The sequence below is a fragment of the Lissotriton vulgaris genome, chromosome 3_1 (genome assembly GCF_964263255.1).
Source record: "Lissotriton vulgaris chromosome 3_1, aLisVul1.2, whole genome shotgun sequence".
Classification (NCBI taxonomy): Eukaryota; Metazoa; Chordata; class Amphibia; order Caudata; family Salamandridae; genus Lissotriton; species Lissotriton vulgaris.
In genome coordinates, this window is record NC_141689.1 from 782,817,119 (window position 1) to 782,889,207 (window position 72,089).

Here is a 72,089-nt window from a genome sequence, read left to right on the forward strand (position 1 = left end):
CAAAGAATAGCCGCTCTGTACCAGAAGGAACGGCCTCCGGCCCCGGTCCTCCTGACCCGAGGGACCACTAGCAAATGATGGCCCATGGATCGAAGCTGATGGGAGGGAACATGGCGACAGTGGTCTTTTGCATGTTTCTCTTTTGTGCAGTCGCCAGCGTTGACTGTTAAATTGGGACAACAGAGGCTTGTTTTCAGCTGCAGGGAGTGTTAGTGAAATCTGAAAAACTGTGCTATTAGTCACTGTCAATTTCACAGTTGCTTTCCGAATGTGCAACTGTGGGCGGGTAATGGAGGGGTGACTGCCACACATTACTTATTTTGCATCTAGGTGTTAAATGACCTGACCCTGGTAGGCCCGGTACATTCGTTCACGTGGCTGTGATTCGAGCTGTCAACTCAGTGCACTTATATTTCTGTCAAAATGATCTGCGCATAGAGTTGAATTTCTCCATAAAAACACCACCCCAGACAACCTGCATAAACCGATGAAAGGTTGTGCAGTAATAAAACAATTTCTTAGGTAAGAACATATTTGCAATAATTTCAGTCCCTTCCCAAACTGTTTTGTACATGTATTAAAAAAATGCAGTTCCTATGTGAACTCTAACATATTATTCTGTTTTGCATTTCATTATATATGAATGAGTTGCTTCTCAAACAGAGTTTGTTATTGTTCTTAGCAGAAGTGGAAGCAATGCAAATGCAAAACCAGCCAACAGTGGGAAAAATTAAAGCCACTGTAATATATATGGCCTCACAGACTCTAGTTTTAACTTCGTTTTGGCCAAACGCCCTCTCTGCACGCTTTGGAAGCTGGTAATGGTTTTCCTCAGCTTTTCCGGTTGGAGACCATAAAATGGTCTTTTTAAGCCACGGCACACACTGCATAGCACAGAAATGTATAAATGGAACATCAGAGAGCAAATAAATCACCGGCTGTTCATCATGCGCCCTCTCCGCTCTAAGGAAGGTTGAACTTGTATTTACAGATTATTCAAGTATGAATCACTGCCACGACTCTAAACTGAAAGCAGATTGCTAGCAACCATCGAGTGTTGTTTTTGTACTTTGACTGAGCTGCATTGCTTGTTTGATCATTTTATTGCCACAGAAGTTGATGTGAAATAGGAAGCAATGACACGGAAAGGCTAAGGCTGAGTAAACACTAAAGCCTTTTACTCAGCTGGGTGCGTTCTCACCCTAGTTCACATTTAGTTAGCATGGTTTAACTTAATAGTCGACATTTTGCAAGCATGGAGAGAGACCTCGATAACCTGCAAGCGGATAAAGTTCAGGTTTCGTGCATATGTTCAGTAGTGTTTTAGACAGCATGCTTAAACCACATGAACTTTAACAAACCCACTAAGAAAATAATCTTACTAAAGAAACTGAACTTAACAAATTTACTTCTATCATCAGGATTTTACATTTTGGGAGAGCGGTTATATTTACAATTCGCTTGCTTAGTTCGAAACTTTGAATGTGAAAAATGCAGTTAAACTGTAACGGTGAGGGGGGGGCGTGGCTTGAGCGCCGCACAAGATGGCGGCTTAGCGTCGGAGCTCTGCTGACCGAGCACCGGCGCCGGCAGATTTCTTCGCTTTCAGCGGACTTACACAGACAATAAACCCTGAATTTAGTGTCGGAACATGAGGTGAGCAAAGGGCTCTGTTCCTTGTCTATCAACTCCAGCGACACGCGCTCCTTTTCGCTGTGACGCGGTTCGCTCTTCCAGCGGCCGCCATTTTCTTTTTGCCGCAATACTTTCACGAGCGGTAATTGCCTCATGTATGCCTCGTTCTCCTTTCTACAAGGCTCTCATTGTCTGCTTCCTCCCTCATCAGCCTAATAACTACTGCGGAATGCCTCTTCAGTTGCTGTTTTCTTCTTTTCATATTTTCACGTGCAGGCGTCATTTTCAATAATTCTGCCTCATCTCTTCACATTTCAACTTCCTGGTTGGCGCCTTTTTCGATCACATGTAAATATGCGTTATGCTTGTTGGTTTACCACAGTGTTTCTCTTTGCGCAGTGATGCTACAGCAGCCTTCTTCACGAACATTGGTTCCATTGTAATATTACCATATTAGATGTACTACGTGTCCTCGCCGTTGCTGTCCTTGCGCTTGTATGCACATACACTGCTTATTGATTTGCTGCGGTGTTTTCTTTGCGCAAAACATCTATGGAGGCTTTCCTGAAGAGGAACAGTATGTTACACAGCTACCATCTTGAATAATCCGACGTATCCTCAGCTTTGTTATTCCTGTTTGGCGCATTTCCTATACGCATTAAATAGTGCCGTGCCACAGTGTTTATTCCTTGCATATTTCTACAGACATTTTTCTGTGGTCTGTGGTGGCACTAATATTTCTCCTCCTATTTTTTCATGGGGAAATTGCTTACCCTCAAGCTTTCTGCTTCTACGCTCAAACCACGTCATTCCTCAGATTCTGACTCAACGACTCCAACCATGGATGATCCTGTTTCTCATAAGCCGGACTTAACTCCTGGGGCAATTCCAAAAGCTATTTCTTCGAATAAACTTTTACAACCTGCTTCAACAAAGCGCCTAAAAAAGGATCCACCCTCCCCAGGCTCTTCGTCACATTCGGCATCTATGGATCTTATTCTTGAGGAAATTCGTGCGCTCAAACCCTTCATGGCTGAGACAACTAAGACTTTGCAGTTTCTCCACGACAAATGGTCCACTCTTGAATCGCGTGTTCTTCTGGTAGAACAAACCACGGAGTCCCTTCAGGCCTCATGTTCTAGGATTTCGCTTTTGGAAAAAGATGTTTCTCTCCCGAGGAGGCAGACAGAGGAGTTGAAAAATCGTAATCGTAGAAATAACCTACGCCTTTATGGACTTCCTGAACTTACAGAGGGTTCCAATCCAACTGCATTTTTTCAAACCTTTCTGCCGAAAATCTTGGACCTTCCTCCTTCCTCTTCAATTAACATACAACGTGCGCATAGACTTGATCCTAAAGTTTCCACCAAACCCCGCGGAGTCATCATGCTGTTCTTACAATATACTGATCTCCTGCAGGTTCTTTCAGCAGCAAAAGCTAAAAAACAAGTTATATGGGAAGGTCATCGATTATATCTATCTCAGGATGGGGCTAAGTGACTGCTGATCGTCGAAAACAATTCCTTGATTTGAGACCACAACTGCGAGCTCTTAATGCCAGGTTTGGGCTGCTTCACCCTTGTCTCTTCAAGGTGACCTATAAGGACAAGACAACAACTTTCGATGATCCACAAGTCCTTCAAGAGTTTCTTCGTCAGCAGGAGGCCGATGTTATGGACACTGCAAGAGCTGTTTAACCACGCATGACTAAACGGTTTGCCTTTCCGTTATCCTATCGTGTCATATTTTTGTTCCTTCTTCCCTGCTGATTTATATCATATCCTAGTATTTTGTATTTTGTATTTCGTATGTTTCTCTAACATTCTTCTTATTTTTTGTCTTCTTACAGATGCTCTTCCCTTTTCTTCACTCCGGTGTATTCATGCATCCCTCCAATTCAGTCCTCTGCTGGTTCCTCAGGTGTTCGGTGGCGTGTGTTCCGTTGTCGATGTCGTCATCTTCTGGCGTCGTCACCCCTCATTCTTTGTTCTGTATCTGTTGGTATGTTTCTATGTTCTTCTTACATTGTTCTGTCCTTTCTACTGTTCTCTTTTACTCTCTCCTTTCTTTGCTCTTTTCTCTCCCTCTTTCTCTCTGTATTCTCATTATTTTCTCTTGATTTATTTCTCTTACATACTCTATATCTACATTCCTGCTACAATTCCCTTATCTTCTCAACTCACTTTTCTATTCCATCTTCTTTTCCATATCATTCTATTTTTGATTTCTATTCCGAGTAGTTACTTGGAACGTTAAGGGGTTAAATAATCCCATTAAACGTCAACGAGTTCTGAGACATTTGACTAGGCTTAAAGCTGATGTAGCCCTCCTCCAAGAATCTCACCTTTCGGAAAAGGAGGCTGTAAAACTCAAACATTGCTGGGTGGGACATGTCTTTCATTCTCCTGCCTTGGGTAAGAAAAATGGTTCTGTTATATTGTGTCATAAAAAGTTAACAGTTTCTGTTATATCTCAAGAATGGGATGTTAATGGTCGTTGGGTTCTTGTAAATCTTCTCATAGACAAGATACCAATAGTTATTTTCAATGTTTATGCTCCCACAAGGATTGATAAATTGTTTTGGCCTGCTATTTCTGAAAAGCTTGTTACGCTTGATGAACAATATGTTATTTTCGGTGGTGACTGCAATCAAGTTCTAGACCCCATTTTAGACAGGAATTCTAGAGTTAAATTTGTTTCCTCCAAAATGCACTCCCAATTCACTGCATCTATTCAAAATAACGCATTAGTTGACATTTGGAGATTATGTAATCCTGACCTTAGAGAGTACACTTTTTATTCCCCTACCCACCATTCCCAATCTCGTATTGATTACCTTTTTCTTAGCAAATCCCTAGCTCAACTTGCCCTTCACTCAGACATTGGTTCTATCTTAATTTCAGACCACGCTCCCGTTTTTGTTGATATTGACTTTATTCCCTTCTCTCCTCACTCAGGACGTTGGAGATTTAATAACTCTTTACTCCTTGACTCTTATTTTTGCACTCAATTTACGGCTTTTGCCACTGAGTTTTTTACACTTAATCATCTCCCTGAATCTTCCTTTGTCATGGTGTGGGACTCATTTAAAGCAGCTGTTAGGGGATTTGTCATTAATTATGTTTCTCAAAAGAAAAAGCAATCGATTTCTAAGTCAACTCAACTTTTGGATAAAATTAAGAAGTTAGAATATGCTTATTATAATTCTAGCTCTGAATCCTCCCTTCGCGAGCTTATCTCAGCCAAATTCGATTTTAATAAATTTACCACAAATGCAGCCTCTAATTCTCTCCTTAAATGCAACTCTCGTTATTATGGAGGTCAAAACAAAATGGGCAAGTTACTAGCTAACTATCTTAAAATACGAAAAGAAAGAACAAAGATTGAATCTCTACAAGGACCGGCTGGAATTTCTCTGTTTAAAGATAAGGACATATTAAATCAATTTGTTTCGTTCTATCAAACTTTATATACTCCTGAATCCAGTCCTGATCCCACTGATCTTCTTACTTATTTTCAAGACATTCCTTCCCCTCTCTCCTCTCATGTTGATTTTCAATCACTTGATTCGGATATCTCCCTCTCTGAAATTTCACATGCTGTTTCTGTTCTCCGTCGTGGTAAGGCGCCTGGGCCTGACGGTTTCACTATTGAATTCTACAATCATTTTTCCTCCCTTCTCCTTCCTAAACTACTCCTGTTATTTCAATCTTTTATTGATTCTGGATCTTCCAGGGGAACCTTTCAGGAAGCATTAATTTGTTTAATTCCCAAACCAGACAAGGATCATACCTTATGTAAAAATTATCGCCCCATTTCCCTTGTAAACACCGATTATAAAATTTTCGCGAAAATTTTAGCTCTTAGATTGGATCCCCTATTACCAAATATTATTGGCCCAGAACAATCAGGTTTTGTTAAAGGTCGTTTATCATCAGATAACTCCCGTGTTTTCTTTAATATTTTGAGTAAAGCTCCCTCCCTTTCTTATCCTTTGGCTGCCATCTCTCTTGATGCCGAGAAGGCTTTTGATAGAATTGGATGGGACTTTATGTTTCAAGCTCTTCGTTGGTTCGGTTTTTCACCTAAATTCATTTCTCTTATTTCTTTACTTCATTCGAGCCCCCATGCTTCAATTTTTGCAAACGGTATGACATCTGACTATTTTCCCCTTCAACGGGGTGTACGTCAAGGTTGCCCTTTATCCCCTCTTTTGTTTGTTTTAGCTTTAGAACCCTTTTTGACTAAGATCAGACTTGATGAAAATATTTCTGGTTTTCGTTATGGCTCCCAACAGCAAGTTAAACTATCTGTCTACGCTGATGATATTTTATTATACTGTTCGGACCCACAATCCACTTTACCTTTCTTTTTAAATCAAGTTTCCTCCTTTTCTAATGTTTCTGGTTACCGTCTTAATATTGATAAATGTGAAATCTTGCCCTTAAACCCTCTCTGTCAAAAGCATCTCTTTGATAATTCTGGCTTTTCCTGGCAGCCTTCTAAGATTAAATATCTAGGTGTTTGGTTTGCTCCTCGTCTCTCGGACACTCTTAAGTTCAATTTCGAATCACTTTCTGTTAAACTTAATGCGGCTATTACTCACTGGAACCCTCTCTTCCTTTCTTGGTGGGGTCGTCTTGACTCCATCAAAATGATGTTGGCACCTCTAGTACTCTATTCCATCTCCATGATTCCCATTCACATTCCAGACTATTACTTCAAGTCGATAGACTCTATTCTGCTCAAATTTTTGTGGAAGGGTAAGAAATCTCGAATAGCCCTTTCTGCTTTGAAAAAGGATAAATCACTAGGAGGGGTTACATTTCCTAGTTTTAAATCTTATCATAACGCTTTTTCATTAAAGCAAGCTTTGCGTTGGCTCTCTTCGGATCTTCCTTTTTATCCCCCTCTTTGGCTAAAGTTAGAATTTTCTTTCCTTCATCCTTTTGATTTTAGTGAGGTTCTTTCCTTCTCTTCTAATGTAACGTCTCTTCGCTCCCCCATTATCTCCCGTTCTCGTTCTCTTCTTCAACCTTACTTACTATCCTCTTACCCTTCTGCTTCCTCCACACATATCCAACCTATTTGGCATAATAAACACCTCAAAATTCGTAATCGCTCATTATATTGGAAAACCTGGCATTCTCTTGGTTTAAAATGGATCTCTCAACTTCTTTCCGGTAATCGACCTCTTCCTTTTCAAGACCTCCAAAAACAATTCTCGTTGCCCTCCTCTTCTCGTACACGATATATGTCACTGATTCCCTCTCTTACCCAATACCTTTCTTCACTTCCTGCTACAAATTCTATCCCTATAGCATATCTTCCTGTTTCCAATGCACTTGATCAGTCCCCTTCTGCTTCTTTTCTCTATAAATCTATTCAATCTTCTACTGATCGTATCAAATCTAAAGTTGAGTTGGCTTGGGAAAAAGATTTATCTCAAGTTTGGTCCTTCACTTTATGGGATAAAATTTGGTCAAAAATTCATAGTACCTCCAGAGCTGCTAACACTACCCAAACCTTATTTTTTGTTTATAATCGTACATTATTTACTCCTTTACTTCTGTCTTCATTTTCCTCAGACACTCCCTCCACTTGTTGGTCCTGTCCCTGCTCTTCAGCTGATTTGATGCATATGTTATTCGATTGTCCTCCCATTTTTCGTTTTTGGCAATTGGTATGGTCCCAGTTTAAAAAGATTTTCAATTTTCATTTTTCCTTCTCCATTGTTAACATTTTTCTAGGTTCTCTTTCTCCTATTTTTGCCGATTCGTCCCACAATCATAAACTAATTGACCTTTTGATAGCCATTGCCTTACACCATATTACATCTCACTGGAAACAAGCTAACAATGTTTCCTTCAATGCTTGGTGGAATGCAGTCTGTTTAAATCACCGTCTAGACACTAATTTTGTTTCCCCCATTTCCCTTGCAATCAAACGTGATCTTTTATGGCTTCCCCTCACCGAGTATTTATCCAGAGTTGTCAAGATCCCACCTACTTCTCAAGCCTGCTCTGTTGACGTCCAAAAACCACCGTGATTGCATTTTCTTAATTGCATTAAATGTTTTTTCATATCACTTATGTGTTTTATTCTACAGGTTATACCTCAATCCCCCTGTGTTCATGAGCATTATCGTTTGCCCTATTTTTCTGTATAGATATATTAATCAGTTCTACTTTTTTGTAAGAGAGATTTCTTGTTTTTTATAACTTATGATTGTTTCTTCATTTTCTGTCTTTGCTTCTTTATACTTTAATAAACTTCAAACTAAAAAAAAAAAACTGTAACGGTGAGCTGGACATAGCAGTTCCTTCACAATGGTGGCGGAGCGTCGCCCCACTTGCTCAGAACCAGCAGGTGAAAAATAAAACGATATTCTTTCATTGTTTTATTTTTCGCCTACTGGCTGAGCCAGCCTGCTTTGGGAGTTGAAGGGGCCGGGCCATGGGAGGGGGGAGGAGGACTGATTTGTGCACTTATAAGTGCACATGTGTGTTTGGCCAGCTGTTAGGCTCGCCAAGCGCACATGCACACTTAGGTTTCTCCACCATGGCTGTATTCACCAGTCTGTGATGCTGTCCCAGAGTCTGTTGGGACCAGGTAGAACACCGGGGTGTGACGTGACTTGGCGCAGGAGGCAGCTGGCAAATTTTGGTAAGTTCCTTATTTTTTTTGAATTATTTACTCCGCCCCTCGCTCCCCCTCCAGTGCTTCCACCCGTGCCCATCCACCCGCCCTACCACTGTTTGTTTTTGGTGGCTGCCACTGAAAATATCAGCTGACTACATTGTAGGTTTTCCCTCTGTCCTGTTTTCATTTGAAGGCACACACACTGTAAACCAACTGAGTATGGAATGTGGTTGCCTGGGAGCAAAATAAGTAATTGAACTTGTAATTTGAACACAGACGTGGAAAGTGAAGGAATTATGGAGAGTGGCCGTCTTGCTTAACTAATCTTCCTTCATGCAGAGAGTGCCCTCATAATTAATTGATGTTCTGCTTCCTGAGATATGGTTTTCTACCGAGGGGGACTTAGGCTGGCCTTGCCTGGACTGCGATGTACCCTTACGTTCACTTTCTCCCCTTGGCAGAGCAGGCTACTGGGTTCTGTTGTATCCTAGTGCCCGGTCCCCCACTCCTCCTTGATTATAGAGTAGCTCTAAACGTACTGAATGCAATCTCTGGAGCATATATAGGCCTTGCTGCCATCCAAATTGCAGGTGCTGTTAACTGCTGTTTCATGTTGACTTAGCGACTTTAAATATATCTGGCATAGACCCTTCATATTTTTTTAAATTAGTATGAATTTTTAGTGATGATGTGCACCAGCCAAGAAGCTGTAATCTTGATCCCATTCATGGTTTAATTTTCAAAGTTTTTGCCTTAAATGGGGTGACATAATTAATTTCCTCTTGTTGATGTGTGTACCAATATCCAGTTATATGTCTTCTGTTTCTTAAACACCTCGTTGATTGTCAGCATGAACCTTCATTCTTTGCTTGCACACTCTGTCCTGGTAATTTTTGTCTTGAGATACTGTCCACCAAGGGAACATTCTTGAATTTTGCTTCCAAACATTAGTTTTGCTGGACATTGGGATGTTGTGCAGTGGGAGTGATATGTCAGGATTCAGGTGTATGGCAGGAACATAGCACACGCACAAAGAATATTTTGGGGCTGGAGAAGGTTGAAGAACTAACAACCGAAACTACTGTGATTCAGAACACTAGATTAGACTACATGCTAACTTTAGGCCATTTTGTTACTCACATCTTGGGTTGGGGGCCGTTTCCTGGTAAATGTTGGATTAATTTTAAGACTTCTGTGGGATAATGAACGTTGTCTGACAATGAGTCTTCTGTTACACTGTTTTTTTCCATCCTTATCAGTTAGCATTTGTAGTTCGCCCCTCCCCCTTTGTTTTTTTTCCCCTTTCAGCCACCTCGGTTCCCCAGTACTTCAAATACCTCCTGTTAGTCCTGTATAGTGTGCACCTAGTTCTCATTTATCACGTAGATTTAGACCAGTGTGATATCAGAAGCCTCCTGGGGGTGGTACCTGGATTCCATGTCAGCTCAGGCTCATCAAAGGAATACCCACTGCTGAAACCAATATGCCTTTCTAAATATTGCTCTGCATCTTCCTACTCAACTAGTGAACTATACTTGTATTCCTCTGTCTTTCTGCAACTGTACCCACCCAACTATCCTGTCATCATACATTCAGGGACTTATTCTGATGACTGTCGGAGTTGCCTCTGACCCATACGGTCTCGGACTCTGGACCGACCGACCTGAGATCAGCAGTTCTGACTGCCTGATTACGATGTGACTGAACACTATTAGGTCAGATTCCGGCTGTTCTCCATGGGCGCTTGTGTTACGGTTGTAAACCGGCTGTAATACAGGCGGCTATAGAGAAATTGGTATGTGTGTGTGAATGACAGTCTGGTTTACGTTCCGACCGCTGTTATCGTAATCAGGAGGTCAGACCACAAACCGGCCGAGTTGGTCGGAAAGCCTCCGAAAGGCATCGTAATTGCCCCTTAGTATTGTGTCATCCAGAGAGAGAGAGAAAAGAGTTGGAGCGAGAGAGACACTCTGTGGCATCAGAGAATGAGCTGAACTCTGGTATTTCTATCCTTTTTTTCTGACCCCCTCGCCCTTCACTGTTTTCCCCAGATTCCTATTGCCGGCAGTAAGTTATGCTTTGCTGCCTGTTTCGGCATGTAGGGATTTTCAGGGGCTTTCAGAGGATCAACAAACTTGGAACTTGGCAGTGATGTGTTCAGCTCCTAATCCCTGTGAAGAATTTTCTCAAGTGAGCTTAACTGGGCTACTGGTTGTTGAACTGCTTGTTTCAGCATACTATTGAATATTGGTTAGATTAGGACCATCATATTATGATCTTTTGATGCTGGTGTTCTCCCTAATCTCTTGAATAGTGCTTGGAAACTAGTGACACATTTTTCTGTTTTTACCATGAATAAGATGCCCCAGGTTAACAAGATGACTTTCAATTCTTGGATGACATACTATCCTCTGGCCATTAAGATGATATTCGCTTTTGTGGAGTCCTACATTTACATCCATCATCACCCACTGGAAGATATTTTGTAAATGTTACTTTAAAGAAACCTAGGGTTGTATTAGACATCAAAGGCCATGAATGTGTCATGACGTCACTCAATTATGTGCAACTAGTACAGACAGAAACAGTATGCAGATTATTAAAAAAGTTACACTCTTCCCAGTCACAGGAGAGTGTGTCTGCGCTAAGGAGAACATTTCAGTGAAATATATAGTACACCAAGCTGCAGCTGGATACCACAGCTCTATTGTTCATATACAGGAAACACAGTTTGAAAAGTGGGACAATGATTAACTACACGTGTATTTGGCTTATGTCTGGATGCCCCTGGAACCCCTCTGCTACCCGCCAAAGGGGTATCCGTAGAATTTGCACTGTCTGTGTGCCACCGTGTATGTGCCGCACACTCAGTGACCCCTCATGATGGCTAATTTGCCCTTACATCCACGCCTGGGATATGACACTTGTGCTAGGTCAAAGGCATAATCTCATTCACATGGAATCATGCCTGGGCATATTTTGAATAATACATAATAGACCATGCAAGTGCCTGCAGACTCATAATATACCTGGTATCTTCTAGGGGTACGATTTATAATTGGGTCCTTAGTGTGACTAGTTTCTGTGATCTGCTAGGCAGTTTCAACATCTGCTGTGGAAGTAGATGAGTCTCATTTTCTGTGCAGCAGAGCTAGAAACATTCAACAGTCTCCTCTACTAATGTGTCAAGTTTACAGAACCAAGCTTGTAATTGCTTTCTTATGAACACATATCCATAACTTTCATGTGCCAGTTCTATGAGTTGATTCTTTAGGTTCTTTGTCATGAATATGCCACTTCAATATAGCACTTGTGGATGCACATATAGTTTGATCTGAATGTGTCTGAGGATAGCAATTACTGCTGCATCTTTACTGGAGTCCTCAAACTTTGCACTTGAATCAGGTGCTTGATAAACAGTAATTTAACATCTTTTGTAGTCTCCATCGATTGATGCTCCACTTGCTCAAAAGGAGATGCAATGATTCACCTACATGATCAAATTCTATTTTTGTGTTTGAAAAGCTTTATTGAACAATCAAAGAAATAGGCATAAATACCAGCAAACAGAATTAAATGTTGAAGCAGAATTATAACAGAAGATATGGCTAGTTCAATAAGAAAATAAGAAAAGCTATTTTTAAGGTTTTATATGGATTGGGGAAGAGAAGAAGAGAAGAGAAGGGAAGGGAGGGGGTGGGGAAGGGAAAAATACTAATATATTAACGTAAACTAAAGTTGCATAATATATTGCATAACTCAACTGAATGTGAACAAGCCACTGGCCAATTAATACCATATATCAAGTCATCTTGGATGATAAAGAAGGAGAACAGAGAGAAAGTATTCAAGGGGGTTTAAAATTTTCAGAATTGTGGGAGGAATTACGTTTTAAAACAATCTGATCTAAAAAAGTAGAAAGAGGCAACCAAAAAGATCTCTATTAAGTGTTGGTTTGAAGGAGGAGGCGAAGGCAACATCAAGTCTATGGAAGTGGCAAAGGCTATTCCACCAGTGTTGTGTAGAAAGATTAGTAAGAGTTTTCCAATTGAGGGTAATGTGTTGAAAGGCTAGAGCAAGCATGAGATCAAAGAGACCATCATTATGTGAGGGTATAGGTAAAGAGTCAGAGAGACTTCCAGCAAACAGTAGGGGTATAGAATAAGAGATAGAAAGCTTAAAGATACGAGAGATATAGGACCAAACAGACCCCCAAAAATCGGATACTGAAGGACAGATGAAAAGAAGATGCATAAGGTTAGTGTCAGAAGAACCAGAAATCCTACAGTTAGAGTCAGAATTAGAAGAAAAAGGAGCGATGGAAACAGGGGTAAGGTAAAGACTATGATTGAGAAAAAACATAGATTGAGTAAGAGAGGCAGAGCAAGAGATTTTTAAGGATCTAGACCAAAGTTTGTCCCAGTGGAAGATAGTCCATTCGCATCCCAGATCAGATTCCCGAGAGAGTTCTCATTTAGATTTAACTCGATATGGATTGGGAGATAAGAAATATTTATATATAATAGGAGCTTTGGGTAAAGAGATAAGTTTAAGAAGAGAGTTTTGGGATTCAGTAAGAGATGAAGAGGGAAGAGAATAGTATACATCAAGAATAACTGCCATGAGGGTGGTAAACTTCTGTAGAAAAGAACGGGGACAATGGACTAAAGCTTGAAATTGGGGAAAAGAACATGCCGAAAGACCATTAAAAAAAGGTGTTTAACCCAAATGATGCCTTTTGATCTCCAGGAATTCCAGAAAATGGGTCTGTTGTTAAGATGAATAAGAGAATTATGCCAAATGGGAGAATCCAAGAAGGCCTTGTGAGAAAGGGGATTAGGCAAAACTAAAGGCTTCAGAAGAGAACAAGTGTGTCTAAACAGGGGAAAGGATCTATGGGGAGTTTTGACAGAAAAAGTCATTACTTCCTTGAGAGAAAAGGGAAATAATAAAGTTTGCTCAATGGATAACCAAAAGGGAGTAAAGGGAGAATGTTCAGATAAGAGCCGTTTCGAAGCTTGACTAAGAGAAAAAGATTCATGGTGAAGGCGAAAATCGGGGAAATTCACACCACCAGTAGACTTTGTCTTACGAATAGAGGAGAGTGCAATTCTAGCTTTCTTATTCTTCCAAAGAAATTTAGAAAGGCAGAAGTCAATACGCTTCATGTATATGGCAGGAATATGAACGAGAAGCATTGAAAGTTTATAAATTAAAATAGGGGCAATCATCATTTTAATTGAATCTAATCAACCCCACCTAGAGAGATAAAGGGGATTCCAGGAAGAAAATAATTTATCAATACGAGATAGAACAGCAGTCATGTTTAATTTAATTAAAGAAGCAATTGAATTGGAAAACCATACGCCTAAATATTACATTTTTGAACCATTCCAGGCAAAACCAGTGGACGAAAAGGAATCGGGGAGACAACATTTTGTGAGGGGAAGAATTTCTATTTTATCTGAATTGATCTTATAGCCAGAAACCTGGGAAAAGGAGTCAAACTCTTGTAGTAAAGGATAGATAGAGGTTTCAGGTGCAGAAATAAATAAAAGGATATCGTCCGCATACGCGGAAAGTTTTAGTTGCTGGTCCCCAAAAGGAAAATCAGAAATAGAATCATTGTTACGGTACATGATCAAATTCCGATATTTCTATGCTGATAAGTGTGACTTTTGTTTATAATTTAGAGTGAATTGTTTTATATGGAGGATAAATATATATATCTCTCTATATATATATATATATATGTATTTTTTTGGGAGTTTTATATAGCACTAACTATACACAAGGATATTGAGTATTAGAGCGTTTACAAAGCACCAGTTTTGTTACACAATGACACATTCATTGTTGTTATGCACGGGGAAATTAAGTGACATGCCCAGAATCACAGGAAGTTGAGCGTTGTTACTGAGACTCAAACCCGGTTCCCCAGCTTCGACGTCAACCGCTCTAGCCTCAAGGCTACATCCTCTCCTCAATTATAGTGTGTTTGGGTCAACACTACAGATTCTGCAACTATGAATAAGTTAGTTCCACATGTGAAAGGCTTTGGCTTGTATAAGCCACAATTTGGAGGTGATTAGTGAAGTTTGTTTCTTTATTGGTAGCATGCTATTTGTGTAGGTCAATATCATAGCATTCTGCTGAGTTTGCAAATGCAAGGTTGTTGTCTTTATACTGTAGTGCATTGACTATGAGTCATATTATCATTCTAGAATAATTTATGTTACAATTTACACATGTTTTGCAATTATTACAAAAATAATTATTAAATATCTTTATATCTATAAATATTCACTGAAAAAAACATAGGTTTCAGACATGTTATAGTTAGGAATGAGCATTTAAAAAACCTTAGAAATTCACTGAAAAAACCATAGGTTTTAGGGGTGTTAAAGTTAGCTGGACATTTCACTCATATAAACCATTGAAATTTCCCCGTTATAGTTAGTTGTACTAACTATAACTCGCGCGCCCACAATCCACTGCTGATGATGTCACATATTACATCATTCATGACATGGTCAGTGACCCACCGAGCACGGAATTGAATTATTTCATAGGCATTACACTGCCTTATTGGGAACGTTCCCTGTGATACATGCACTTACAAAACAAGGAGTACTGATTAACAGTGTTTTTATCTGTTGAACCTGATTCAACCATGACGAGGTCTGGTTGAGGCACTGAAGATCATTGTTTTATTCATTATATAACTCAAGAAGGCTTATTATCCTCCGTTGGCGCACAGATTGAAGTTATTTTTTCATATAAAAGAAATTTTTCTGGCAACAATTTGATATTCTACAGTGGATGTTCGTCTTATAAATATTCGACATACTAGACGTTGCTTATAGGTCCCTTATAGAGAGTTTCGTTGGACACGTCTGAACCTTGCTCCACAATTCTCCCTGCACAGAAGGCAGCTAGTAAGGAAATTCTGGAGATTCTACATACTTTAAAGCCCTGTTGAAGTTCTCGGTAAGAGAACGAAACGCGTTGTTTGGACTGTAAGGAACTTTTAACCCATGCATATGAAATAAAAGAATAAAAGAATTTAAGAATCAAATCTGGTGATCTACTCGACTTTTTTTTCCGACGCATGCCCAAAACAACGTAATCTTGAAGAATCTGGTGCACAGTGGCAACATATGACGGTTGTTGCCAGGGCTGCTGGCGAGAGGACTTTTGGAACTGGCACGAGGTGTAGAATATTATAGTCAACCGTCTTCTCTTCACTTTTGTTGGTTATAAACAATATAGTCATGCTGATTTTAAATGGTGTTCGTCCTGTTTACTAAATGTTTTTACATATATTTTCCTTTTTTATACTATTGACAGGATATATACATGTATGTATTAAGATGAAAGTCTGCACAAAAACAATGATATACATTTTGGGAAACAAACAAAATATATGCTTTTCTAATATGGTAATTACATCAAAGCATTTATGCCATGACAAAATGCAAACGCGTTTCGATGCCACAAGCATCTTGCTCACGATCGTGAGCAAGATGCTTGTGGCATCGAAACGCGTAGATCATCCGCTTTCATGCGAATAAGATCGAAATAAAAACCCTATTGTGGAAATCCAGCAGGTGTTCGCCCGAATTCTTTGGTGACAAGGAAAGAAGTGTGGAATATATAAATATATATATATATATGTTACCTACTGGCGGTCGCTAGTAGGTAGTTATAGTTAGGACCTAGTTTCCATAAGAAGATTGTTTTTTTGTTTTGCTTATAAATTTGGCGTCCTATGATGAATCTTCATGAAAATTTCCAAACATATTCTTTGTTCATATCAGCTCCTATGTTAAATGTTCGGGGTTAATTCGTCAAGGGGGGGGGCTGAGAAAAAAGGGGGGTCCCAAAAAGTGTTTTCAACATGTTAGTTTCCATAGGAAACTTTAGACAAGGCTACAGGTCGAATGGGTGAACGCAATTACCCCAAATTTGGCAGGGTCTTGGTGTAAATCCATTCTGTAGTTTTTGTGAAATATCGAAATTTACAGATATCGATATTTGTGAATTCTGCCATCTGATTGGCTGAGGTGTTACGAGCACGAGCTTGATGTTTATTGGTTGCGAGCGCTGCGAGCGGTTGCAACTAGGAAGTGTTGGCCCCATTTTGTGATTACGTTGAAGCGAGTAAGGGGAAAAAAGGGCGAAAAAAGTAGGAAAGGAGGGTAGGAGCACTGTAAGCTCTGTGGGGATTGTGAAGCAAAGTAGTCACTCCTACCGGTCTGAAAGTGCGTTGTTGCTCAGAGTGACATGGTGCTGAGATGATATGCTGCTACACTCGGGTATGAAACCGAGAGCCTAAACCGTGAGCTCATTGTTGTAAAGTGATGTGCTCTGGTCTTTGTAGCATACGTGTGCAAGTAGTGTTAGTACGCGTTCATACCATACAGGGAGTGGGAAGCGAACTACTGACCCCTATTATGGCTTTATACTATACCGGAAGCGGGAAGCGAAGTACTCACGCCTACCGGTGAGAAGCCTTGGGGATCAAATCAAGGTGATTGATGTAAAGGGATGGACTCTGGGTGCTGTAGTCTATGTGTGCAAATAGTGTTAGTAGGCGTTTACACTATACAGGGAGTGGGAAGCGAACTACTGACTGCTACCGTCCAGGGTCGTCGGCTCATTGAACTAGTTCATCTGACCTCTAGTAGGATTTATATTTTTAGATTTTGCGCTTCCTCTGCCTCTTCTCTACACTCTGGTTGCTGTAGTACACCTGTGTTAGAATGCATATATACTAACCAATGCATCATGGTCCTAGGGAGCAGGACCTCCCTGGTGCATCTCATACAATGTCCCGGGGTGTGCATCCGCAAGACATTTATGGTTGCTATTAGAGGGCTGGTGCATGGCTTCCACCCTGTGATAGCAAATCCTTGAAGTGATACACGCATAAACCCTTGCAGTTGTAGAATTACGCAGGGTTCATTTATGTAATAGTCTATAGGTTTATATTTGGTAGGTGCACCCCTAATTACAAATGTTTTCTCTCTGAATCATCTATAAACAGACGATTTTCACAATAAACTACAGATAAGTGTTGTCAGAAAAAGAAGACCTATACACTCACTTATTTATTGGAAAAAAATAATCTTTATTAAAACAACACAAATAAATGGAAACGCAAGTTTATTAGAACAAACAACAGTTTAACATGAAAGGCGTGGGTGGGACTCCCCCTGAAGCAGCGTACAAAACATGTAAGACAAAAATGAAACATAAGTATGTGTGTCATATGGAAGAGGAAAGAAAGGTAGTCCGAATGAGAGGACAATAGTGAGAATGGGAGGGAGAGGGAGTTGGTGGCAGAGGGAAAGGGGAGGGAGATTCAAAAGAACAGAGGGAGGAGGAGACAGAGCGTCTGCCTATTGCACCCAGCCCTCGCTGTTTACGTCCCGTCATCCGTTTGTCCAAGACGCTGGGGTCCGCGAGAAAGAGTGTGGTTGAGCAAGTCATTAAAATGAAACATATGAATGAGGCCAGAGATTACATTATTAGCTAAGGGAACATCACCTGCCTGCACCTGTGCACCCAGGGTGCTGCACCCCAGCACCTTCCCGCGCACTGTGCTCAATTGTAGGTCCTGCGCACCGAGGCTTCACTGCTCACCTGTCACCATTGGTGTGTCAAACAAGGTGTTGGTGCAAGCTCTGAGTCGGGGGTACCTTTTTAGGGTGGGAGAGCAGGTCTCCGGTCGGGGATGGTGTCTTGATACCACGATGGAAGGTGTAAGAATGTCAAGGGCATCATGACTGGGTGAGCACCCGCTCCGCCCATTTTCAGTCAATTCAGTGTCTGAAAAGGGAGAAATAATTTAATGGTGGAAACGTCTGGAGGTAAATCAAGGTTTATTTCAAGCTTAATAGAAAACACCAGTTGAGTGCATCCTTCGTTTTTGAAGTAAGATCTACCAACTGTTAGTGGTAATCGTGGTTCAAATAGGTGTTGGAGTGCACAACAATACACAAGGTTAAATAATAATATGTTATAACAAGGATTCATACAAAGGAACAGAGCGCATGCTAGAAGCATAATGTGTATGTGTAATGCAGTGGCGGAAGCCTGTGTGCATGTACACTTAGTAATGAGCTCCCTACAGTGCCCTAAAAGCCAACGCCACATGTCTGTAGGGCAGCGCTGCCCGCTGGTTCAGGCCTACAGTTCGATCCAGCAGTTCTTTAAAATGAGACAGAGATGTGACTGCATGAGGTCAGAGATCACATCATTACGCACGGCAACATCGCTTGTTCGTACCTGCGCACCCAGGCTGATGTACCCCACCCCTCCCGCAGCACCACGCTCAATTTCAGCCCCGGTGCACCAGGCCCCATCTCTCACCTGCTGTCATTGTTGTGTGTGCAAACACTACGGGCAGCAGTAATCACACTTCAGTTGTAGTGTTGATTGCAGGATGGTGTAACCTCATGAATCCCTTTGGAAACACAACAGGCAGTAGGGTTCACAATTCAGAACCAGTGTTGATTGTCAGGATGATGTACACCTCATGGATTCCTTTTTTTTATTACGCATTGTGATATGCGAGGTGAATGTAGCCATATCACCTGAGGCAGTTTGGAAGAACTGGTACATGCGGCGTTGTTGTTATCCTATTTTTACGTACGCAAAGTGGGCTGGGCTTTCGTACGCCAGGCAAGCATAGGGCTGTGAATAATTGTTCCGGGGATCTGGGCGTTGTTCAGTTCCTGCCTGGCCAGGAAGTGTAGTTATGCGTGTTTCTTTTGCAGTTTTGACGTCGCAGAATACGCAATTTATATTAATGTAGCATGTAGCGGGAGGACGGCAACTATCACTAATGAGATGCTGTTCGAAAAGATTGAATGGCGAACATTACCTGTCATTGTCAAGGTTGTGGATATGCGCAGACATGCCTGTCAATGGTGAGCAGTATTATTGAAAGTGTTGCTATCGCGAAGCGTACATATGTGAATGTGCTTGGATGGCGTGACGATCAGCAGTGAGGTTACGTCATACACAGTAATAGCGCTCATTACAGTCAAGCAATGTATAACAAACGTGAATCTGAAAGTCTCACATATGACACAGTACTATATTGGTAAAACCTGACAACAGAGCGCACAGCAATACAATACAAGTACATGGCATAACGCGTGGTTTGGTACTGTGTACCCATCGGATACCAAAGTAGCAGCTGGGGCGACTTCATGCGTATATGATGTTCCACTGGATGCAGTATCATGAACCTGTCAGAGGCGAAATACGCATCATTTACGAGTTTAGCAATTTGGTGGATTGGATTCGCGTGGTGAGGGTTGGAGCTTGGTACGCTCCCGTTATGGGAGTGCAGTTTTCTAAAAAAAAAGAGATACATATTTTTTGGGGAAGATAGAAAACATTACATCATTTTAAAAATTAAGAAAAGAAGTATAATAGAGTTCCAAAATATTTAAAAATATAATAGAAAAAATATAGGTTTTATAAACATTAAAATATGAAATTAACATTTAAAAACCTTTGAAATTCACTGAAAAAAACCATAGGTTTTACAGATGTTATAGTTAGGAATTAGCGTTTTAAAACCTTAGAAATTCACTAAAAAATATAGGTTTCTCTGACGTTATAGTTAGTTGAACATTTGACTCATATAAACTCAGAGAAATTCGCCTGTTATAGTTAGATGAACTAACTATAACTTGCGCGTCCGCAATGCACTGGTGATGACGTCACATTCTACATCACTCATGACATGGTCAGTGACATCACTGATGACATCACTGATGACATCACTGATTACATCATCCATGTGAACATCTGATGTATATACTGATGCCCTAATATAAAGTTTGATGCACACACTCTAAAATACCGACTACTATTTTTGAAACAATACACACAACAATGCCAGATACTACATACCACCCACTATTTCCTAGGTCTGTTCACACATCCAGTCACTTACACATACAGTTACTCATCAATACAGTACTATAATATGCAATCATACACCTATACATCGAGTAACACTCCGCTGCTCATCCATAGAGTTACTCACACACCTAGCCAGTCATGCAAAGAATCAATCACATACCAATTTACTCATGTATACAGTTATATACACCAAATCCTTCATTTATACACACACTACATCACTTATTTATGCAGATACTAACACATTCTTACTGTCTTATACAATCACTGATACAAGCAGACACTCATTTATACACACACTCTTCAAATAATTTACTTCCACATAGTCATTTATATATTCTAACACTCACATATACTGCCTTAAAACATATGTAGTTACTTACACATATACCACTGAGATATTCATTCATTCACCAAGACACCCATACACACACTAACTCACCCATACAGCCCTTTCTAGATGGACCTTTGAATCCATAAAACCAGTGAATCACCCACTCAGACATCTATGCAGTCACACACCCTGCCACCCATCCACACAGACACTCAGGCACCCATACAGATACTCAGACAACAATTCAATAACCCATATAGACACTCATGTAGGTACTCACCAACCCATGCAGCCACTTACACAACAACTGAGAGACTAATACAGACTTTTACACAGTTTAGTCACTAACCCATGCATTCAGTAAGACATGTTCAATCATTCACTTATACAGTCAGTCACACACCTACTAAATAATTCATTCAGGCACTTGTAAATCCACTCATTCAATACACCTTGGCATAGATATATCTGAAAAATATTTAAACTTTCCAGAAACACATTTACTGGATGATGTCATCAGTGATGTCATTTGAGATGTCATCAGTGATGTCACTGACCATGTCATGAGTGATGCAATATGTGACATCATCACCAGTGCATTGCGGGCGGGCGAGTTATAGTTAGCTCAACTAACTATAACAGGCGAATTTCTCTGATTTTATGAGTCAAATGTTCAACTAACCATAATGTCCCTGAAACCTATGTTTTTTAGTGAATTTATAAGGTTTTTTAAATGCTAATTCCTAAGTATAACATCTGTAAAACCTATGTTTTTTTTTGTGAATATATATATATATATATATATATATATATATATATATATATATATATATATATATATATATATGCATATACTTGCAGGTAAATTCGTCAAACAACTTGAGGCAGCCGCCTCAGCCCAATCTCCAATGACGAAAGAGCAAACCCATTTTTTAGTGCTTAATCAAGGTGCTTTATTTCCTCCAGCAAGCCAGACGCCATTACGCGTTTCGCTTTCCATAAAGCTTGATCACATGGCAAGTTGCTAAGAGCTAATGCCGGTATTTAAAGTGCTAGTGCACGGTTAATTCACAAGTTACAGCAACCAACATAGAAGAAATACTTTCACCACATGTTGTACATTTCGGTGTTTGCAAAAACAATGCTATTTACACAAATGAACAATTTATAAAATACATAAATAAGTATTTAAATATTTTAAAATTCATTGTAAATTCCTGCTTAAATACAAGTAAGACTTTGTAAAAGGGTCGTTAAGTAATTCTCATCTTCGAATCCCAATACAGTTATTTCTATATTCTTGTCTTACAAACTACCTTACCATTTCAAGTGCGTACCAGACATTGAAAGGATAGATAAAGCCCAAGTGGGCTACAACCTACTATTGAATTATTGAAAATTCGCCCTTGTTTTCACCACAAACCGGCATAAAAAGAGGTCAAAAAAATGTGTATACAAAAAAGTGCTATTGCTAGTGCAAATAAAAAAAAATTATATTCAAAATACTGAGCTGATAATAATTTCCCCAGGATCTCTCCTGGAGTAGCCCTCTTAGAATAGCTCATTTACCTATAATATATGGAAGTACGGACTCCTTAAAGTTTAGAGAAATTCTCACAATGTTACATTTTGTTAAGAAAAACTGTACAAACTGCTTTAAAAACTTTTAACTATATTTAGGAATACCTAAAAAAAGTATCCAATATTTTATCTGTTCGTATCTTCTGACTCCCCAAAGGCCTCAACTCACACAACAACCCAAAATATCTCCTTACTGTCTAATGTGAGGATGAGCTGAATCTCATGTGAGTTTAGGAAGGCTCACAGGCATGTGTAGAGGTCCTCCGTTGCATTCAACCCATATGGTTGTTTACTGTCTAATTCTAAAATGTACCTGGTTTCGAGAAGACAAAGCCTTGCATCTCGATCCCCACCTCTCTTCATGGGCCATATAGAATCGATGACAAAGTATGACAAATGCAACGGATTGGAACTATGTTCAGTCTCGAAATGCCTTGCCACCGGGTAGGCTTGATCTTTATTGTTGATGTCTCTGATGTGCTGGAGTAAACGCTTGTGGACCGGCAGGCGGGTGCTACCCACGAACCTCAGCCCACACGTGCACTCCAGCACATAGACCGCATAGTCCGTCCTACAGTTAAGGCGTTTAGTGATTTCCTGCGGTTCTTGTGAAAATGGGACAACATATTTTGTCTTATTGATCCCATATTTACACGCCTTGCATCGTGTACATTTTTTGAAACCTCTGCCTTCCATGTATTGGAAATTTGGGGTTCCAAGGTGTTCTTAACCAAAGATTTGGCCATTGAAATAGATTTCCTGAAAGTGAGAAGGGGTTTGTCTAACACCCTTTTGCCAATAGTTGGATCTCCCACTATGAGATTCCAATTGCGGTACAATATTTTTCTAATGGCTGAGTGTTATCTACTGTATGCCAAAATCATGCGTGGTTTGATCACATCCCCAGCCGGGGTTGTGTGGGCATCCTGACTTTTAGGGATTAACGTGGTTTCTCGGGACATAAGCTGCGTCCTTCTTTGAGCAGCCTCAATAATGGTATTGGAGTATCCCCTTGCAAGGAATCTGCACCTGCTAGATTCCTGAGCAATCCCACATTCCTCATCACTGCTGCAGATCCGCCTGATACGCAGCATCTCCCCGTAGGGGATGCTGCGGATCAGGTGACGTGGATGGTGACTTGCTGCATGCAGGATGGTGTTGCCCGCTGTGGGCTTTCTGAACAATTTAGTTTGGATACAATTATCTTTGATGTAAATTTCCATGTCCAGAAAACTGCCAGAATCTGCATGTATATTTGAAGTAAATTGTAGATTCAAGTTGTTACTGTTTAAATTGTTGACAAACTGTTTAGCTGACTCCTCCGCCCCCCTCCATACAAACAATAAGATATATCTGAGGTAGGTGACCACATGCTGCTCCATGACTGCCTGGAGTTCCCCTACCAGGACCTGTTCCTCCCACAGTCCCATGTGCAAGCACCCGTAACTGGGGGAGAAACAGGCCCCCATGGCGACCCCTCTCACTTGTTGAAAAATTAGATTATTAAACAAGAAGAAATTCTGCTCTAAACACATTTTAGTCATGGATAACAACATCTTGTTGTGCACCCCATAGTATATGGGAGGTTTATTCAGGAAATGTTCAATTGCCTTGAGACCATCTGGATGCCCAATTGAGGTATACAAAGAAGATACATCTAAGGTCATAAGTAAAAAGTCTGGACCCCACTCCAACTGGTCGATTTTTGGAATGAAATCCGTAGAATCTTGCACATAGGAACTCAGACCCTTGATCCAGTCTTGCAGAAAATAGTCAATATATTTGGAGACATTCTCCAATGAGCTGTCAATGGCTGAGATTATAGGGCAACCCGGTGGTTTGTTACAGTTTTTGTGGATTTTCGGGATCAAATAAAAGGAAGGTACCACCGGGTGCTCTTTTTTCAAGAACCGAAATTCATCCTCGGTGATAACCCCCCCACTTCTCCAAGCCTGAAGTTTAGCACTTTGATCCCCCCATGCTGATTTCAAGGTGGGCCAATTACTTTTTCTGTAACACGAAGTATCACTTAGTTGTGCTTCCGCCTCCTCCAGATATAAATCACGGGGCCAGAGCACAACACTTCCACCCTTGTCCGCCTGACGTACCAAAATGTTATTGTCCTAGTCCAATTTCTTAATTAGCTGTGCATAGCTCCAATTTTGCTTGGTGATTTTTTGGCGCTTGCCATTGGTGGTAACATATAGTTTCTTCAACTCCTTAACCACCAAATCATGATAAAGGTCTATATTATCATGTAGCATTATAGGCTGGAAAGTGGACTTCGGTTTAAAAGGCGTTAGACCGGCGTAGGTGCTTCCCATTCCTGTATTTGATTCAGGTACTTGACTGCCATCTGTTTCTTTTTGAAGGCACCAGATTTCATCCATTGCATCCTGATCCCCCACTGTCAGTAGGGTAGGACTTCTGACCTCAACAGTTCGTTTTCTTTTAGACTGCAGACTGTGGAATTTACTGAGCTTTAATTTGCGCACAAACCTATAAGTGTCCATACGTACATCTGCATAATTAAAATCGCAGGGTGGGCAGAAAGACAAACCTAATGCCAACACAGCTTCTTCCTGCTGAGATAATGCTACTTTGGTTAGGTTAATCACTGAGTTGGAGTTGTTGTTTGCGTCGTGTTGCACTTTTGGTAACGATTCCATCTTCCCCTTTGGGTTCCCTTGGCTTTGCCTCTGACGGCTCCGGCACCTTTTGCGGCGTTGACTCCGCTTGTGGTTGCGCTTGGTGTTTGCTTAACCGGCAATGTTCGTGAGCGCAACGTGTCCCTCCGATCTAAACAGAGGCAATCTACCTCCTCTGCCATGGAAAGTTTGGTAAACCCCAAAGTTGGATCATTTACTCTTTCACCTTCTACTTCACTCTCGGCGTTGGAGCTAAGGTCGTATCCCGAAATAGAAATATCTCGAACCCCGACATTTTTATTTTGTGAGTTTTTGACTCTTGCTTTAACCCCATCGTAGCGCCGAGCAAAGGTGAACATTTGGCCGTTGAGGTAATCAAGACGATCCCTTTCAAATTTAAATGTCTTTCTTTTTTGATTACCTCTTCCTCTTTGTTCAAACGAACCATCATGTCTTCACGCAACTTTTTAATTTGTTCATTCATACCCAACGCAGTGATTTCTTCCTCCAATTTGTCTATTTCCGCCTGCAATTTTACGTGGTCACTGGCTGCATATTTAACTAGGATTTTCATTATTTTTGCTGACGATTCCAAATTGGATTCTGCCCAATCATTGAGCATTGTGGGGTCAGGATTTTCGTAACTGGGAGCCAATGTTATTCTGAGCCCTCTTGGTACTCTGTTGACTTGTAGGTACCGAGTGAGGGACCGATGTTCCTACCACTTGGATTGTTCAGAGAGCATAAGCTTCTCCAGCCTCTTGAACAAATCCCGAGTGGTGGGGCTCCCTGTTGTAGTTTGTACAGTCTGTGAAGTAAGACCGGACCCCCGAGCCGGGGAATCCAGAAACATTGTTTCCGCCGCCTCCTCACGTTCGCGCAACTTGTTTGCGGACATTATGGCAATTCACACTGGGAGCACAAGTTGCTCGCCCTTGATATAGTGTTTGGTCGGTAGATGAATCATTCCTGTCCAGAAACACTCGCACACTCCTTACCGGACACTCGTTGATCGTCTGCCTTCGCTAAATCACCGTTTCTCCGCGCCAGCCGGCGCCGCTTTTTCCAGGTGTCAGCACAGCAGCAGACTAACTTTGATGGTGTTCGGGGGCAATTGCAGCGTACTCCTTGCAAGAGTTCATAGATCCTCTTCCGGGGAACCAGAAAAGGTAGTGCTTCCTGCCGCGTAGCCCAAAGGTCAAGAAGGGGTTCTGCTCGTACCGTGGAAGCTTTCCAGTACAACAAATGCAGGTAAATTCGTCAAACAACTTGAGGCAGCCGCCCCAGCCCAATTTCCAATGACGAAAGAGCAGACCCGTTTTTTAGTGCTTAATCAAGGTGCTTTATTTCCTCCAGCAAGCCAGCCGCCATTACGCGTTTCGCTTTCCACAAAGCTTGATCACATGGCAAGTTGCTAAGAGCTAATGCCGGTATTTAAAGTGCTAGTGCGCGGGCAATTCACAGGTTACAGCAAACAACATAGAAGAAATACTTTCACCACATGTTGAACATTTCGATGTTTGCAAAAACAATGCTATTTACACAAATGAACAATTTATAAAATACATAAATGAGTATTTAAATATTTTAAAATTCATTGTAAATTCCTGTTTAAATACACGTAAGACTTTGCAAAAGGGTTATTAAGTAATTCTCATCTTCGAATCCCAATACAGTTATTTCTATATTCTTGTCTTACAAACTACCTCACCATTTCAAGTGCGTACCAGACATATACATATGCATATACATATTCACAATAAATCGCCAAGAGCTCGACCTGCCAGCATGGTGAACGCACTAGAAGCTCAAGCTCTGGGCCTGACAGACAATATAGAGGAGGCAGACAAGATGTGGGTAAACTGGATTAACAAAGTAGCAGCCCAACACCCTCAGAAAAGCAGATTAAGTAATCGCTTGGTTTAATGCCAACATAATCCTAATGAAAAAATCCTGAAAAAACTAGAACGACAATGGTGAAAGAACTACGATCCCGCAATCAAGAGCCACTACAAGTTGGCTATTAGATAGTATCATAATGAGATGACTCAAGCCCAAGCCAAATATTTTGAGAATAAAATTCATTTAGCGAGTAGCTTCTCAAGAGAACTATTTAGGGTAGTGTGTTCCCTAACCTCCATTTACCAGGAGACGAATATTCACTCCTCATCTAAAGAGAGATGTGACCAGATGGCGAACTTCTTCAAAAACAAGGGGGAAAAAATATATAACTCCCTTCAAGGTAACACTATTTCAAACAACACTGATGCTCACCCAAGTCTCAGTGATAATGTGAGATTTAAAACAAGGGCAAGATTAGATCACTTTGCAGACCTTAGTGAAGAAGCTATGCCTTCGATCCTACAGAAAATCAAATCCGGCTCCCCACAAGATCCAATTCCGCCAGATGTCTTATTACAGGTAGGTAAAAACACTACTGCTGAACTCATTTTGCTCTCTCTTACACAAGAGTTATCTCCAAAACCTGGAAATGTGCAATAGTCAGACCATTACTGAAAACCTCCCATCTAGACCCGTTAGAGCCAGGGAACTACCGACCAATTTCAAGTGCCATTGTTAGGCAAAATCGCAAAGAGACAATTCAATCAGACCTAGTCCCAATACCTAGAGGAGAACAGAGCACCGCATTCCACACAAATGGTCAGCTCTGTTGGAGGTCACGGAGGAACTAAAGGGAGTTTTGGACCAGGGTTGCACAGCGGCCATCCTGCTACTGGATCTTAGCAACGTCTTCAAGACGGTGGATCACAGTACTATGATCCGCAGGTCGCTGTGCTAAAATGGATAGCCTCATTTTCTTGAGGATGGATCCTTCCGACTATTAAAAGATGAGCACCTTTCTAACACTCTCCAAATATCGTGCGGAGTCCTGCTAGGATCTGCACTGATCACCACGCTTTTTAACCAAATATGCAATCACTGGCAGAGATAGTGCAAACATTTGGGCTATCCATTTTTTCCTACACTTATAATACCAAACTGATTCTATCAGTGACACAGGGCCCCCAATCCATGCATACCAATCTTGCACCCTGCATGGTACAATTAGCAGATTGGATGATAAATGCAGCCTAAAATTGAATGGAGATAAAACAGAGCTTATGTCTTGGGTCCCAAGAAACATTAACTGCTGGCCTTCAGAACTGGGAGAACCTCCGGTCCCAAAGAATGGCTAGAAGACAGTTTGACAATTGAGACTCAAGCCATGAAATAATCAGGTGCATGCTTTGGTACTCTGCGCATGCTACAAAAGATCTTACCTCTCATCCCTGAGCATACTCGCAGAACTGTAATTCAGGCCCTGGTGGTGTCGCGGCTGGATTACGGTAACTCTCTTTATCTCGGCACATCCACATATGCCATAAATCGATTGCAAGTGGTTCAGAATGCTGCAGCCAGGATATTGACAGCCCATCGATGCCAACACCGCCGCCCGCAACCTCAGACAGTGGATCGACGATTACGCCAACAACCTTGCCCCATTCAAGAAACCCTCCAACAGTCACACCAGCAAGAAAGCCAACTGGTGTACTGATGACCTACAGGCCTCCAGGAAAACCTGCCGAAAGCTGAAGAAAAACTGGCTCTGTGAATAAATGCCGGACAGCTATGCAGGCAAAAAGAACGCCACCCGCAGACACCACAACCTCATCAGATCAGCCAAAAGGGCCTCCTTCAAAGACCGCCTATACAACTACGCACACAACAGCAAAGAGCTATTCAACATCGTGAAGGAACTCTCCAACCCCAGCTCCAACACCAACGACATCCCTCCCTCACAAGACCTGTGCGACTCTCTGGCCACCTTCTTCCATCGCAAGATTGCAGACATCCACGACAGCTTCAAAGCCACAACCGCCCGACAACCACGGAAAATTCCACCACCACGATCACCATCTGCACCAACCGCCTGTTCTCCTGGACCAACATCAACGATGACAACACCATCAAGATCATGAACGCCATCTACTCTGGATCCCCGTCAGACCCTTGCCCACACCACATCTTCAACAAAGCCAGGACAGCCATCGCACCCCATCTCTGGAAAGCCATCAACATCTCCTTCGAGGCAGCAACCTTCCTGGAGAAACCCAAGGCAGACCCCAAGGGCCTCAAGAACTTCCAGCCCATTTCCCTGCTCCTGTTCCCGGCGAAGGTCATCAGAAAGACCATCAACAAACAACTGACCCGCTACCTTGAGGACAACAGCATCCTGGACCTGTCCCAGTCCGGGTCCCGCAGCAACTACAGCACCGAAACTGCCCTCATCGCCGCCACCGATGACATCAGGATCCTGCTAGACAATGAGAAACCACAGCTCTCATCCTCCTGGACCTGTCAGCCGCCTTCGACATGATCTGCCACCACACACTATGCACACACCTCCATGACGCCGGGATCCAAAAGAGGGCCCTGTACTGGACCACATCCTTCCTCTCCGGAAGAACACAGAGCATCGGCCTCCCCCCTTTCCGCTCCGAAGCCACCGAGATCATGTGTGGCGTACCCCAAGACTCATCACTCAGGCCCACGCTGTTCAACATCTCCATGGAACCGCTCGCCCACATCACCCAACTACATGACCTCAACATCATCTCCTACGCCGAGGATGCTTGATTCCAGTCTAGGAAAGACATGGCTTGGTAGTTCGGGCTGGACTGTTCCCATGAGGCACAGGGTCAAGGCTGATTTGCATATAGCCAGTGTCTAACCCAGGGTGGTGTGGAGTGCAAAAAAACGATGGATTTAGGCCCAGATCTTTGTACTGGGGTGAATGTAAGACATTGTTCTGCATTCTGTCCATCAACTGTGTTTTTTGCAATTTTCACCCCGAGTGGGCTGGGGATGCTCAGACGTGAGTCCCAGGCTCTCCACATCACTGGAGTCTAGCTATCCAGGCTGAAGAAGGCTGATAGCCAGAAACTGGTCCTTGGATGCTTGATTCCGGTCTAGGAAAGACATGGCTTGGTAGTTCGGGCTGGACTGTTCCCATGAGGCACAGGGTCAAGGCTGATTTGCATATAGCCAGTGTCTGACCTAGGGTGGTGTGGAGTGCAAAAAAACGATGGATTCAGGCCCAGATCTTTGTACTGGGGTGAATGTAAGACATTGTTCTGCATTCTGTCCATCAACTGTGTTTTTTGCAATTATCACCCAGAGTGGGCTGGGGATGCTCAGACGTGAGTCCCAGGCTCTCCACATCACTGGAGTCAAGCTATCCAGGCTGAAGAAGGCCGATAGCCAGAAACTGGTCCTTGGATGCTTGATTCCGGTCTAGGAAAGACATGGCTTGGTAGTTCGGGCTGGACTGTTCCCATGAGGCACAGGGTCAAGGCTGATTTGCATATAGCCAGTGTCTGACCTAGGGTGGTGTGGAGTGCAAAAAAACAATGGATTTATGCCCAGATCTTTGTACTAGGGTGAATGTAAGACATTGTTCTGCATTCTGTCCATCAACTGTGTTTTTGCATTTGTCTGAGTGGGGCCATGAGGGTGTGGGACCCCCAACCCTAAAGTGACCACTTGACAGTGCATGCTGACACCGTTGCTGACATCCTTTGGTTAAATCAACCAGACGAACTTACCTAGCAAAAACGGCTTCTAATGACAATGAACTGATACTGTTAAAATGAAGAACATTTTTAAAATATATCATTTCAAAGCAGGAAGGCTGTATACCTTTCACATGAAAATATAATGGATTTCGCAAAGTATTAAGATTTTAAGATTCCTTTATTTTTGAAAGAAAATATATGTTTAGCTGCTTCAATAGTGAATGTTCCAGAATTATAATTTATAAAAGCATTATAGGAGCACCAATGAGTTAGCATGTTTGATTCTATTTGTGCATTTATTTTGTGTATTCATCATACATTTATTCCTGAAGTTGCATTATTATCAGATATGCATGAGTTATTTTAAATGAAGTGATATGTTACATGTTTTTATAATGTCACTGTTTTAAAGTGTGCTTCATTTATATTTGTGTTTTGACTTAAAAGGTTGATTTCGATGTATATGTTATGATAGTAAAAAATCAGGGGGTGGGATGTAGTGCTAGAGGCACTCCTCTGTTTTGAAACCGTTTGCTGCCCTTTGACTAACATTATTTTAATTGACTTTTGGTGTTTTACTTTATCCTAGCTTGAATGTATGACATCATTTTTCCTGTCTGTGCTTTTTTCCTTGAAGATGTGTTTCATGTAATCTTGTAGTTTTAAAGTGGGAGAGCTTTTACACAGTATAAGGGCCTTGCCAGGAACAGAAAATGTGAGATGTGCATTTGAAAGCATGAGAGAGAGAGAGATATGGAACGTACTGCTTGGTCTCGAAGTACAGTTTTTTAAGCAGTGGTGTTCGAATGTGCATTATGTTGTACTTTGGGAGATGAAGTGTGTGATGCTATAGGCAGTGGTACACAAATGTGCATTGTGTTGTACATTGGTAAGTATTATGAAGTTCTCAGTATTGGCTTTGACATGTCCTCATATCATCTTGATTTCTGACTCTGTCTTAGCTTTTTGCCCACACAGGCAGGCCTCCAGATTATTCAAGTTGTTTGGGGTATTCAAGTTCAAGGATGTTTTGTTGACCTCTGCTGCTGGGGACTTTCGTAAGCTTTGTTAAGAAAAAGGCTGGAACACATGAGAATGCAGAGGGAATGTGAGAACTCCTTTGTCTTGGGAATGCTTTCATGGAAAGTGGCCAACTCCAGTAAGTTTCCCTGGCACTAGGGAGTGCCTCTCAGAACATTCTAGTGTGTTTTGAGATTATAAAGCTGGGGTTTTTTTACTTGGAAACTGAGATTTTGGGCCTGAATGGCGGTCGCATCTTCTGTGCAGGAATGTGGTTGCTGAGTCTCTTGGCCCTGGCTGTGCATCCCCCAGTCTAGAATGGGCCATGATGACATTTGCACCAGGTAATGTGTTTTGTTTTCAGTATTGACTTTGTGATGTGTGAGTGAATTTGTGTGCACATCAGAGTCTTCAGTGACTGTAATTAACTGATGCATTTAGTGTATATATCTTTCTGATTTCTTGCAGGACGTCCAGCATAATCTGCTTGTGTTTCATATCATATTATTATCTGCTTGCATTTTATATCATGTATATTCCATTCATTGCATATATATATATATATATATGTATTTTCATATACATTTGAAGGTTGTTCATTTGACATCTGCGAAAGCCTTTCTGTTAGAAAGCATTGCATACATAAAACCCCATGCCTTATCCTTTGATGTGTTTCATTATATAAAAGTGAAATCCCTTTCCAGGTGGTGTTGTGTTATTTTTATTGCTTTGTTTGAGCCTTTGTGTGGGAGGGTGGTATTCTCTATTAACTGGGAGTGCGAAGCAATACAGACAACTAAAGTGAACTTGATTAATTTCTACTATTCCATCCTTGTTAAGGCAACTGCTCAGCAAAGAAATTATGAAACAAAGGTAACATTTCTTTAGTCTCACTAATGGCTCTCGTGATACAGAAATATAATGAGATGTGGTAGACCTGGAATTGATGAGCCTGATTACCTACAAATAACCTACAATATACCTGGGTCCATCTTGCTTGGCGCATTTCGTATTGTATAAGTTGATTTGCCACTTGGGAAGTCACCTCTGGTGCTACCAATTCCCTAAAGGTAGCCCATTTTATATTAAAACCTCCACTGTCTCCAAATAATAAGATGTAAAAGGGCTGAAACATCTTTCAGGATCCAGTAGGTAGAAAGACACAAACTCCAGGGAGGGGAGAGAGGAATGTATGGATGGTCATGAACAAGATAATTCCAGGAGGGTTATATGTCATTGTATTGCTAGCAAAAATAGAATCTGACAGATATATCTTGTCCTAAATATCATTTACAAAAATGCATATCCCTTTGGGTGTTGATTTTCTATTGTTAACTCAAAAGTGGCAGTATTTTTGTAAACTATTTTTAGGATAAGATATTTTGAGTCACTATTTTGGTTATTACATTCTAGGACCATAGCTCCTGGAGTAAGACTAGGTTCTAGGGCTACCTGCTATCCTTTTGTTTCATTATGAGGCTCTAGTCTGCCCTACTTCTCAAATCTGAATCTTTAAAAGAAACAGCAAGTTAGACCTATTTTGCAAACATATAAGATCTAATATCAGTGCTAATTATTTATCAATTTTACATATGAATGACTGAAGAAAAAATCTATGAGCTGGACTCTAAGTTACTTTTTCTTTTCACATAAAATCTGTAACAAAGGACTAAGAATAAAGGTACCACCCAAGTAGATACTCTGAAGATGTCCACACTTGATAGCCCTTGAGCTTTTTATCAGAATACTGACATCTTTTTGATTTATCTTTCTTGGACTAAAGGAGGATATTCCACGCTACTTAGTGAGTATGCTGTTGAGACCACAGACCGGATTTCTGCTGTTGAAAGAGGTAGAAACCAACTGATATGGATAAAGGCATGTGTTTCTGCCTAGTAACCAAAAACTAATATAGGCTTTGATGGCCCCTTCGATCTGTTCCCACTGAAATGAGCAATATGGGCCTTGTTGCTAGCACTGTTCATCTGAAATAAACCAGCCAGGATAGCTTGATTTAAGTTGCATGGAGAGCACGGGACTCATGTCTGAGCATACCCGTCCCACTCGGGGGGACAAATGCTAAAACAACAGTTGATGGACAGAATGCAGAACAATGTCATAAATTCACCCCAGTACAGAGATCTGGGCCTAAATCCATCGTTATTTTGCACTCCACACCGCCCCAGTTCAGACATGGCCATATGCAAATCAGTCTTGAGCCTGTGCCTCATGGGAACAGACCAGCACGAACTGCCAAGTCATGTCTTTCCTGGACCGGAATGAAGCATCCTAGGACCGTTTTCTGGCTATCAGCCGTCTTCAGCCAGGATAGCTTGACTCCAGTGGTGTGGGGAGCATGGGACTCACGTCTGAGCATACCCATCCCACTCGGGGTGACCAATGCAAAAACAACAGTTGATTGACAGAATGCAGAACAATGTCATACATTCACCCCAGAACAGAGATCTGTGCATAAATCCATCATTTATTTGCACTCCACACCTCCCCAGTTCAGACATGGCCATATGCAAATCAGCCTTGATCCTGTGCCTCATTGGAACAGTCCAGCCCGAACTGCCAAGCCATGCCTTTCCTGGACCGGAATCAAGCATCCTAGGACCGGTTTCTGGCTATCAGCCGTCTTCAGCCAGGATAGCTTGACTCCATTGGTGTGGAGAGCATGGGACTCACGTCTGAGCATACCCATCCCACTCGGGGTGACCAATGCAAAAACAACAGTTGATGGACAGAATGCAGAACAATGTCATACATTCACCCCAGTACAGAGATCTGGGCCTACAACCATCGTTTTTTGCACTCTACACCACCCCAGTTCAGACATGGCCATATGCAAATCAGCCTTGACCCTGTGCCTCAGGGGAACAGTCCAGCCCGAACTGCCAAGCCATGTCTTTCCTGGACCGGAATCAAGCATCCTAGGACCGGTTTCTGGCTATCAGCCGTCTTCAGCCAGGATAGCTTGACTCCATTGGTGTGGAGAGCATGGGACTCATGTCTGAGCATACCCATCCCACTCGGGGTGACCAATGCAAAAACAACAGTTGATGGACAGAATGCAGAACAATGTCATACATTCACCCCAGTACAGAGATCTGGGCCTACATCCATCGTTTTTTGCACTCCACACCACCCCAGTTCAGACATGGCCATATGCAAATCAGCCTTGACCCTGTGCCTCAGGGGAACAGTCCAGCCCGAACTGCCAAGCCATGTCTTTCCTGGACCAGAATCAAGCATCCTAGGACCGGTTTCTGGCTATCAGCCGTCTTCAGCCAGGATAGCTTGACTCCATTGGTGTGGAGAGCATGGGACTCACGTCTGAGCATACCCATCCCACTCGGGGTGACCAATGCAAAAACAACAGTTGATGGACAGAATGCAGAACAATGTCATACATTCAACCCAGTACAGAGATCTGGGCCTAAAGCCATCGTTTTTTTGCTCACCATGCCATTCCAGTTTGAACCCAGCCATATGTAAATCAGTCTTGACCCTGTGCCCCATGGGAACAGTCCAGCCCGAACTGCCAAGCCAGGTCCTCCCAGGATGGAAACAAGCATTCGAGGACCGGTTTCAGGCTTTCGGGCCTCATCAGCCAGGATAGCTTGATTCCAGTGGCATGGAGAGCACGGGACTCAAGTCTGAGCATACCTGTCACACTCGGGGTGACAAATGCAAAAACCACAGTTGATGGACAGAATGCAGAACAATGTCATACATTCACCCCAGTTCAGAGATCTGGGCCTAAATCCATCTTTTTTTTGCTCACCATGCCATTCCAGTTTGAACCCAGCCATATGCAAATCAGTCTTCACCCTGTGCCCCATTGGAACAGTCCAGCCCAAACTGCCAAGCCAGGTCCTCCCTGGACAGGAAACAAGCATCCTAGGACCAGTTTCAGGCATTCAGCCCTCATCAGCCAGGATAGCTTGATTCCAGTGGCATGGAGAGCACGGGACTCATGTCTGAGCATACCCGTCCCAATCGGGATGACAAATGCAAAAACAACAGTTGATGGACAGAATGCAAAACAATGTCATACATTCACCCCAGTACAGAGATCTGGGCCTAAATCTATAATTTTTTTGCTCACCGTGCCATTCCGGTTTGAACTCAGCCATATGCAAATCAGTTATGACCCTGTGCCCCATGGGAACAGTCCACCCCGAACTGCCAAGCCAGGTCCTCCCTGGACTGGAAACAAGCATCCTAGGACCGGTTTCAGGCTTTAAGCCCTTATCATTCAGGATAGCTTGATTCCAGTGGCATGGAGGGCACAGGACTCACGTCTGAGCATACCCGTCCCACTCGGGATGACAAATGCAAAAACAACATTTGATGGACAGAATGCAGAACAATGTCATACATTCACCTCCGTACAGAGATCTGGGCCTACATCCATAATTTTTTGCTCACCATGCGATCCCAGCTTGAACCCAGCCATATGCAAATCAGTCTTGACCCTGTGCCCCATGGGAACAGTCCAGCCCGAACTGCCAAGCCAGGTCCTCACTGGACTGGAAACAAGCCTCCTAGGACCGTTTTCGAGTTTTCAACCCTCATCAGTTAGGATAGCTTGATTCCAGTGGCATGTAGAGCACAGGACTCACGTCTGAGCATACCAGTCCTACTCGAGGTGCCAAATGCAAAAAACAACAGTTGATGGACAGAATGCAGAACAATGTCATACATTCACCCCAGTACAGAGATCTGGGCCTAAATCAATAGTTTTTTTGCTCACCATGCCATTCCAGTTTGAACCCAGCTATATGCAAATCAGTATTGACCCTGTGCTCCATGGGAACAGTCCAGCCCGAACTGCCAAGCCAGGTCCTCCCTGGACTGGAAACAAGCATCCTAGGACCATTTTCGGGCTTTCTGCCCTCATCAGCCAGTGTAGCTTGATACCAGTGGCATGGAGCATATCCGTCCCACTTGTGGTGACAAATGCAAAAACAACAGTTGATGGACAGAATGCAGAACAATGTTATACATTCACCCCAGTACAGAGATCTGGGCCTAAATCCATCGGTTTTTTGATCACCATGCCATTCCAGTTTGAACCCAGCCAAATGCAAATCAGTCTTGACCCTGTGCCCCATGGGAACAGTCCTACCCGAACTGCCAAGCCAGGTCCTCCCAGGACTGGAAACAAGCATCCTAGGACCGGTTTCGGGCTTTCAGCCCTCATCAGCCAGGATAGCTTGATTCCAGTGGCATGGAGAGCACAGGACTCACGTCTGAGCAAACCCGTCCCACTCGGGGTAACAAATGCAAAAACAACATTTGATGGACAGAATGCAGAACTATGTCATACATTCACCTCGGTACAGAGATCTGGGCCTAAATCCATCGGTGTTTTTCTCACCATGCCATCCCAGTTTGAACCTAGCCATATGCAAATAAGTCTTGACCCTGTGCCCCATGGGAAGAGTCCAGCCCGAACTGAAAAGCCAGGTCCTCAATGGACTGGAAACAAGCATCCTAGAACCGGATTCGAGTTTTAAACCCTCATCAGCTAAGATAGCTTTATTCCAATGGCATTGAGAGCACAGGACTCACGTCTGAGCATACCCGTCCTACTCGGGGTGCCAAATGCAAAAAACAACAGTTGATGGACAGAATGCAGAACAATGCCATACATTCACCCCAGTACAGAGATCTGGGCCTAAATCCATCATTTTTTTGCTCACCATACCATTCCAGTTTGAACCCAGCCATATGCAAACCAGTCTTGCCCCTGTGCCCGATGGGAACAGTCCAGCCCGAACTGCCAAGCCAGGTCCTCACTGGACTGGAAACAAGCATCCTAGGACCAGTTTCGAGTTTTCAACCCTCATCAGCTAGGATAGCTTGATTCCAGTGGCATGGAGAGCACGGGACTCACGTCTGAGCATACCCGTCCTACTCGGGGTGCCAAATGCAAAAAACAACAGTTAATGGACAGAATGCAGAACAATGTCATACATTCACCCCAGTACAGAGATCTGGGCCTAAATCCATCATTTTTCTGCTCATCATGCCATTCCAGTTTGAACCCAGCCATATGCAAATCAGTTTTGACCCTGTGCCCAATGGGAACAGTCCAGCCCGAACTGCCAAGCCAGGTCCTTCCTGGACTGGAAACAAGCATCCTAGGACCGTTTTCGGGCATTCAGCCCTCATCAGCCAGGATAGCTTGATACCAGTGGCATGGAGCATATCCGTCCCACTTGGGGTGACAAATGCAAAAACAACAGTTGATGGACAGAATGCAGAACAATGTCATACATTTACCCCAGTACAGAGATCTGGGCCTAAATCCATCGTTTTTTTGCTCGCTATGCCATCCCAGTTCGAACCCAGCCATATGCAAATTAGTCTTGACCCTGTGCCCCATGGGAACAGTCTAGCCCGAACTGCCAAGCCAGGTCCTCCCAGGACTGGAAACAAGCATCCGAGGACCGGTTCAGGCTTTCAGCCCTCATCAGCCAGGATAGCTTGATTCCAGTGGCATGGAGAGCGCTGGACTCACGTCTGAGCATACCCGTCCCACTCGGGTGACAAATGCAAAAACGACATTTGATGGACAGAATGCATAAAAATGTCATACATTCACCCCAGTTCAGACATCTGGGCCTAAATCCATATTTTTTTGCTCACCATGCCATTCCAGTTTGAACCCAGCCACATTCAAATCAGGCTTCACCCTGTGACCCATGGGAACAGTCCAGCCCGAACTGCCAAGCCAGGGACACCCTGGACTTGAAACATCCTAGGACGGCTTTCAGGCTTCGGCCCTCATCAGCCAGGATAGCTTAATTCCAGTGGCATGGAGAGCACGGGACTCATGTCTGAGCATACCTGTCCCAATCGGGGTGACAAATGCAAAAACAACAGTTGATGGACAGAATGCAGAGCAATGTCATACATTCACCCCAGTACAGAGATATGGGCCTAAATCTATCATTTTTATGCTCAACATGCCATTCCGGTTTGAATCAGCCATATGCAAATCAGTCTTGACCCTGTGCCCCATGGGAACAGTACAGCCCGAACTGCCAAGCCAGGTCCTCCCTGGACTGGAAACAAGCATCCTAGGATTGGTTTTGGGCTTTCTATTATTGCCATTTTTGGAATTGTAATCTAAAATCTTCACCATTAAAGAGGACTTTAAATTACAATTCATTTGAGTGTAAGCAGCATCCCTACATCTACTCCCTACCTGAAGCTTGGGTGGGGGGGGGGGGTGCTGCTACTGCTCGAATAGCCAGGTCTTGAGCTTCTTCCTGAAGGAGAGGTGGTCTTGGGTCAGGCGCAGGTCGGGAGGGAGGGAGTTCCAGGTCTTGGCGGCCAGGTAGGAGAAGGACCTTCCTCCTGCTGTCGTTCTTCGGATGCGGGGGACGGCGGCGAGGGCGTGGCTGGCTGATCGGAGATGACGTTTGGGAGCGTAGAACTTGATGCGGTTGTTGAGGTAGCTCGGGCCTTGATCGTGTAGGGCTTTGTGTGCGTGGGTGAGGAGACGGAAGGTGATTCTTTTGTTGACGGGGAGCCAATGCAGGTCTTTCAGATGTCCGGAGATGTGGCTGTGTCGTGGGATGTCGAGGATGAGTCTGGCTGAGGCTTTCTGGATCCGCTGGAGTCTCTTCTGGAGCTTGGCGGTGGTTCCGGCGTAGAGGGCGTTGCCGTAGTCCAGTCGGCTGGTGACGAGGGCCTGGGTGACCGTCTTCCTGGTCTCGGTGGGGATCCACCGGAAGATCTTCCGTAGCATGCGCAGGATGTTGAAGCATGACGAGGAGACGGCGTTGACTTGTCTGGTCATGGTGAGGGAGGAGTCCAAGATGAAGCCCAGGTTGCGTGCGTGGTCTGTCGGTTTGGGTGCGGTGCCCAGGGCGGGGGGCCACCAGGAGTCGTCCCAGGTGGAGGGCGAGGAACCCAGGATGAGGACTTCCGTCTTGTCTGAGTTCAGTTTCAGGCGGCTGGTCGTCATCCACTCGGCTACGTCTTTCATCCCTTCGTGAAGGTTGGCTCTGGCGGCGGCGGGGTCGTTGGTCAGGGAGAGGATCAGCTGGGTGTCGTCAGCGTAGGAGATGATGTTGAGGTTGTGTTGGCGTGCGATGGCCGCGAGGGGGCTCATGTAGACGTTGAAGAGGGTGGGGCTCAGCGAGGATCCTTGAGGGACGCCGCAGATGACTTCGGTGGCCTCTGACTTGTACGGTGGTAGACGGACTCTCTGTGTTCTTTCGTCGAGGAAGGAGATGATCCATTCCAGTGCCTTCTCCTGGATTCCGACATTGCTGAGGCGCTGCACTAGGGTGCGGTGGCAGACAGTGTTGAATGCCGCAGAGAGGTCTAGGAGGATCAGGGCCGCTGTTTCTCCGTTGTCCATCAGGGCTCGGATGTCATCGGTGGCAGCGATGAGGGCGGTCTCGGTGCTGTGGTTGGCTCGGAAGCCAGACTGTGAGGGATCGAGGGATCCATTCATCTCGAGGAAGGCGGCCAGCTGTTTGTTGACGGTCTCTCGATGACTTTGGCTGGGAACGGGAGGAGCGAGATGGGGCGGTAGTTCTTGAGTTCGGTGGGGTCCGCTGTAGGTTTCTTGAGTAGGGCGCTGAGTTCGGCGTGCTTCCAGCTCTCCGGGAAGGTGGCGGTGTCGAAGGAGGTGTTGATGATGTCCCGCAGGTGGGGTGCGATGACCTTGTTGAAGACGTGGTGAGGGCAGGGGTCGGTCGGAGATCCGGAGTGGATGGAGTTCATCGTGTGGACGGTGTCTTCGGTGCTGATCGGAGTCCAGGCGCGGAGGGTGGTGGTGGGGGGCGGTGGTTCCGTCGTGGCGTGCGTCGGTTGAGTGCTGAAGCTGTTGTGAATGTCCGCGATCTTGTTGTGGAAGTAGGAGGCGAGGGAATTGCAGAGGTCTTGCGATGGGGTGATGTCGTTGTTTCCGGCGTTGGGTTTGGAGAGCTCTTTCACGATGTTGAAGAGTTCCTTGCAATTGTGTGCGTTGTTGTCCAGCCGGTCCTTAAATGCAGTTTTCTTGGTGGCGCGGATCAGTTGGTGGTGCTTCCGGGTAGCAAGCTTGAGGGCGGTCATGTTGTCCGGTGTTGGTTCCCTTCTCCAGGATTTCTCGAGGGCTCGGCAATTCTTCTTGGAGCTCTTGAGTTCGTCGGTGAACTATGGGGCCTTCTTTCTGCCGGGTCTGCTGGGCGGGGTCCTCAGTGGGGCGAGTTCGTCCGCGCAGTTGCTGATCCACTTCGTGAGGTTGTCGGCGGCCTGGTTGGGGTTCGCAGAGCTGACGGGAGGGTGCTGGCTCAGGGAAGCGGCGAGCTGGTCGGCTGTGATCTTGTTCCAGCTTCTTCGAGCGACCTGTTGCTGGTGGTGGTGGATCGTCGTTCTTCTGAAGGTGAAGTGGACGCAGCTGTGGTCCGTCCAGTGGAGTGTAGTGGCGTGGCTGAAGGCGATGTCTTTGCTGGATGAAAAGACGACATCGGGTGTGTGTCCTGCCAGGTGGGTGGGGGTGGACACTAGCTGCTTGAGTCCGAGGTTGGCGAGGTTTTCGAGCAGGGTGATGGTGTTGTGGTCGTTGTTGTTCTCCAGGTGGAAGTTGAGGTCCCCCAGGAGGATGTAGTCAGCAGAGGGGAGGGCATGCGGGCTGACGAAGTCGGCGATGTCCTCGCTGAATTGTGTGCGTGGTCCCGGGGGTCGGTAGATCAGGGTGCCTCTGAGGGTGGTGTTCGTTAGGTGCGGATCTGGAAGTGCAGGTGTTCGGCGGTTGCCAGGGTGTCATCGGTGTTGGTCGTGATGTGGATGGTGTCCCTGTGGATGATGGCGATGCCTCCTCCCGTATGTTTGACGCGGTCTCTTCGGGTGATCTTGTATCCCTCTGGGATGGCGATGGCGATGTCGGGTGCTGAGGAGTCGTTCATCCAGGTATCCGTGAGGAAGGCAACGTCAGGAGCTGTGGTGTCGAGGAGGTTCCAGAGTTCGATGGCATGCCTGTGGACGGAGCGGGTTTTGAGCAGGATGCACTTGAGGTGGTTGCTGCTGGTGTTCGGCTTGGCGGGTGCTGGGGCGGGGCAGGTCCGGATGCAGGTGAACTTACAGGCGTGGCAGCTGAAGGGTCCGTGGGTGCGCCTCGGAGTGGCGCGGTAGCATCCAGGGATCCCGCCGGTGTTGAGTGCGATGAGTTCGGTGGCGTCGTAGGACAGTCGGGTCGTCTTCCGTCGGTGTGGGCCAGGGGTTCGGGCGCTGGGCGCGGTTCAGGCGCGGACGGGCGGACGGGCGCAGACGGGCTTACCTTTGGCACGTTTCATAATGTTACTTTAGTGGGTGGCACATTGAGTGCTGCAGGCCCAATAGTAACATTTATTTGACAGGCCCCAGGTACATGTAGTACCATTTATTAGAGACAAATGTAAATTAAACGTACCAATCATGTTATTCATTGAGTTTATATTAACACCCATGTAATGTATTATTGATGCAGGTCACAGTTTTGAACATTATAGGATAGATTCACAGAGAAAGTTGTATAACATAATATAATGTTTCAGTGTAGTCATGTCTAAAATCCCTAAAGGGAATTGCATGGGGAAAATGTGCTACCATACAGAAGCGGAAGTGACTGGCAAACTAGGTCCTATGGAAACTAGGTCGCAACTATAAGTACCTATTGACGACCGCCAGTAGGCAATATATATAACGTAGATAACATTGTACTGCAGTTTTGCTATATTGTGGTGTGCTGAATAAGAGGTTCCCATCTTCCAGCATGATGGCAATCAATGTATTAGTCACTTAAGGGTGAAAGTCTGTGCCAGCCCTTCTGGGTTTCAAATGTGTGATTAGAAATTATTTTTCTCTTGTATTCTTTCTTTGTTAGGCAACGTTAAGGGCCTGAATACAAAGTTGGTGGACAGTCCTGGGAGCGATCGACCTCTGGTCGGCGGTCCCTACCGCCTCATTACACTCAATGGGAGTTGAGTGTATGACAACACCTCCAATTTCTCAATGGTAGTTTTTGTTACAGCTGTACACCGGCCGTAACACAAGCTCCCACTGAGAAATTGGCGATGTTGTTCATGCCTCCACCTGTGGCAGGCACCTCAAGGTGCCTGCCATGGCATGCAGGGATTAATAGGGGGGCACGGGCCCCCAACCGGAATCTGAATACAGAAGGGGGCCTTGCTGAAGGCCCCCAAACATGCTTTCCAGCATGGTTTCCATGTTGAACAGGCCAACATGGAAACCATGCTTGAAACCATGCATCATAATCTCAAGGGCTGGAAAGCCCACCCTTGAGATTACTGGCCGGCTTGCGACTGGCCGACGGGCTCCTGGAGCCTAACGGAAGCCAGCCACAGTGACCGGCCGGTTTACTTTCTGACCGCCTAGATCACAATTAGGCGGTCAGAAAGTAAACGGAAGGGCCGATTACGATGGGGCCCTTTATGTAAGCAATTGTTTATTGTTTAGTTCATTAAAACCATAACAATATAAAAGCTTTATGTTTGTACAAAAAAGGGATTAAAAATAGAATTACACACTATGTCATTTCATCACTGCTTACCACAGATGAGATTACATTATTAAAATTCAATTGCCATAAGTTTGTCCGTTTTTTCATTGCCAGTGTTGCTTATGATGCAGCGCAGCAACTAAAATTCTTTATAAATGATGTCACTATCTACCACCATACTTACCAATCAATACCAGGCCCATAAGAAACAATAGAGTAGCTGAATCATGAGGCGAATAGATCAAATATGTTTGTTTAAGACATTCACAATAAACAAGACCAGCTTGTCATTTTAAAAGTTTATTAAAACATATTCAAGAAAACTTAGGTTTTGGAACTTTATTAAGCAAGCATTAGAAAAAGTCATAAGAAAGTTTTGTTCAGCATTTATAAAGAGAGCTTAATTCAAGATAATATTATTCATTAGCAGAAATAAGTGAAAAAGAGCATTTCCAAAACCTAACTAACTCACTGTCTCTACCCTCATCGCCTGAAAACAAAGTCCTTAAAAGTTACCTTTCCTAACGTGTATTCATCGGACAGCAGAACGTCCCTCTGGAATCAAGAAGCGTGAGCCAAAAAATCTGCAGCTAAAGCCTATTCTTATACTCTAAATTAAGCTGAGCTAACTATTTTTTCACATTCCATTAGCTGAATTCTGGCTCCCCATTGGCTGAATCACCTCACGCCACAGTAAACTGTGACATCTTCCACCACGAGACCAGGTTTTACACAGAGCCATTGTTCATGCACAGAATCCTGGCGACAGTTCCTTAGTCTGCTACATTTTGTAGCAAAGATGTTCAAGCAATACAAAATCTGTCACGTCTCTTCCTTTCAACCTTGAGCCTGTACGTTCTGAGCTTTCCGTGGCACATCCAAAACCCACTCCACAGAGTTGTCTTTAGCAGTTCATTTTCAAGTGATTTCAGAATAAAAGTTTATCATCCACTTCAAAATATGGTTTTCTCATGTGGCTTTCAACAACAGCAGGCCTTTTCTGCGCCACTTCTGATTGCGTCACTGCGCCACTTTTAACTTGCGTCACTTTCCAGAAAAACTATTATTTAAACAAACACAAAAGAATAATTAATTCAGGTAAAACAAACCCTTCTGTACCACCCAGCCCTTGCTAATTATTAATTAACCCACTAATAAAAGACATTTAGCAAAAGCAAACAAATAAAGCAACACGTAAAATAACTACCATTCTTCATGTAATCCAGCTTTATGTTTCTGAAAGAGTTAAAAGATGATTAAATGATACACAGACAGTCAAACACAACATAGGACAAACATGTAAGCACATATAAAAAGCACATGCCATGAATGATCAGCCGCATATTAATAGTGACAAAGACAATAGGACAGACATAACAGACAAAACAATATCAGTTATGTGTTACAAAACAAACTTGCAAATGCAACAAGAGCACATGTAATTAGTTTCCCGCGTGTTCATGTGTGGTGCAAACTTAATCTAGGTTGAGTTAATTAAACAAATCATGCAAACACTCATTAATATATTATTTCAAGTTATGAGAGTATGACATCACGAGCTAGAATAAAATATTTTCTAAAGCTCGCTCCATCACTTACCACACGTGACATTACATTATTAAAATTCAGTAACCAAAAGTTAGTCCATTTTTCGTTGCCCCTGTTCGGACCCTTTTAACAAAGCTTTGAAAAGACATTGAGGAAATTGATCAGTCTACCATTCAGGTGTGGGTCCGATGGGTTTAGGCACGCGGTTATTGCTGCTCTACATGACCTAATGCCCCTCGATGGGGCGCTTTATGGGCCGCATCATATTCCGCACTAAAATGTATCAGTCTGTGGAATTTCTGCTTTAAAAATGCAAGACAAATATATGACCACAAAACCTTCTCTGGAGTTTGGGTGTGGTGTGTAGACTACTGATCTTGGCATTTGGTGTAATTCCCAATTCCTCAGAACCCCCAGTGGGTTTGATTTGATAGTCCTCTAACAGACAGATCAAACGATAAATGAAGCCATTTTGCTTCTACAAGCCATGATTAGCATGCTGCCTTTCAGAATCCCCAAGTTTCCCTTGAATACAAACAAAAATATGCAACGAGCATACAGACGTTTTCATCCATGAAAAATTAAAGGCTGCATATTTTCTTAGCGAAATGGTTTCCTGTCTGTAAGTTCGAAATCCCCCAGAGCCTTCCGACCATTTCAGATTGAGAAACCCGGTTGAGATGTATGATACTGCTGTGTCATAGTGCGGCAGGCCTTCTTGCGTGCCCCTTGAGACATACTAAACTGCAGAAAATTATTCATGGATTAATGTTGATCATCCAGCCTATTAGCATAATTTAAGGTTAAATATTGGTGCCAGTTCTCCCTTTGTATTCCCTGTGGATTCATTATTCGATTTATTCTCTGTGATTACATAGCTGCCGATGAGGTGAAGTTTGGAACAACTATTTTTGCTCGGGTACGTTTATAAACATTAACATCTACGTTTCCGCAGGCAAAGCTCAGAAGCACTGTGTCAGGATCAGTGGCCTGATTTAGAACGGATTGAATTCATGCTTGGTTGTTTATTTCTCAGATGTGAAATGAAGAGATGAGAGTAACATTTAGTAGTTTTTTTTTAAATATAATTCATGAGAGTACTAAGCTGCAGGAATTTGAAAGCCATTTGATATTATTTTTGGCACTGTACTAAGGACACAGAAGCTACCTTTCTAAACTGAATAAACGTAAAACATTGAGAAAAAAAACGATTTTGATGGGCAGGAAAAAATAAATAAACATCAACTTGATTGCGGGACGGGGCCCCAACACATAAATATGCGCCACACCCTTTAAGCCCCCCCCCTTAGCCAAAGGTCAATGAATATTCATGAGATATGGGAGACTCATCACATTCTAATCTGGGGGGGGGGTCACTTCATCTGAGCTCTGTAGAGGGGCAGGTGTCAACAACGCAACAGAGCTGGTAAAATATCTGAATTGTACCACTTTTTATCTGTCTCTGCGTTCAGTGAGGGGTGTCTCCTCTTACTCATGGGGCAACTCCTTATGCAGATGAGGGAAGCCTTAGTGGCACGTCCTATGTGCTTTCACAGCACATGTGCCCAAGCAGTGGTTGTATTGTATTGTAATTGCATTTATGTAGCGCGTAAAGTTTACTGCCAGGAGTTATGCCCATTGTATGTCAACCAGAGGATAGCATTTGTATGGGCTTCAAGCACAACTAAGGCCTAGATGCTTCTTGCCACTGTGGAATACTTGTTATTGTTGTGGGTAGAAGATTGTGTTCACTGTTTTATTACATTTAAACTAATCAGCCCGCTCTCTAAATTGCAAAGGTGATCAATTCCAGGAGTCTGCTTGAATTATGAAACATCTACACAGGCAAGCTCAGACCTGCTATCAATTGTTAAGTCATTTTACAGTGGACGAGTGAGGATTACATGTTTGGCCTCATTGTGATTTTATTTTGCAAACACCCTAGGGAGCTGCGCACCAATTTTTTTAAGAGCTCATCCTGATTGCAATGCAGGCTAACACAGTAACTCTACAGGGAAAAACAGGATCATGATTCAACCTCAGGATGGTATACAGAATTCCTAACCAAGGAAATAACTGCTAGATTGGCAAATAAATTTATGAACTAACCAAAAGGCCCATGCATAATGAGTAATTAACAACTCCCAAATCTCCATGCTTTGGACTGATCAGCCTGTGTGCTGCGGCAATCTGGATATCATTTGGAGCCAGTTAATCAGCATCTTACAGGGGCCCAAGTTTGCAGGTTTGTAGTAATCTGGATGGGACTCAATTTGGGTGTTTTTAAAATAAACACTCTATGAAAGGAGGTGGCAACATGCAAGTCACTTCAATGTCCATCCATAGAAGGGTTAACTCTTCTTAACCACCCTAACACGAGGCCGAGGGATAGACCTAGAATTGTCTTCAATTTCCAAATTCTTTACCTCAGAAACTGCTAATGTCATTACCTTTATGTCAGTTTACCTCTACCTGGAAACCACCCCTGCAAACTGTACCCTACTGCCCATTCTGCGAGCTAAAAATTGAATCTGTCGCACACTTTTTATTTGAGTGTCGAGTCTATATGGCCCCTAGACGGAGGTGGTTGAAGCCTCTTTGTAGGAGCCTGGGAACTCGCTCACATCTGGAAGCTATAAGAATACTGCTCTCAGATGCAAGACCCTTTTTTGCCATTTGTTTGGCAAAATTCCTAGGCTGGGCTTGGCGCATAAGAACTGCTAAACAACTGACGATCCAATAAAGTGTCCCCTGTCATTCTTATTAATTTTATGTTTTTCCCGTGTAAATGATGAGATGCTTTTAATGGTAAAATGAATTGTAAGTTGCTTTGTTTTGATTATCGTTTTTATGCTGTGATGTTTTGCTTTTATGATATGTTTCTATATCGAAATAAAGCTTTACTACTACTACTACTACTGCTAATGTCAATATTACATTCACACAATAGTTCTTTGGTTTCAGATTTGCAACATGGAATTCACATTAGTTGCACCCTATTGCACCAGAAACAAGTGCTCGTGTCTGGTGCTGTGTGTAGTAGGATTATTTATGGAAGTTGAGATGGGAGAAGTTATATGCTTTAGGAACACTGCCCAGAAGCCTGCCACTCAGGAGCTATGACACCACCACTATCAATATGCAGTTGCGTGTCATGCAGGTGTGGTGTTTTTTGCACATTGCTGTTAAGTGATGGGTAATATTTCGGATTCAAGATTTGGAAGTGTGCTTCAATCGAGCTGTAATCTTTTCACTGTTTTAATTATTGCTGAGATGATATTCTTATCTGTCTTTATGTGTATTTAAGCTTTTGTAAATATTTGTTTTGCACTTTTTAGGGTTATTTTTAACAGAAATATTTCTGGGGGAATTAATTGATTGATCGATAATGGTGTCAGTGGCAAAGTATCAGTGAGTAAAGGTTATTTGTAAACCAGCCCCTCAGTATCACATATTCAAACTAACCCTCTGGTATAAAGCATATTAGCTACACAATGAGAAATAATTGAAAAATGATCCAAATATGTAGCAATACATAATGGGATCTGAGGTCCCTAAAATATGATGAAGAGGAGAAATATTTGCAGGCACATACAATTATCAGGCTGCTTTGAGCACAACCAGAAACCCATCTATTACCTTTTAGAAGATTCATTGTCTAGTTAAAATTTGCCAAAGCATGTGTAGACGCAACAATATGCAGGGCTACTTTCAGCATAGCCAAAAACCTCTCTATTTCAAAAAAGCTCGTGCTTTCAGGATTCAGAAAAGGGGGTGGTGATGAACAGAGTGTCTGAATTAAGCAGACCACTCTTACCCAGTCCAAAGATCAGGGCTTGATCCATCACCATTATTTAGTTCACTGCACCATCCCAGCTCAGAACCTGGCTATATGCAAATTAGTCTGTCCCTGGCCCAGTGCATCATGGGAACAGGGCAGACCAAACTACCAAGCCAGTTCTTCACCGGAAAGGAGACAAGCTTCCGGGGACCGGTTTCTGGCATTTCAGCCGTCGTCGGCCCGGCTTGCTTGAATCCTGATAGTGCAGTGAGCAAGGGACTCATGTATGAGTATACCCTGCCACACCTATAGTGGCCAAAAACGATTCAGAAAAGGGGGTGGTGATGAACAGAGTGTCTGAATTAAGCAGACCACTCTTACCCAGTCCAAAGATCAGGGCTTGATCCATCACCGTTATTTAGCTCACTGCACCATCCCAGCTCAGAACCTGGCTATATGCAAATTAGTCTGTCCCTGGCCCAGTGCATCATGGGAACAGGGCAGACCAAACTACCAAGCCAATTCTTCACCGGAAAGGAGACAAGCTTCCGGGGACCGGTTTCTGGCATTTCAGCCGTCGTCGGCCCGGCTTGCTTGAATCCTGATAGTGCAGTGAGCAAGGGACTCATGTATGAGTATACCCTGCCACACCTATAGTGGCCAAAAACGATTCAGAAAAGGGGTTGGTGATGAACAGAGTGTCTGAATTAAGCAGACCACTCTTACCAAGTCCAAAGATCAGTGCTTGATCCATCACCGTTATTTAGCTCACTGCACCATCCCATCTCAGAACCTGGCTATATGCAAATTAGTCTGTCCCTGGCCCAGTGCATCATGGGAACAGGGCAGACCAAACTACCAAGCCAATTCTTCACCGGAAAGGAGACAAGCTTCCGGGGACCGGTTTCTGGCATTTCAGCCGTCGTCGGCCCGGCTTGCTTGAATCCTGCTCGTGCAGTGAGCAAGGGACTCATGTCATCAATTTATTTGCCAATCTAGCAGTTATTTCCTTGGTTAGGAATTCTGTATACCATCCTGAGGTTGAATCATGATCCTGTTTTTCCCTGCAGAGTTACTGTGTTAGCCAGCATTGCAATCGTGATGAGCTCTTAAAAAATTGGTGCGCAGCTCCCTAGGGTGTTTGCAAAATAAAATAACAATGAGGCCAGCACTATTTTGCATATCGCTGATGCTTCTCTGAAATGGTACAATCTAAAATGATGGAATGGAATATACCCAGGGAAATTACCAATGATTGAGAATGATTAAGGCATTTCCATCCTTTTGTGCTGGATATGTGATTCAGATCGAAGTTAGATTGGGGTGTTCAGAAATGCACAGATATTAATTCTTACCTTGTGTTGTAGGAACCATGCCGAAATCATGAATGAGGGCCAAAAAGTCTAAAATATGTCATGCATTGCTGACATTCAGGGAAGTGCTAGGTCGCATTCAGGATACTTGGACCTTTTTCAGTGGGTGCAAAACTGATTTCAATATGATACAGAAGAAAGGGTGACTGAGCGTTAGTTGCGCTGGGATGTGACAATATTTAGAGTTAACAATCTATCAGCAGCTCAAAGGCTACACGCCACGATGTACTTTGTATATACTTCTCGATCCTACACCTAAAGGTTTCTCTGGGGGCTGATGACAGAGAAAAGATTGGAAAATTAATATCTATACTGAATAAGGAACCCTCGAGGAAATAACTTCTCTTTACGCTCTCATGAATTTTGGAGAGCTTTGCGTCAAGTTAACTTTTGTATCCTAGCTATAGCCCTGAAGAAGTCTATGGCTAATCAGACCAAAACAAAACACGTGTTGGCGGCGGCTAGTGTGTCTGTTGAAGAATAAAACTTGAAATGAAAGAAGTTATGAAGATTGCTCATCTTTTGGAACTTGTTTGCTTTTACTGCTGTATTTGTTTTAGCTCAGGATATACCTCTCTGATTCTCTGATTTCAATATGGTTGGTCCCTATATGAAATGACCAATAATGGTTACATGTAATGCACCCCAATAAATTAACAGCAGCTGTCCTTAACACAGTGCATGTAATGGGTTTATGGCTCCTTTATTGCACATGCTACAAATTTATTTCCCTAGCAACTGGTTTCCACTGCTATCCAAATCATTGACATTGACTCTGACGTTATTTACGCCAAGAAAAACAAATTCATGTGCAAGGCAATCTGATTATACAATAATTAACATATCATTTGAAATTTCATAAAACCGATAAATCGTGTCCATGTAAGTGTGCATTGTGCTGTTAGAAGGCAGAGTCCCTGCTTTGTGGGATACTTCAGTGCAGGTTCAATGACAAAAAGGTGAACTTGTGCCTTGCATCGTTCTTGAAGACAAAACGTGCCATTTTGTGAACTAAATGACTTATTAACCCCTATCATATTTATTCACACAGGTAAAAACATATAATTTTTTCACACAGGCAAATAATTAATTACTGTCATATCCTGGCTTTTATGTATTCATGCAATCTCTTGCTCTGCCAGTGGTATGTTCTTTAGATGATGTGCTACAGAATGTTGGGAGCCAGAGATGTCAGTTGAGAAGGGCTGAGCAGAATGCTAGCTGCTCCTGGTGGGGTCTTGTATTGGATTTAACTGGATGACTTGTAACAACTACAAATAAACATCTAAAGATTCTCTACACATCTGGACTCTGTCACTCCAATTACATTCATTAATAATCAGCGCTATGAAGGCTGCAAAAAATAAGCACAGGTCAAACAAATGAGAAAAAGTACTACAGCCTAAAAGAGTGGTTTCAAACGAGCCAGTTGGCTGGTAGTCATTAGGAAGGATCAGGAAAGAGCCATTCACAGTAGTTGTCAACTTGTTTTCTTCAGGATAATATTTGACAGCTATATCTTAAAAATCATCATATTTCTTTTCCTTGTGATTCACTTTCTGTGTCTTAACAGGCTATCAATTCTCCTGCACTTGGGTCAAGTCCTGTTGCTTATCACTCCGTTCTCTCTCTGACTGGCTTTGTCCCTTCTCCACATCCAGGGGCAGGATTCTCAGACTGAGGCTATGGCAGGTATCTGCCTAGACCCTGATGCCCTCTACTGTTTCAGAGGGAGGGATAGGGGAGCAATCTGTTTCTTGTGGGGTAATCTGGCTAAATTCCATCGGTCTGCCGATAGAAAATTTCTTGATTCCACTTTTGTTCCATGCTTAGCCCGCTAACTAAGTTGTTCCACCTCAAAAGTTTAGACAAGTATTAAACTAAATTCCATGCACTTCAGAACAGAGGGCGGTGTTGGCCTTACCTGAAGAGGTTAATTTACTACCTGCTGAAGATATATCCCATGCCACATTTTCTTGGCTTGAAAGAGTCCCAACATGTGGAAGCCGCAATTGCCAAACCAAAGTCAAAATGTTACTTTTTACAGGCCCTTTTCCCGACAAAAAGAATCAGTTTTCCCTAATGAATCTGTCACTAGAAAACTGTGGGGTTTGGTAGTTATGAAAGTACTCAAAATTCGGAACCCCGCGCAATCTCCAGTTTCGGGGCCTTAGTGGTAACACCTGTTGTCCAGCATGGCAACACCGTAAGAAAGACTTGTCTATGCCACATGTTCCATTGTGGTGTCGCTTATTCGATTTCAGTAGGGTCTTGGTTCCTTCTTAAACAGAGCATACAGTGACTAAAAACATGCTGGACCTCAACAATTGGAGAAGGTGAATATTTGAAAGTGATATTGTGATTCCCTATTTTTAAAACAAAGGAAACACTAAGGAATGCAAGTGTGTTTGTTAGAGTAATAAAACGTTAATAAAATGTTCGACTTTTCAACCCGGAAGTATTAAAATAACATGTTGTGAAGTGCTGTCCAAACGTGACTCATGCTTTGTGAACCCACGAAACACTCCTGTCTGTGGGATTATCCATTGAACTGCAGGGATGGTGCAGAGACATCACAGTCCCTATGAGATGGGAAAAAGAAATTCACAGGCTCACAATTTAAACATTTCATGAATGCGCATATTGTGTTAATTCAGAGAGCCAATCTTTGCTCAGTTTGATCTCCATCCAACACGCAAACATCTGATGTTCAAGCATGTATTATAAAGCCTGCCGTTTGAATCTGTTAATCTATTGGCAGCTCCTTTAACATTGAAAAGATTGGTAGAGCTCAGACTTCACTTGGGAAGGTTCAGTTCGGGACCCCATGCACCAATAGCAGAAGCCCTTTCTTCTCTGAAATTTATGTATGTTGAAAATAAGCTTCACAATAAATCCACTGGCTGCTCTCTTTCAGCCCTTTGCAAGGTGTAATCAAAGATCTCTTGGCTCTCTGTCCAGAAAAGCTGTACATAAAAAAAGGAAAGCTAGACCTTTAGCAAATCCTGGTCATCGAATGTAGTTTTAATATTAGTTTTCATATTAAAATTGGAAAAAGGTGAGTAGAAATAAGGTAGGGTGGAGAAAAGGTTAATAGGAAGAATGAGGGTACAGAAGAGGATCCCAACCGAAAAAGTTTCATCAAGAGGGCACATGGGGAGGAAGAAATGAATCAAAGGGGTTTCAAGTGTTTCCACTTGGCCTCTGCGCCTGTTGCCTAATTCAAAAATGTATTGAAATCTAAAAACAAATACTAATACTGCACTTTGTTGCTATTTCAATTATCTGTATTTTCCACAACAGAATGTTCACATCATCAAAACGTTTACATATTGGTTTGTTTACATCACAAAACAATTCTTTCCGGGCATAAATTACATATGTATCAAAGTGAAAGCATTTTTTTGCAGAACCGCCCAATTTATTTCAGGCCTCATCAGCCCTTCTTCCGGGGCCTTAATCTGTAAACAAAAAAATAAAGAAATAAAACATGCTCTCATATTCATTGAACCCAAGTTTAGGTAGAGCAGTCAATGATGGTGTATATGGAACATTATTAGTTACATTAGATGCACTCTACTAATTTTACCCAAAACATAATGATAAAGTCCAAAAAAGCGATCTGTTTTTGGTTAGTAAAAGGGGAGAAACTAAACCGATTTTAAAAAGGGTGAAGGAGAACTCTGAAGGGCACCAGCCACTCTTCCAAAAAAACCTAGAGGGGGAAGGAGGAGGGGGAGATGGGAAGGCGAATGAAACATTAAGGTAAACAAGCATTGGCATAGCCAATAGGACTCGCCTTAGGGTCCTTATAAGTGTTTACCCCCAGCTAGTGGCTTTATTAATTTTTTAAGCTCTTTAATCACTCCGTCTTGCTGCGATGAAGTGGTCTATGCTTCTCTGAGCGGAGAGTTTCGGCCTCCAGGACAAGATATGATCAAATACAACCCCACAAAGGATGCAAGAGACCGTAGAGATTATAAACCATTCTTCCTCGCGGTGATGGAGCTGTTTATGGAGCTAAGAAGAGTGCGGTTATCTATCCGCGGAATAACAGGAGACAGAGAACAGAAAAATACTTCACAAAGCTGCGATAAGCAGTTTATGCTTGTTGGTGGAAAAAGGGAATCCTTCTAAGGAATACACGTAGGTAAAATACCGGCAGATGCAGGAAAAACAAAATTCATGACTCTCTTAAAGAGAGGTTTATTCTATCTGGAGGAAGTTATCCACTCCCAAAATAAATGATGCAAAGTGTTGCTTTATATCGCAGGGATGAATAGAGCACTTTATATCTTGGTGCTAAAGCGGTTTATGTTGCTCTCTTAGAAACCAATGTCCATCACATTGTAAAAATAGGGCTGTGTGTGGGTGGTGAACTAGAATGGACAACCCCTTCGTCGGTTTATGTTGTTGAGAGTTGAAATAACTTTCCTCCGCGGAATAAATTAAATGACCATATGGGGACAATACAACATAGACGCCATACCACGCTCAAAGCGGTTTAAAGTGCTTTGTGGGGAGGGGTTACTCACTCGTAGCACAAACTATATTACAATCCGGACGAAAGTTGGGCAGATAACAGAAAGGCACTCGATATCGCAGCAGTGAAGTGGTTTATGCAGCGCAGTGGAGCGAGTTTACCCACATAATTCATAGTAATATCCTGACAGTGGACTTGGCAGATAATTGAAAGGCACTCCATATTGTGGCCATGAAATGGTTCATACTGCTCATTGAGAGGGTTTACCCACATAAATCATAGTACAATCTGTAGCGTCCAGCTACAATAACCACAACTAATATACTGGTATCAACTGGAGCTTTATTATTGGCATGTTACTCCTACCTCGTCCCTGCTCTAACTAACTATATCCTGCGTCCACTCCTCCTCTTCCTCTCGCCCCCTAGCTCCTCCCACTCCCAGCTACTAGTGTGCTAACATCATAACATCTCCCCCTTTTGTAACAAAACAAACAGAACATACTGACTTCTTAGTCCATCTCCACGATCAGTCTCTTGGGTGGACGTATGTCACGATGAGGTCGCGGCGACCTGGCCCTCAGACCATCAGTACTCAATGTCTCAGTGATCGGAGCAATGTTCTCTTGACCATTTGGCTGTGGTTCTTCAACTCGGGGATTGTTTATGTCACTCATCATGGTTCTCGAGGTGTCTGTTGGCAGTTTCTTGAAGTGCGAGATATTTATCGTAACTCGCCGCTGCTCAGACTCCGCAGTTACCATAGTCCCTTTCCTTCGGGTGACCACCAGCGGTTCATCCTTGAATGGACAGTCAGTCTTTTTCTGCGTCTCTTGCTTGACGATAACATTGTCCCCCTCATTTAATGATAATGACCGTGCTCTCCTCCGGTTGTCGGCATAGGCTTTCATTTTTCTTTTGTTGCGGTCATCAGTGGCTCTCATTTCCCACGAGTCCATCTCAGATAATGATGTTTCCAGGGCTCCATCCCACGTGGGAATGCGATTCCTCATGGGACGTCCCAGCATGAGGGTCGCCGGGCATTGGCCAGTCGTAGCATGAGGAGTTGTACGATAAGCTCGAAGGACTTCATTGAGTGCTGTTTGTAAGTCTTTCCCTTCCACAGTGGCATGTTGGAAGGTCTTTTTGAGAGTGGCCATGAACCTCTCAATTGTCCCATTCGCCTGTGGCCAGAGTGGCGTGATCCTGCGGTGATGAAAGTCCAGGTGTTTCGCAAAAGCAGCAAAGTCATTTCCGTTGAAAGGAGGTCCGTTGTCGGATTTGACGATCTTGGGAACTCCCCACGCTGCAAAGACTTCATCAAGGACTTTGAGAGTACTGGCAGTGTTCGTGGATGACACAAAACAGGCAATGGGGTACCTGGAATACTCATCAATGATGGCCAGCACATATTTGCCAGATGACAGGGGTCCATAAAAGTCTATGGCGATTTCTTGCCATACACCACTAGGCAGGCTGGTCATATGTAAAGGAGCTGGAGGATCACCCTTGCTGGTGAGTTGGCAGAGATGGCAATCTTTCAAGGTGGCTTCCACTAGTTGATCAAGGAACGGAAACCACACTCGTTCCCTTAGTGCTCGTTTGGTCGACACTATTCCTCGATGTCCTTCATGTGCAAGAGCAACCACTCCTTGTCTTAGTTGAGTAGGAATTACAATCCTCTGATCACGCAGCAATATGCCATCAGTCGTGACGGAAAGCTCACCACTCACATGTCTGAAGGCTTGTAGTTCACGTTGAGCCGATGAATCAGTTTCATCGTCCTGAGGATCATGCCTCCATCGATTGTTGCGGATTTTGTGAAGGACTCTCTGCAAGATGACGTCCTGTGCTGTAATCTCCCGAATAGTCTCCATAGGGATAGCTGGAGGAAGAGCCTGATCTGTTACAAAATGAATGTACTATTCCGCAATGGAGGATCTGGAAGCTGATGATGGGAGAGGATGCCGGGACATGTAGTCCGCTGGATTTTCAGACTTCCCTGGTTTGTGAAGTATGGTGAAGGTATATTCTTGTAACCGTAGGCCCCACCTTTCGATCCTCGGGGGCATCTTGGATCTTGGATTTCCGTAGATGGTGATGAGGGCTTGATGATCTGTGATTAGAGTGAAATGTTTTCCGTAAATAAAGACATGAAAATGTTCACATGCCCATACCACGGCTAGGCTCTCTTTTTCAGGTTGGGAGTAGGCTCGTTCCGGCTCAGTCAGACTACGACTCGCGTAAGCAATGATGCGGCGTTGATCTGAGTCATTTTCATATTGTGCCAGGATCGCTCCCAGTCCCACCGGACTTGCATCTACAGTTATTTCAGTTTTCCGCTTTGGGTTGAAATATGACAAGTGATTCGCCGATTCCACCGCCTTCTTGATTTCCTTGAATGCTTGCTCACATTGGGGAGTCCATTCAAACGGCTGACCCTGCTTGGTTAGCATGTGGAGGGGGTGGCTGATCGTGGCGTAATCCTTAATGTAGCGAGCACAGTAGCTGGCCATTCCTAGGAACGATCTGAGGTCGCTGACATCTCGGGGACTCTTGGTGTCGTTTAAAGTCATGATTTTGTCAGGATCAGGTTTCATGCCAGCACCAGAAAAGATATGACCGAAAAACTTCAGCGTGGCCTGGTGAAACTCGCATTTCTCTTTGTTCAAAGTCAAGTTGGCTGCCACTAAGGCATGGCAGACACGATTGAGTGCAATGTCGTGTTCTCTGACATCAGAACCATAGACAAGGATGTCATCGCTATAGTTGAGCGTGTTTGGAATATTTTAAATGACTTGCCGGATCATTTCCTGAAATATCTCGGCTGCCGAGGACACACCGAAGCTCAGTCTTTTGTATCTGAACAACCCCATGTGAGTTGCAAAGGTAGTGATATACCTAGACCCCGCTTCCAATTCCAGTTGATGATAGCCTTTATTCAGATCCAATTTGGAGAACACAGTGGCTCCGTTAAGTGCTGCGATCATGTCGCTCAAGTGTGGCCCCGGGTGCCGCTCTCGTTCTATCGCAGTGTTGGGCAAGCGCATGTCCACACAGAGTCTGACTTTGTTGGCCGTGCCCTTTTTGGGAACGATGACGACCGGCGAAACCCATGGGGTCGGGCCATCAGTGCGTTCGATGATGTCCGCAGCCAATAGATCTTGGAGTTCCTCCTCAACAGCGGCCTGTAGGTGAAAGGGTACCCGCCGAGGGTGTTGGGCGACAGGCCTGACTTGTTCGTTGATGTGTAGTCGTACTTGACAGTCTTTCAATTTGCCAAGACCTTGAAACAACCTGGGAAATAGGCGAGTCACGTCTCGGATGTCGCTGACTTTGAAGAGAATTTCCACCAGGTGGAGTCGTTCAGCAGTTGGTAGACTCAAAAGGCAGTCTGCTTCAGGGCCCTTGATAACATGGATGACTGCTGATATAGTGGTGCCGTCGTGTGTAAGTGTCGTTGAGAATTTCCCTAGGCAGGGAAGTGGCTTCTTAGCCATCCACGTGAAGACTCTCACAGGTGCAAATGTCAGGGGGGGTCGCGGACTCATCCTTTCATATTCAGTAACTGGAATGTAATTTAAGGAGGCACCAGAGTCTAGTACAAACTTTGAGTCGTGATTTCCAACTTTGATGTCCAGCCGAGGGTATCTCTTAAGCTGGTCCGGGTCTGCTGCCAAATTCAGGTATTCAATGGTGTAGACAGAGTCTCGGGACGAGGGTCTGGATTCTCTGGAAGGTGACCTCCTCTCCCACCGAGACCGACGTGACTCTCTGCTGGAGTGTGACGATTCAGGGGACCGCTCCTTCTGATCTTGGACAGCTCGCACATGATGTCTTCGAGTGTCGGACCGCGACACTCTTGGAGCTCTGCTTCGTGTGTCAGATCGTGTAGTACCTGAGTGGCCACTTCGCTTCTCTTTGTTGTACTCCCCGCACATTGCTTCAAAGTGGTTAGTGCGACCACACTTTCGACATCTCTGGCCCATGGCCGGGCAGCTGCCCGCATGAGGGTAATCATACCCACATCGGTAGCACTTTCTTACTCTTTCCTGTCGTCTCTCCTTCCTCCATGGTTCTTGACGTTGATAGCCTGATGGCTCTTGACGGGAGGATGTGTGCGACCTCCATTGTTTGTCTCTGGAGCTTCTTCGACTGTCACTCCGGGCGTGTACGCGTCGCGCCTGTTCATGACTCCCTTTGTGTTCCGTTTCCATGACGGCGGCGTACTTCTCCGCCTGATCATAGGCTCGTGTCATCTCCTCTATTTCATCCAATCCATGCGGTTTCCTCAGTAGTCGCCTTCTAAGTTGATCCGAATGACATCCGTCTATTATTTGGGATTTGATGGCAGCGTCAGTAGAGAAAGAATCAAATTCACAGTACTTGGCTAGTCTCCGCAGACGCACCATGAAGGCACTCATGGGCTCATCCTTCCCTTGCCTGGCGGAGTGAAATGTGTGTCGTTCATAGTCTACATTTCTCTTGTGAAGAAACTTCTTGTTCAGGACCTCACACGCTTTAGCATAAGTATCTACGTCGGCAGCAGGCAGGTCTTTGAGTATCTTGACTATCTCTCGCCCCGCCAGATTGCGCAGAATAATCAGTTTCTTTTTTTCATCAGTGATGTCCGAACCTACAATATAGTCTTCAAACTCTTCCAGCCACTCTTGCCATTTGGGGCCCATGCTTCCTTCCGTTGTTACCTTGATAGGAGCGGGTGCTCGCATAAGCGATCCACTGGGTGGAGGTTGAGCATCTTCGTCGGCCATTTTGCAGCGATCTCACTGGTCTTTGTCAATGCTTGTTTATTTGGCCAACGCTTGTTTCTTGTAGTCGCCAATGCTTGTTTGCTTTACTAATACTTGTTTCTTTCAGTCGCCGATGCTTGTTTACTTTGCCAGTGCTTGTTTCTTGTAGTCGCCAATGCTTGTTTATTTTGCCAATGCTTGTTTCTTGTAGTCGCCAATGCTTATTTATTTTGCCAATGCTTGTTTCTTGTAGTCGCCAATGCTTGTTTATTTTGCCAATGCTTGTTTCTTGTAGTCGCCAATGCTTGTTTGCTTTGCCAATGCTTGTTTTCTCCCCGGCGCCTGACTTCAAAATGGCCGCCATTGACTTGCACAGGGTTGTCCTTACTGGGCGCCTGACTTCAAGATGGCCGCCGTCCTTGCAGGCACACACGAGGCTGGCTCTCCGGGCTCATTCACTCGGGGCACTCAGAACTCACCGGCGGTCGGCTTCTGGGACAGTCCACGCCAGGATTCACTTCTCCACCACCACCACGGACCTCAGGTGAGATCGGGGTGGGCTCCCGACTTGCCTTAACAGTTCCCGCGTTCTTCCGCCGATGGCCTCCCAAACCTCACGCGTCGGGCGTGAGGTTTTCCGATGTCCACTTTCGCTTGGACCCAAACCTTGGCGCTCTCAGCAGCGCTTGTCGGCAGCGCGTCGTGAGTGTCGTCCACGCCTCTGGGGCACTCCACAGGGTCGGAGTGGGCTCCCGATTCCTGGTTAACAGTCTTGTGCACTTGGGACACACGCTTCCAGTGTGCAGTGCGTTTTCAGCGCGACGACTGCTGGGGACAAGGTGATTTCTCGAGGCTCTGCACAGTGGGGTTTGCTCATCCCACCCTCGTCGCCAGTTGTAGCGTCCAGCTACAATAACCACAACTAATATACTGGTATCAACTGGAGCTTTATTATTGGCATGTTACTCCTACCTCGTCCCTGCTCTAACTAACTATATCCTGCGTCCACTCCTCCTCTTCCTCTCGCCCCCTAGCTCCTCCCACTCCCAGCTACTAGTGTGCTAACATCATAACACAATCCCGACAGTGGATCGAGCAGAAACAAACAAGCAAAAGCGAAAGCATGGCGCGTTGTGTGTAACCTGACCTACGAGGAATGCAGCTGCTACCCTGAGCAACTAACTGTAATTGCAAGCAGGGAGGTGACAGAACAGTTTTGCACTTTATGCTACTTTGCACCTTTTCCCTGCAAGCAGGAAAGCTCTATCTCTGCCCCCCTTTTTAACAAATATAAAATAAGACACTGCAAGGCTTGATGTTCTTATGTCATTAAACTGATTTGAAGCATTTTTTTTCTCAGTGGTCTCCTACATCTATGCGTCCACAAAGGCCCTATATCTTGCTTTTCATCAACTTTGTTTATTTAATCTAGGGGCTCTGTCCGCTGGACATGTCAAGGCTCATCAAAGAAAACATTTTCTTTTGTGACTTTGTTATTCCAACCTTATTGCACATGTTGATGCAGGGAAAACCATTTGCAAAACCTGGCACTTTACATAATACTTGTTTATCCGACCACTCGAGGGGAAATGACTGAGACATAGCTGCACTTTAAGACAGATGACATATACTAATGCAGAGGTCCATCCCTGCTTGTAATATTTTGGCTTACACTGTGACCTTTGTACTAGATAGTAAGAGGAGGGAGGCATCCAGAAACAAATTGTATGCAATGATGATGTATTTCAGTTTAAGACCTAGAGCCTCTGCCTAGCAGGACCTAAGACTGCTTTCATCTATATAATATCTACAGGAGGGAGGGTTCTTGGAGGAAATTCTCGGAAATGAAGAATAAGTACAGTATTTATGTAAGATCTAGAGACCTCATCAAGTAAGTCCTTTAGGAAATAGTGGCATATTTCACCTACCCCTGCCTCGTCCACAGCAACCAAATACCTTGTAGAGTTGCACTTCCACGAGCTTGGAAATTGTTTTGTATTACTATAGGCCTGCTCAGCTGTAAAATACTTTGTTTACTGTACGTCCTTTACAAGAGTAGCATGTTTGTGTAATAAGTGGGAGTGAGTGAGTGAGAAGCATTTGCACTTCAAGTCATGCGCCTTACATCAGTGTAGGATTCTAGATCTTGTTCAAAGATTGTTTTTTATTGAATGTTACTACTAGGAGAAATGTTGTGCAGTAGTGTATTTTATGATTATGCTTGTTATCTTATCAATTATACATTTACGTCATAGAGATGCATTATTGCATGTGCTCCGTATATGTCCATCCTACAAACGCAATAATTTGTTGTACTCACTTGTATCATGCTTCAATACAGACAAAACTAATATGACAGATAGTTTTAGATCTCACCTACACAGTACATGAGCTGTGATGCGAGGCATATTGTTTATTGTTCAGTGGGTATACAAGCCACCCACAGCATACCATTAGTTGTTTTAATTGTCACTCTCATTTGCAATCTTTCAGTTGCCTAGCTTCTGTAGGCTTCCTTCCTTTCTTGTGTTAGTTCCTTCCTGGAGCACAGACCAAGTATATGTGTTCTTCTTCATCTTTGTTCATCCTTATCTTTTTGCAACACATAATATTTTTTGTTAAGTGTTTCTGTATTCCTGGTAATGCAGTCTGCTTTCCTACTTTTAACACAGGCCTACGGCTTCTTATTTGTGTTGCTTTCATCCCATTTTCCATCTTGATTTAAGGTTTAGGTACTTACAACCACAACGGTACTATTCTATGGCACTCTGTTATATGCTAGTCCACTCCACGTGATCCCACTTTATGCCACTCAAATCTTTGCCACTCTATTCCGCTCTATGCCATTCAATTCTACATCATTGCACTCTACGCCACTCCACTCTATGCCACTCCACTCATTGCTACACTACTCAATGCCTCCCCTCTACTCTATGCCACTCTATGCCACTCCATTGTACTCCATGCCCCACCACTCTACACCACTCTGCTCTACACCAACCACCGCTATGCCACTCTAGTCTATACCACTCCACTGTACTCCACACCACTCAACTATGCTCGACTCCATGCCACTCTACCCCACTTTGTGGCACTCTACTCTAAGCCACTGTACTCTATTCTATGCCACTTCATTGTACTCCATGCCAATCTATGCCACACTATGCCACTTCACCCTGTGCCACTCTAAACTTCTCCACTCTACTATATACCACTTAACTTTACTCTATGCTAATCTACTTTATGCCACTCTACATGACTCCATTCCAATCTACACCACTCTGTGACACTCCACTCATGTTTATGCCGTTCCCCTCCAGTCCACGCCACTTCCCTCTACGCCACTCTACTCTATGCCATACACTAACACTCCACTCTATTCTATGCCACTCTACTCCATGCCACTCCACACTTCTCTACTCTACGTCACTCTACCCTACACCACTCAATTCCATTAAACGCCACCCTACTTTATGCCATTCCACTTTACTCTATGCCTCTCGACACTAAACCACTCTACTGTATGCCACTCTACTCTACACCACTCTACTTCACTCTACTCTATGCCACTTTACTCCATTCCACGTCACTCTACACCACTCCATTCTACGCCACCTTACACTACACCACTCTACTCCACTATACGCACCCCGGACCCTCCTCTAAGCGCTCTTATGTGTAAGAATCAATTGAATGAGGTGAGCGGTTTTATCCGAAATGATAACCCTGTATGTGGAGAGATGGACAAGTGTCATTGACTTACAGACCTAGGTACGGTTGCTCGGGGTAAAAGTGTGATGCTGGAGTTGAAAACGATCTAGTTTGTTAAACACAACACTTCTTATTTGTATTTAACCTTCAGCACCACTCAGCACTATCTTAATGTAATAAGAAAACTCTCACAATGATTTTGGTAACTTAAATAAACGTTTTTAATAGTGTTACAGAAAATTAATTCATAGATGATTCAGCTCTCATTTTTTGTCATGTGTTCAAACCTTCCAAAGTGGGTGTACAAATATGTGTACTGTTTGGTGCCTTTCCTGAACACTGTTGTAACTGCACACTCGCACTGGAATTTTCTCTGCAGTAGGCAAGTCAAGTCAAGTCAAGTCATAACATTTATATAGCGCACTACATACCCAGAGGGTTTCAAGGCGCTTAGGGAGGGGAGGTGGATTATTTGTCAAAAATCCACGTTTTAAGCTGCTTTCTGAACGCTAGGTGATTCTGGGTGAGGCGGAGGTAAGAGGGGAGTGAGTTCCATGTTTTGGCAGCAAGGTATGAGAAGGATCTGCCTCCCATGGTGGACTTGTTGATGCGAGGTACAGTGGCGAAGGCTTGGCTGGAAGAGCGAAGTTGGCGGGAGGGGGTGTAGAAGGACAGTCGAGAGTTGAGGCAATCTGGTCCGATGTCGTAGAGTGATTTGTGTGCGTGGGTAAGCAGTCGGAAGGTGATCCTCTTATTGACGGGTAACCAGTGGAGGTCTTTAAGGTGACCAGAGATGTGTTCGTTGCGTGGGATGTCTAATATGAGCCTGGCTGAGGCGTTTTGGATTCGTTGTAGTTTCTTCTGGAGTTTAGCGGTGGTACCTGCGTAGAGGGTGTTTCCGTAGTCCAGTCGGCTCGTGACTAGAGCGTGGGTGACTGTTTTCCTTGTTTCGGAGGGGATCCAGCGAAATGTTTTTCTGAGCATGCGAAGAATGTTGAAGCAGGAAGAGGATACGGCGTTGACTTGTCTGTTCATTGAGAGTGAAGAATCCAGGATGACGCCTAGGTTCCGTGCGTGGTCTGTCGGGATGGGTGCTTTTCCAAGGGCTTCCGGCCACCAAGAGTCGTCCCATGCAGAGGGGGATTTACCTAAGATGAGGACTTCTGTTTTGTCTGAATTCAGTTTCAGACGGCTTTGTTTCATCCATTCGGCGACTTCTTTCATTCCTTCGTGTAGGTTAGTTTTAGCGGTGCTGGGGTCCTTGGTGAGAGATAGGATCAGTTGAGTGTCATCCGCGTAAGAGATGATGTTGAGGTTGTGTTGGCGGGCGATGGCCGCGAGGGGGCTCATGTATACGTTGAAGAGGGTGGGACTGAGAGAGGATCCTTGTGGTACGCCGCAGATGATTTCAGAGGCCTCGGACTTGAATGGTGGGAGGCGGACTCTCTGGGTTCTTCCGGTGAGGAACGAGGTGATCCATTCCAGAGCCTTTCCTTGGATTCCGATGTTTCTGAGGCGTTGTAAAAGGGTGCTGTGGCAGACTGTGTCGAAGGCTGCAGAGAGGTCGAGGAGGATGAGGGCGACTGTGTCTCCATTGTCCAGAAGAGTTCGAATGTCGTCTGTTGCTGCGATGAGGGCGGTCTCAGTGCTGTGTTTGGCTCGGAAGCCAGATTGTGAGGGGTCGAGTGATTTGTTGGCTTCGAGGAAGGCGGAGAGCTGGTTGTTGACAGCCTTCTCGATGACTTTGGCCGGGAATGGAAGAAGCGAGATGGGGCGGTAGTTTTTGAGTTCGGTGGGGTCTGCTGTTGGTTTTTTCAGAAGGGCGGTGAGTTCAGCGTGTTTCCAATCTTCTGGGAAGGTAGCGGAGTTGAAGGAGCAGTTGATGACGTCTCGGAGGTGCGGAGCTATGACGGAGTCTGCTTTGTTGAAGATGTGGTGGGGGCATGGGTCTGTGGGGGATCCAGAGTGGATGGAATTCATCAGGCGGATGGTGTCCTCAGTGGAGATTGGGTTCCAGGCGTTAAGGGTGTTGATGGGGGGAAGATGGTCAGCTGATGGTAGGGTGGGTTGGCTTCCGGGTTGGTTGTCTAAGCTGTTGTGGATGTCAGCAATCTTGTTGTGGAAAAAAGAGGCTAGGGAATCGCAGAGGGTTTGAGAGGGGGTGATGTCGTTGGAGTTGGCCGAGGGGTTAGAAAATTCCTTGACGATGTTGAAAAGTTCCTTGCTGTTGTGGGCGTTGCTGTCAAGTCGATCTTTGAATGTTGTTTTCTTGGCTTTTCGGATCAGTTGGTGGTGAGTACGGATGGCGCTTTTGAAGGCGTCCTTGTTGCTGGTGGATGGGTCTTTTTTCCAGGCCTTTTCAAGGGAGCGGCACAGTTTCTTGGATTTCTTGAGGTCGTCGTTGAACCATGAAGCCTTTTTGATGCCAAGTTTGTGTTGACGTTTTTTCAGTGGTGCTAAGGTGTCGGCGGTGTTGGATAACCAAAGGGTGAGGTTGGAGGCGGCTTCGTTGGCGTTAGAAGAGGGGGCTGGGGAGGTTTGAAGGAGTGATGTGGAGATCTGTTCTGTGGTGATTTTGTTCCAGTTTCTTTGTAGAGTTGGTTGGAGGTGGATGATGGGTTTCGGCTTGTTGTAGGTGAAGTGAACGCAGCTGTGGTCAGTCCAGAGGAGATCTGTAGTGTGGCTGAAGGAGACATGGTTGCTGGAGGTGAAGATGGGGTCGAGAGTGTGACCTGCGATATGGGTGGGGGAAGTGACCAGTTGTTTAAGTCCGAGGTTGGCGAGGTTGTCTAAGAGGGTGGCGGTGTTGCGGTCGTTGGTCTTTTCAAGGTGGAAGTTGAGGTCTCCCAGAAGGATGTAGTCTTTGGAGGGGAGCGCGTGTGGGGTGATGAAGTCCGTGATGTCTTCACTGAATTTTGCGCGTGGTCCTGGTGGTCTGTAGAGGAGGGTGCCTCTGAGAGTGGTCTTGGGGTCGATGTGGATCTGGAAGTGAAGGTGTTCGGAGTTGGCGAGGTTGGCATCAGAGCTGGTTGAGATGCGGATTGTTTTCTTATGGACGATAGCGATTCCACCTCCTGTATGGTCGGTGCGGTCCTTGCGTGTGATCTTATAGTCATCAGGGATAGCGATGGTGATGTCAGGGGCGGAGGAAGCATTCATCCATGTTTCCGTTAGGAAGGCGACGTCAGGAGAGATGGTGTCTAGTAGGTTCCAAAGGTCAATGGCGTGCCTGTGGACCGAGCGGGTGTTGAGAAGGATGCATTCTAGGTGGTTGGGGTCGGGAATCTGTGGTGTGGTCGTAGCGGAGATGTTGTCGGTGCCGCTAAATTTGCAGGAGAAGCAGGAGAACGGTCCATGGGTGCGTCCAGGAGCGGCTTGGACGCAGGTGGGGGCGCGGCCGGGGTTAAGGGCTAGGAGGGTGGCGACATCGTAGGTAACGCGGGGGGGCTGGGCAGCGCGCGGGGCAGGGGGTCTGGCGCTAGGCGCGGTCCAGGCGCGGACGGGCGTAGACGGGCTTACCTTTGGCGCACCTTCGGCGTGTCCGTAGCGCGTGGACGCTGCGCGTGGGGACATCAGACATAAATGGAGAGAGGAGGGGGCAGAGCGTGGGAGGGTCAGCTGGGAGGCGGGGTCTAGGTGCAGGGAGGGTCTGGGACGGGCCAAGGGGTCAGAGCAAAATGGCTGCAGGGTAAACAAAAGTACGGAGGTAAATTATCTCGAGCGCTACAAACCTCGGTGTGCACCGCAGTGAAAGCGCTAGTGGTGATAACTGTATGCTAAGTAGCGTTATCGAGCGCTGCACCCAGAGTTACTGATTTCCAAGGTGAGTTCTTCAGCAGCACGAGCGCTATACAAGGCTGAATGTAAAAACACAATGCAAATGAGGTTAAGCAGCACGAGCGCTATACAAGGCTGAATGCAGACACAATGCAAATGAAGTTAAGCAGCACGAGCGCTATACAAGGCTGAATGTAAAAACACAATGCAAATGAGGTTAAGCAGCACGAGCGCTATACAAGGCTGAATGTAAAAACACAATGCAGATGAAGTTAAGCAGCACGAGCGCTATACAAGGCTGAATGTAGAAACACAATGCAAATGAAGTTAAAACAGCACGAGCGCGGCGAGTTGTTGAGCAGTAGGTTAACAATACCAACAGGAGAGGGAGGTGAGGGGAGCAGCCGTTTCTGCGCAGAGCAGGATGGCTACAGCTCTCCACGAGGGCAGGCGTAGGCTCTACCTCTGTGGGTGGGAGGGTCAGCTGGGAGGCGGGGTCTAGGTGCAGGGAGGGTCTGGGACGGGCCAAGGGGTCAGAGCAAAATGGCTGCAGGGTAAACAAAAGTACGGAGGTAAATTATCTCGAGCGCTACAAACCTCGGTGTGCACCGCAGTGAAAGCGCTAGTGGTGATAACTGTATGCTAAGTAGCGTTATCGAGCGCTGCACCCAGAGTTACTGATTTCCAAGGTGAGTTCTTCAGCAGCACGAGCGCTATACAAGGCTGAATGTAAAAACACAATGCAAATGAGGTTAAGCAGCACGAGCGCTATACAAGGCTGAATGCAGACACAATGCAAATGAAGTTAAGCAGCACGAGCGCTATACAAGGCTGAATGTAAAAACACAATGCAAATGAGGTTAAGCAGCACGAGCGCTATACAAGGCTGAATGTAAAAACACAATGCAGATGAAGTTAAGCAGCACGAGCGCTATACAAGGCTGAATGTAGAAACACAATGCAAATGAAGTTAAAACAGCACGAGCGCGGCGAGTTGTTGAGCAGTAGGTTAACAATACCAACAGGAGAGGGAGGTGAGGGGAGCAGCCGTTTCTGCGCAGAGCAGGATGGCTACAGCTCTCCACGAGGGCAGGCGTAGGCTCTACCTCTGTGGGTGGGAGGGTCAGCTGGGAGGCGGGGTCTAGGTGCACGGAGGGTCTGGGACGGGCCAAGGGGTCAGAGCAAAATGGCTGCAGGGTAAACAAAAGTACGGAGGTAAATTATCTCGAGCGCTACAAACCTCGGTGTGCACCGCAGTGAAAGCGCTAGTGGTGATAACTGTATGCTAAGTAGCGTTATCGAACGCTGCACCCAGAGTTACTGATTTCCAAGGTGAGTTCTTCAGCAGCACGAGCGCTATACAAGGCTGAATGTAAAAACACAATGCAAATGAGGTTAAGCAGCACGAGCGCTATACAAGGCTGAATGCAGAGACACAATGCAAATGAAGTTAAGCAGCACGAGCGCTATACAAGGCTGAATGTAAAAACACAATGCAAATGAGGTTAAGCAGCACGAGCGCTATACAAGGCTGAATGCAGAGACACAATGCAAATGAAGTTAAGCAGCACGAGCGCTATACAAGGCTGAATGTAAAAACACAATGCAAATGAGGTTAAGCAGCACGAGCGCTATACAAGGCTGAATGTAGAAACACAATGCAAATGAAGTTAAAACAGCACGAGCGCGGCGAGTTGTTGAGCAGTAGGTTAACAATACCAACAGGAGAGGGGGGTGAGGGGAGCAGCCGTTTCTGCGCAGAGCAGGATGGCTACAGCTCTCCACGAGGGCAGGCGTAGGCTCTACCTCTGTGGGTGGGAGGGTCAGCTGGGAGGCGGGGTCTAGGTGCAGGGAGGGTCTGGGACGGGCCAAGGGGTCAGAGCAAAATGGCTGCAGGGTAAACAAAAGTACGGAGGTAAATTATCTCGAGCGCTACAAACCTCGGTGTGCACCGCAGTGAAAGCGCTAGTGGTGATAACTGTATGCTAAGTAGCGTTATCGAGCGCTGCACCCAGAGTTACTGATTTCCAAGGTGAGTTCTTCAGCAGCACGAGCGCTATACAAGGCTGAATGTAAAAACACAATGCAAATGAGGTTAAGCAGCACGAGCGCTATACAAGGCTGAATGCAGAGACACAATGCAAATGAAGTTAAGCAGCACGAGCGCTATACAAGGCTGAATGTAAAAACACAATGCAAATGAGGTTAAGCAGCACGAGCGCTATACAAGGCTGAATGCAGACACAATGCAAATGAAGTTAAGCAGCACGAGCGCTATACAAGGCTGAATGTAAAAACACAATGCAAATGAGGTTAAGCAGCACGAGCGCTATACAAGGCTGAATGTAAAAACACAATGCAGATGAAGTTAAGCAGCACGAGCGCTATACAAGGCTGAATGTAGAAACACAATGCAAATGAAGTTAAAACAGCACGAGCGCGGCGAGTTGTTGAGCAGTAGGTTAACAATACCAACAGGAGAGGGAGGTGAGGGGAGCAGCCGTTTCTGCGCAGAGGGTCGGGTACGGTGTGAAATTACCAATAGCCACAGCCAGCTGTGAGTGATTCTTTAATCCCATTCTCTGTCTGCCTTTCTGCCTCCTCACCTTTCGAGTAAAGCTTACTGCATTGGCGTGGAGTGTCAACAACTCACCTGTGCACAAAATGCTTCGCAGATGTACAGAACAGCATGACCGGCTGGACAGGTTGAGCTGCACCCCTGGTTAGCTTGTTTCTTTACATTTATCATTCGTAACTATCATGACACCTATTTAAGGTGTATTATCATTAAATTTACTTTCACAAATAAATCATTAACCTACGTAAAGAAGCATTCTTTTAGACAAGTGGTTGAGAAATGAAGAATCCTATCTCTTATAATACGTTTTTAGTCAAAACAAAGATTGTCCCTGATCAAAAAGAAATGCAGCTCTGATAAAAAAAATCATATAACAGACATATAATACAGAGGATCCTATCTTGAGACGGGATTGAGTTTACTGAAGAAGAAAACAAATGTATTTATTGAGGCAGGTGGCCTGATTCCACAGGAGCGACTGTATTTGCAAAACCAGAGCAGCATATTCACTATTATGTGATTAATCATTTGGGGGGGGTGTGGGGGGGGGGCGTTTCCGTAATTCCCCGGAGCAGACAGGAGCAGAGACGGATCAATCCTAATCTTCGTGTGCCGACTCCAAAACTGAGGAAGTGGTGCATGAACCGGCAGTGAGTTTCAGGAGGGCTTTTTTGAAACTCCGAGATTCGGAATGACTCGTTAATTACGAGTTTCAGTTTAGACCCAGCTCCACTGGCCTTCCGACCCCCATTTTGAGGAGACTGCTGAAGGTCCGATTGTCTGACAGTGCTCTCCTCATCTTTTCAGTGCTGCGAGCCTTCGACCATTTCACGAGCATTCAGGACTTTGGAGGTATCTTTCCCCAGGATGCACTTTGCTATTTATTTGCAGCTCTCTACTCGCAATTCTGGCGCGTAACAGCTTTCCTCAGCCTTCACCCACCATTTTGCCTCACACCTTTATATGCCACTGACGGAGCTTTTATCTTATCCTATGCGGCATTTTTCTGAAACTTCATTACCACGGATTAAGTACTGTCTGCGCTGCTGAAGCGCTGGTTCCTTCAAAACACTTTGCAAACGCCATAATAGATGACTATTTCAACTGTATTACTGGGACGTATTCTAAATTCATGCAGACGCGCTAACTACATATTTTTGGACCATTTGCCCCCTTATCCTCCCATTTTGCTTGTTACATTATTGTTACATTATGGGTCTCAGATGCTCAATATAGACACATGCGTGGTTCAAAATACATACGCGGTAGCTTACGCACCAATAGGGGGCAAATTGTACCGTATATATAAAGTGGGCATATATATGTTTGTGTATCCGGAAACGTGCGGCATGAAGGACATACGTGTCCCGATCTCTTAGAGAAAGGGGTTAGGTGTCTTAAACTTTGTCTTATTAATTTCTTTACAGGTTCTTCACCGAGCTATACATACTTCAGTAAGCTACTGCGTATGTATGTTGAACCACGCATGTGTCTATATTGAGCAGCGTTCACTATTGTAAAACTTTCATTAATTAATCCTTAACCTTCACTTTAGGTTTTTAGGAGTGGCATATACAGGGCTGGTCCCTGTATGGTCCTGAAGGAACGCCAGGGGTAGCGTGAAACATGTTGACCATATACTGAACCTACCTTCATAGTTGGTCGGATCACAGTATGAACCCCAATTTTAATATACCAACCTAGGAGCAGAATAAATTATTGAGGCCCACTAGCACGGTATTTTTAAATTCAGTCTTTCACCCACTCCACCTCACTACACTTTTTTGCACCACACATAGTCCTTCACAACTAAGTGCTCCTACGTAGTTCGCAAGTCGTAGCACACCCCTTTTCATAGAGAACTGGGATGGCCCCAATGATGAAACATGTCACCGTGAGGAAACCCCGGTGAGTGAGGGGACTCAAGAAAGATATTTTTTCTTTCTTATTTTGGCTACACTTAATAATCTTTTGTGTTTAGCCACAACACAAGACAGGTCTCTGAACCCAGGAATGTGGGCTCGCTTTTTTCATATGACGCTCTAGGAGGGCGACCTGTTCTTAAGTACCTCCTTTTCCCTCTGGTTATACGTAGTCACAAATATACTCATGGAGCCTTTCATGCACTGGTTTTAACATTGTTATAGTTTTACGTCACTCATTACTATACGTTTCACTTTTGCCTCGTTCGTAGTTCTTATTTCATGTTTAACCTCTTTTTGTTCCTTTACAGGTTTGTGCTTTGCATCTTCCTCCTTTCCTCAGGTCTCTCTACAGTTTGTTGGTACCGTTCTCCTCTCCCGTCTCTGCTCATGGGTCTTGGAAGCGTCATTGTTTCGCGTGGCCACCTAATCCCCCCACCCCTCGTATGGTTTGGAATTTATGTTTTTTTTCTCATCTATTCTTTTTAGCTTGCGTATCATCATCCTTCCCTTTCATCTTTTCTTTCCTTCCTTTTTTCTTCCATGTTTCTCACTTGTACTTTTATTTATATCACAATCTCTCACTTTCTTTTCGCACATTCTATTCTTTCAAGCATTGTCTACTTCTTACATCTTACTTCTCTTTTTTCTTCTTTTTTCAAACAATTTACTATTTACTATGCATACAGTTGGTTTATTGACAGCAATGTTGTTATGTTTTCAACACTTTGCCTACTACGGTATCTGTTACAATACTATAGTCCAATGTTATGCCTTTAAAATTATTTCTTGGAATGTCAGAGGTTTACATTCACCTATTAGGCGCCAGAGAGCTTTGACCCATTTAACTAAATTAGGAACAGATATTGCTTATTTGCAGGAATCTCACTTATCAGCTGATGAATCTGCAAAGGTAAAAAGAGGTTGGGTAGGGGAGTAACAAAAAATCGCGTATGTCCATATCAAAATTAATTTGTCCAAAAACGGAAGGTGGAACAAATTTCCCCAATTTTCCTACTTACAATAAATCCTTCTTACTACATCAAGCACCAAACTGGTTCTCTGATTCTACTGCTAATACTAATCGTCCTGTCTGGACCACTCTTGAGCAATCTTTTCTTTCACCTTTTTCATTTCAGGAATATCTATTTTGTACGTGTAAACCACAGTCTGTATCTTCCCCTATAATTACATTTACCTCTAAAATACTCCCACCTACTCCCTTATCCTCTTTTCTTAACCTTCCTTTATGGCATAATAAACTTATTG